Source organism: Poecile atricapillus, chromosome 2, assembly GCF_030490865.1.
Source record: "Poecile atricapillus isolate bPoeAtr1 chromosome 2, bPoeAtr1.hap1, whole genome shotgun sequence".
NCBI lineage: Eukaryota > Metazoa > Chordata > Aves > Passeriformes > Paridae > Poecile > Poecile atricapillus.
Genome location: NC_081250.1, coordinates 62,326,188 through 62,398,276, shown reverse-complemented (window position 1 = coordinate 62,398,276; position 72,089 = coordinate 62,326,188). Strand labels below are relative to the sequence as shown.

The 72,089-nt window shown below is 41.2% G+C and overlaps 1 protein-coding gene across 1 annotated transcript; it reads right to left on the bottom strand.

Moving 5' to 3' along the window:
* Nucleotides 1-15,756: 15,756 nt before the first annotated feature.
* On the bottom strand, nucleotides 15,757-28,395 carry CD83 (CD83 molecule). The gene is made up of 5 exons (XM_058832888.1): nucleotides 28,277-28,395; nucleotides 28,018-28,148; nucleotides 18,096-18,312; nucleotides 17,879-17,982; nucleotides 15,757-16,121 (listed from the first exon to the last, which is right to left on the bottom strand). The coding sequence occupies exons 1-5, from the start codon at nucleotides 28,317-28,319 to the stop codon at nucleotides 15,963-15,965; spliced, it is 654 nt and encodes a 217-aa protein (XP_058688871.1). The 5' UTR covers nucleotides 28,320-28,395; the 3' UTR covers nucleotides 15,757-15,962.
* Nucleotides 28,396-72,089: the final 43,694 nt, after the last annotated feature.

The window sequence follows — 72,089 nt, the reverse complement described above, 5'->3', positions numbered from 1 at the left end:
AAACCCCTTATTTTCACAACAGATTCGGAGGCTGAGGATGGGTTCTGCTCATGGTTACATCTGTCTCAAATCAAGGCAGTTACCAGGTGCTACACGCATGGAGTAGGCTCTGTGGATTTGGAGCAGTGAATTAATCCCACAGGAAGACACATTTACTTCATTGGAAATTTAAGGGCAATGGCATAACAAAACTGACTCTGTGTATTTGGGCTTTTTAAGTGACAGAGATGTCCTGCCCTGCAGTATCTGTAGTTACAAACCCACTAAGCTTGTAACCAGCATCCTAAAGGGAAGTCCATCTCCACAACTAAAACCTTTCCCTTTCACTAAAATCATTGACAGCTCAAACCTGGAAGAGTAACAAAAACCTCACAGTGCAAATATTAACCCAGAAAAAGCCCTCAAGTTTAAAGAAAATAACAAACTAAAGTAAAAAAAAAAAAAATTTAAAAAAGAAAAATCTGTAAGGACAATGATTCACTTTCACACAGCCCTGTAGGAAGGAAGAGACCAGGCCACACTAGCACAAGACCATGCAGTGTGTTTTGAATGAGGCAGATCTCCCAGAATAAGCCTGTGTGCCAGCAGTAATAGAGGTGGTGGTGCATCCTCCCCATCGTCACCAGGTTTTGTTTTTAAAACTGAGCAGTGACTGAAACGATGGACCAGCAGTGCTCTGCAGGGCACAGAATGAGCTCCAAAACATATGATCCACATAACAGCAAATTATCATGACTTGACCATTAGCCACAGGTAATGAGGCTAATGAGCTAACGAGGTGCTGCCAGCCCAGCCTTGCTCTTGAGCAGGATGACAAGTTGCTGATGTGTAAGCAAAGGAGCAGCTTCAAATCCTTTATTTGTCTAGTTGTGGGGGGGGTAAAAATAGTGGTGGAAAGGAATGATTAAACAGTGTAAGTAAGATGATTAAGGTCATCTTTGCAAGATGGATTTCTGCTGTAAGAAAGTGACTCTCCAAGCCCATGGGTGTTTTAGCCACACTGCCATTACTCCATGCTGCTGCCAGTTTAACACTGATACCAGTCCCCACCCCGTTTTTCCTGGCTGTCTCCAGGCCTCTGGTTTCTGACTCCAAGCAAGATGGAAAGGACGAAAAAGGGAAACCAGGAAAGCTGCTACAGCACCCAGGTGAGCTGTACTCAATCATTACATTTTTTCACCTTTCTTTTGTCTTGCAATGTGTCATGTTCACATCTAATTATGATCTGACAGTGGCAATACTTGGTATTATTTTAATATTTATGCCTGTGAATAACCCCTCTAAAATGAAAGGATTAGTGCTTGTATGATCAAAGCCACTGTAAACTCTGTGTTCTCTGTGGTGGCAAGTGTGTTTTATATTTGCTTCCTAAGCTGCTTTGAACACTGTGGCCACTGCAAAAATAGTGCATAACAATGAGTTTTCAATAGCAATACTTAACAATTCTTCAGCTGGTGAGAAGGGAAAATGTCCGATTCAATCATAATTTTGTTACGGTGCTGCTGGGTCTTTTCTTTACGAGGTCGTTAAATAAGCATGAATGAGGTACAGTATCCTGGGTTTTATTGGAGGCATAAGCATCAGAGTCATTCACAAAATGTTCCCCATTATCACGTGTAATTGAAAAACAAAAGAAAATAGTCTCTTTGGGAGTTTTACATATATGATTTCTTTTAAAGACCTAATGCTGTGGGAGATACGCAGCATTAACTCTGTACATGCTCTTTCATACTTGCATTATTTTTTTATTCCTTTCGGTAACTCAAGACCCAACGTTCCTAGTTAAATCTGCTCTTGGTTTTTTTTTTTTTTTCCTTTTTAATTAATGGCTACAGTTCAATGTCAGCTCCCTTTCTCTACCCTTGACTTGGATACTTAACTTTATTGCTCATTGATTTATGTTATGGGGGACCCATCACTGTCAATCATTGAGCTGCTCTACAGACTTCAGACAAAGATGATCAAATCTTCATGATCAGAAACAACATTTGGGCAAAAGCAATAAGCAGCAGCTCCTGGGCAGGGGGAGTGTGGGGGCACGTGGGAGGGAAGACAAGGCAAGGCAGGAGAACAAGTTCAGATGTTATTGTGGAATTATACAGAAACCACAACCCCACTTTCCCAACATGCCTTCTCTTTGTCTGTTGCATACAGCTTCTTAAAAATATGAATCATTAAAAAGAAATAGAGAAGTAAATCTAACACTAGAGAAGGTGGTGAAGTACAAAGCAGGATCTTGATGGGAATTGTATTTTATTATATGGCCTGTGGTAGGAAAACATTTGGAAATTAGTTTTGATACTTCTGTTCTGCTTCAGTATTTTTGTCTCTGGGAAAGGTTATCTCACTGCCCTTCCTGAGCATATTGACTCAAAGGAGAAATATGTGCTGAGGTAGCAACCAGGCACAGAGTGATGGCTGAGGCACAGGGAGGCTGCAGTGCAAGGGGTCGATGCAAATGTACAGAGAAAGCCTTTCCTATGTCCGCAGGGGGTGCTGATGGTGACATTTCTTCCACATCTCAGGACAGAGTAGCTCTCATCCCCAGCCACGATGAAGCCAGGGAAGTTTCTCATTGCCAGCCTCACAGCATCTGGGAATGGAGCAGAGCTGCAAAAAGTGGGAGGAGAGTAAAGATGTTATGAAGATCATAGATCAGGTACTGGGAAACTCTTTAAACTTACCCTAATTTTGTCTACTTAGCATTTCATCAAAATGCATCTGTGTTTTAAACAAATCTCTGAAGCCTATCCTTCCAGTGAAGCCCATTACATTTTGTGCTGCACAACTTTGATCTCACAGAACAGTCTCTTTATATTAAGTAATAAGGCATCATTTGGTTTGCATTTCATCCATTCTTTATCACATCTACATTCAGGTAATTGCTTCCACATGCTCTTTAGTAAAAGAAAAACTCACTGCAGTTCAAGAGTGTTTACGTTTATGGATGGATTGAGTATGTCAAGTGTCGACACTTTATTTTTTTTTCTCCAATGCGACCAATCCTCACAGACTGTTTAAAGGGGGGAGGAGAAAAAAAGTCAGTAATTCATGTTTCAAAAATTTCCAAAATTGCTCCCAACTGAGATGTTTTTCAAAGCTCTAATTTACCATACACAAAGTTTTAACGCTTGCCATGCCATTGTGTTTATGTTAGGGTAGGCCTCCCATGTCTTTGGTTATGTGTTGCTATTTAATATGGCAAAAGCTTTAACTCTTTCTACACTACAAGATGTTAATAAGGTAACCTGTGACTATTTCTTCGAAGTGGATGTCATCCCAGGACAGTGGAACAAAGCTGTATTTTTTCTTTCCTAGAATTTAGAATTTAGTAGTGAGTAGCTCCACTTGTCCCCTGTGCTGCTAGCAAAAAGAGAAGTAGATTGCTAACTGCAACATGAATTGTGAAGCCTGAGAGAATAGCAGTGTGAACATAGCAATGCTAAAATACAGTGATTTTAATTTTAATTCTATTTTGCATGAAGGCTGTTGTTGAGAAGGAGCAGAAACAAAGTACAGGCTGTTCTGGAAGATGTAGAACAGATCCATGTTCTGCCTGCTATATAAAGATTAATCTTCATACACTGATAGTTGTTGTGAACTGAGTTGGCTTTTTTTCCCCCTTTTGCTAATGTTAATAGAAATGCACCAGCACAATTTACCAGAGACACTTAGAGCTCTTAAGATGGAGTGAAATAGAAAGAAGCTGTGTGAAGACAAACCCAGGAGATTTGACACCTACTTAGGTGACAAGAAGCATGAACTGAGGGGAGAATCTCTTATTCTAGGGTCATTGCAAACTTTGCCAAATTAGGTTATTTAGGAGCTGTAGGAGTGTTGCTTGTCTTGTTTTACTGATGTTGGGCGTTTTGGGGGAAGTAGCATGGGAACGAAGTTTATTTTTGTTTCCCAAGGGAAGGAACACTTTAACTAGTCCTTTTAAGTAAAAAGCAGTCAACCAGTGACAATAGCCTGGATCTTAATCCACTTGACTGTATTTATGTAGTAAGTAGGACAGGGCCTGGCAACCCAATTTGCCTGTAGACACTGCACTATGCACTTAAAAGAACTACTGTGTACAAATCTCTCATTTCTTCTTGGGCACCAGGTGTCCTCCCAAAAGTCCCACACAGATCATCTGTTTATCCTGGGCACTTACTGTAATATTAAGGCACTTCATAGTCCTTAATATAGGCTTGCTACTATCCCTAGGAAAGAAGACAGCAATAAGGAGTTTCTGGGTAACAGGTCTTGTAAAATGCATGTTTAAAAGAGTTTAGCTAAAAGATGTGGCCTCAGGACCAGTGTTTTTCATCCTAGCACAAAGGTCCCAGCATCTGATCTGGAATCTCAGATTTTGGCAATTTAAGGGCACAGTTGCAAGCCCAAGGATGGGATCTGAGTGAAACAGTAGGGAGAAGGGGAAGCTGCTTCCTCCAGCCAGGAAAGTGGATTTGCAGCTCCCTCAGCAGTGAACCTCCTGCTGAACTGCTCCACAAGGCAGCAGTTCCCAAGACCTGATGTCTGCAATGATAAAGGCTAATATGAACATGAGGCTGGCTCTTTTTCTACAGTGTGACACAGGTTAGGAATTTATTTTGCTTGTTTTTATCCACATGTAAAACCCAGTATGGTTAAGTGCTGCACAGAACAAAAAAGCATGAGACCATGTGCTTGGTTCCTTGAGCCCCTGTGTGTGCATGTGCTGTCACAGAGTTCTGTGACTCAGGGATGTGATGAAGACAAAAACAGTCTTTATTAAATGTCACATTTTATGAACACTTTGAAAATTCAAATACAAGATGTACTGGAGACTGTGAATTCCTGCACGGGTCACCATCAGATCTATTTCATATTGAGGAAAGCCAGAACACAGAGAAATGCCTCTGATAGCATCCCATGTATCCTTGTGTGTTTGCCCTTGGGTGAAGAAATAAAGTTTAAATAATCAAGTTTGTTGCCTTTTTACTGGCATTCTAATTTTTGAGGCATAATCGTCCATAGTTTATTTTTTCTTTTATCCCACAGTTACTTTTCATACTGTGTTCTAAAAATTTTTGATGGAGAGACTTTTGGTTATTACTGGGAGAGAGCAGATGTCTCGGGGTGGTCCATTCATAGTGTAATGAACATGAAGAGTAGTAATAAATAAATGTTCTCTGACATGAAAAGTATAGATTTATAGGATAACTGAGGTGTGAAGGGACTTCAGGAAGTCTCTACTCCAACCTCCTGCTCAAAGCAAGGTAACTTTTGGGATCAGACCAAGTTGCTTTGCTCAGTTAGGTTTTGAAAACCTTGAAGGATGGAGACTCAACAGCCTCTGTGAAACACCTGTTTCACTGCTTGGCTGTCCTCCAAGGGAAAATAATATTCCTCTCTGAACTACTCTCATTCCATTTATGCTTATTCCCTTTCACCTTCTCACCATGCACCACTGTAAGAGGCCTGGCTCCTTCTTCTTGATACCTGCCTCATATTTACTGGTACACAGCTTTTAAGGCCTCTCCAAACCCATCTCTTCTCCAGGCTGAGCAAGCCCTACTTGCTCAGCCTCTCCTCACATGACTAACACTGTAGCCCTGACTGCCTTGGGTGCAGTTTTGGGGGTCTGGAACTGGGTGATGGAGCTTGGTGTGGTCTGAGAGGCTGAGCTGAGGAGGTGGACCTGCTTGATCTGCTGGCTGTGCTCCTGTTCACAGAGCCCCAGACACTGCTACCCCTCCAGACCTCTCGCAGTCAGTGTGTACCAGCCAGGCTATTTTGGCAGTAATGTGCTCAGCACACTCTCCACCTGGGGAGCTGACAGCCCCATCAGTTCTGCTGCCCATCCAAACACCAGCAAGTACATGTCAAGAGAGGTGTGCTGGCTGGTGCTGATGAAGGGAAGGGGTTAATTTGTCCTGGCTTCTACATAGCCCTACATTTCCATCTCAGTAGATGGAAGGAATGTGATTAAGTCGGTGTTGATACCAAGCCTGAGAACAGATGTGAGAATGAATTGGCAGAGCTGGAATTCAGATGGGACAAAAATAGCAAAAGGGAGTGGGTGGGAACAGTCACACATTTGTGTTACAGGTGCTTGGTCTAGACCCCAACATTTACAGAGACTTCTGAATTTTTCTTCTTACTAATTCTTATTAATCCAGTTTCTCTTGTGAGCAGGGCCTTTTTCCCTTAACAGTAATGTCCAAGTAATGTCCAGCTCAAGCCCATTGTTCTCTACCCTGAAGGACAGCTTGGGCAAAAAGTTCCTTTCAGCTCCAAGCAGAAAAGTTGCAAATATTGTCAATTTCCCTGCCTTCACACAGGGAAACACTTGAACCAAATTGCTCCCATTTACAAATATAGAAACTAAGGCTCACAGTGCAAGTACTTTTTAAAGCAAACGCATAGTAAACCCCAACTACTAAGGCTGTTCTTATTCCCTTCACAAAAGCAACTGAAAGACTGCAGGGAGCAAAGCCCATGTTTGTGCAGGACTTGTGGAAGTTGTGTTCCCCCCTAGAATATCTCTTCTCTCAGTTGTTTTCCCTTTCCTTCAATCTGTCCATGGGATTGGTTTGTGGGTTTGTTTTAGGGTTGTTTTTTTTTGTCTTGTAACAGAGCAAACACTTTAGAGTCAGCCCAGACTGTCCGCTGGCAGTATAACAGATGCACTTGAAACTCGGCTACAAGGGTGCTTTTTCCATCAAAGTCAAGTGAAGGCTCATCAAAGGGTGGGACATAAGATGAAGCCTTCAAAGGACACACCACTCCTTGCAGCAATCTGTTGGTCTTGCCACCGCCCATTCCCTCGGTGGATTTTTCAGGATTTGCGTCACTGCTCCAGAGAGTTAACAGCACTCCTCGCAGCTTGATGCAGAATATCAGCTGTAGCCAGAGAAAAGCAGAGTACTGCAAACACAGGTCTTGGCAGCAAAGGGAAGAGAGAACTATCAACCAAAAACTTTCATATTGCTTTTACTTGTAACTTTTTAATCCCCCCAGCAATTTGTTCCACAAAAGACTACAAACCAGAGTTTCACTAACATTTACTTAAAGAAGAGCTGCAGGGAAAGCACTTACAATTTACCTATCTGTGTAGCTGTAACATAGTGTAGAAGCATTGTCTTCACATGGAGAAATGAAGAAAATCAATTGCAGTTCCCAAAAGGCAGATGTATTGGTTGAGAAGGTCACAAAGTACTTGCAGTTGCTCAGTAGACTTGGAACCAGATCCCCTCTGCACTGCATCACTGCTCAGCTCCACACCGAAAGAGGGAAGAAAGGGGACTCATGCTCTAGGGAAAACTCTTTATGCTCCTCAAATGGCTCTTATCAAGTGCAGAAGAAAGAGGGGAGGGAGGCATTTGTCGTGCCTGAAGAGGCATATTCTGTTTGTATCATCGACAGGCACATACAGAGGATTACTATGGTCCACATTGCTGCACACAAGCGTGCTTGTAGCTCCCACTCAGGAGAAACGGGCTGAAAGCTGTCCAGATTTTACAGAAAATATTACTGTTGCAGTGCTGTCAAGGTCACTGTCAGCCTGGGTTATCTGCTGTGTAAGTACTAGCCTCACAAATCAGGCTTAGCTAAGGGCTGTAATTCATACACTCAGCGTTTTGTGGATTATGTCCTTTAGCTTTCCCTCATTGCCATTTTGGATATTCATTTAGCTCCAGTGTGTGATTCCTGCAATTTCTCTTTGGGGTAATTCCACCAACACACAGTGTTTCCCTGTACGTTTCTTAATCACAAGTTGTCATGGGGTGACTTTACCTTTAAGGTGGTTTTGAGAGCTAAGGAAGTTGAAGTTGCTAGGGACTGATGGGAGTCTTTTCTCCTGACCAATTATCGGTCATTACTGGGAATTGACAGCAGTGTTGACCATTGAAAAGTGGGATCAACTTGTGAACCCTACCTTAAGATGTAAAGCCAGGGCACTCTTAGCTCTCTTTTTTTCCTGGCTGTGAAAGGTAACAGAGCTCCGGCTGGCCTCCCATTCCCTGCCCAGCTCATGCGGCCGGGCGGGGGCTGGGCTGGGCCCAGTGGCTCCCGGCCGGGAGATGGGGCCTGTGGGGCTTGCCCCGGGCTCTGGCCGGGCCAGGCCGGTCCCTGGCTCAGCTGCAGTGACGGAGTTCACCGGGGACTGCTGAGTAAAGAAGGAGAAAAAGCTCTGGACCTGCGGTGGGCTGAAACAGCGACTACACTCTCCAGAGCAGCCATGGGGAATTTTCTATCGCAGACGGCTCCAGCTCCTGCACCAGCAGAAGTCACAGAACCATCTACAAAGCCTGGGCAAGATTTTAACCCTTTCATTGCCCAGATGAGACTTGCAGATTAATCTTTTTATCCAGAGAGGAAAAAAGAGAGTGATCAACATGAAAAGAGACTTTATAAACTACCAGTGACAGGAAAGAAAAGAAGCTTCAGAAAAGGTAGAGAATAAGGAGATGCTTTAATTAAGCTGAAATATCTTTCTGTTAAAGCTATGGAGATGGACAATAAAGTCCTGAAAGAACTCCTTTAATTCATGATAGAGTATGTAGGAAGGAATGGAGTGTTCAAAGTGTAAATTTTGAGTAAAAAGTAGAATAATTGTGATACAGTGAAGTGCTGGAAGATTTGAAGCCTTGAGAGGCAATGAGAAAACTGTTTTCTAGTAGAGCTCACAGAGACAGATGAAGAAGACTTTTGCCTTTGAATAACTCATCCTTAAAATGACACCCCTAAACTCATGGCCCATACACACCTCAGAGTGATGTAAAATGGGAGGAGTGAGCTCTGATATTGGCATTTCTGGGCAGCTGACATCAGGGCGATAGAAAACTATAGCAGAAATAGTTTTCTTGTGAGAAACTCTATAGATTAGCAGGAGGAGACTTCTGTTTCTCTACAAAGACTGATGAAAAGACTCTAGCAAGAATTGGGACTGTTTTAAACACCAAAGTTCCAAAGTTTTTGTCTCTGTTGTCATGTGAACAAGGGAATGGTGGGTAGTAGGGGATAAAAAAAGAGTTTTCTGGAAGTTTACTCTGGTGTTCTTATTCTTGTAGTTTGTTAATAAACTTTCTTTATTCCTTTTAAGTTTTAAGCCTGTTTTGCTCTTGTTCTAATCCATATCTCACAGCAAAAAAAAATAAGTAATTTTTTTTTTTGTTACTGGTTTAAAACCACGACACAAGTGTACAAACCCACTCTGTATGAGTAATTTTATATACAATGCTTGTTGATGTCTTTGAACACAGATGAGTTCACTGTTGGATAAAACAGTGGGAAAATGCAGGCCACAAGGGGGAAAAAAATAAATGGAAAAGGTACAAAACCCACAAAAAATAATAACAAGAAAGTTCCTGTAATTAAGGCACCCATAGGAGAGTCAGGAAAACTCATCTCCCTCATTTTGATCTAGACTTTTGCAGGAGATTTCTGTTTTCCAGATGTCCAACTTTTATTCATAAAACAAAGAGTATGGGTTTTCCACCTCATGGATTTATCAACATAAACTGAATTGCTCAGTCTAAAAAGTATTGTAAGAAAGTACTGTCAAGAGCAGTTCAGGCACACAATTAAGCTATTACATTATTTTACAAAACTAGGGACATAGATAATAAGAAGAGTTGTAGAAAATGAAACAAATCTTTTTGTCCAACAGGGCAATTATCCTTTGTAATCAAAACAGGCTTTAGATTGTGCAATACAGAAGCATGTTTCCTTCAATAATGGACTATTAAAGTCTAAAGAACATGTGCATGTGCTCATCTCCACTATGCTGGGCTAGCTGGGGCAGTATTTTTGAATCAGGTTACTTAGTTGCACAGATCCATATTACAAGGAAAGCACTCTCTTTGGAGATACTATGCTGAAGAACATGTGTATCCCATCCTGCAAGATTGTCAGGCAATACATGATTTTTTTAAAAAATGTTGTTCCAGTTAGTGCTGGAGCCATTGTGGTATACAAACTTAAATTCTTCTTTCTAATTTGTAATAATTCCAGTTAATCTGCTTTTGTCCTAGAGTGCCACGAAACTTTATCTCCTTTACACCCCAAATGTCCAGGAGCCTTCGTTGCTTTAGGAAGTTGCCTGTTTCTCTCCAGTTTTGTGATTCAGTGAAGCATCTTGGCATAAGACTTTCTGTCTGCTCTACTTCTTCTAAACAATTTAACACATTCAAGTGGCCTTGAACATGATCACTTCTACTACACAGCTGGGCCTACAGAAAATCCTTAGAATCAACCAGCCTGAAACTTCTAAGCCTGAAATTTGACTCAGTGTTGATGCCTCAGGCCCAATCTTCTGTATTGCAGACAGTTTGGCTCAGGAAAAAAAATAATGGGCATAGTTGTTTGCACAAAATCCCATTTTTTTCATTCCATTCTATCTGATCTGATCTTATTTATCCTTCTGAAGAAATAATTTTTAAACTGTTTCCACTTCTTCTGCTGCCTAATTATCAACTTATTTCAAGTGAATTTTCCCATTCTTCCTCTTCTCTGTGTGCCTAAAAAAATTATTTAAAGATATTTTAAAAATATAAGAAGATAATGCAGAGGCATCCCAGATACTCCAGCCAGCAAGTTGGCTTTATCCAGGGCCTAGCTCAAATGCCTCTACACAAACACCTGGAGTATAGGGAACAAACAAGAAGAGCTAGAGATCTGCACACACCTGCTTGGGGATGACAGCATCAGCATCATGGTGGGATGGCTCCAGTGACTAGAGCTTTGGAATGGAGGGTTTCAGGCTTTTTGGGAAGGACAGGCTAGGGAGATGAGAACAGAAGGTAGCCCTTATGTGAGTGACCTGCCTGGGAAAGGATGAGGAGCTTGCTGAGAGCTGGTGGGTGAAGATTAAGGGGGAGGGCAGGGACAGGGGATGTTGTAATGGGAGTCTGCTACAGGCCACCCAGTCAGGAGAATGGTGAGGATGAAACCCTCTGTAGGCAGACAGGTGCCTGCACACTCTTAGTCCCTGCTCCTTGTGGGGGATTTCAACCTCCTCAGTGTCTGTTGGAGGGACAGCATGACAGGGCAAAAGAAATCTCAGAGGTTCCTCAAATGTGTCAAAGACAGCTTTCTTACACAAGTGATTGAGGATCCAACAAGGAGAGGTGCCATGCTGGACCTTGTGCTCACCAGCAAAGAAGAGCTGGTGGGGAATGCTGTGCTCCAAGGCACTGTAAGTGCCGACAAGATGGTGGAGATAAAGATTCTCAGTGCAGTGAGAAGGGCATGCAGCAAAATCACTGCCCTGGACATCAGGACAGCAGACCTTTGACCTCTTCAAGGACCTACTCCATAGAGTCCTGGAAAGCAGAGGGGTCCTGAGCCCTCTCAGGTTTGAGGCCCTCTAAGGAATTTGACTATGCACAGGTCTATGGGACTCAACAAGAATCATCTATAGGTCCTGAGGGAGCTTGCAAAGTTTCTAAGCCAACATTTTTGAGAAATTGTGGCAATCAGGTAAAACCCTCAATGACTGGAAAAAGAGAAATATAACCCCCATTTTTAGAAAAGGTGTCAGAGTTTGACACTGGCTTAACACTGGGCACCCATGAGAATCACTTGCTCATGCTCCCCTGCTACACCTAGGCAGCAGAGAGGGAAAAAACAATAACAAAGGCTGCATGAGTGAGATAACGACTGAGAGAAACACTTCAGGGGACAAAACAGGCTCACCTTAAATTGCAAAGTGAATTTCATTACTAACAGAATCAGAAGAGGGTAATGAGAAGTAAAATAAGCCCTTAAAACACCGTTTTCCCCCCAGCCCCTCCCTCCTTCCCACTGACAGTGCAGGGAGACAAGGTATGGGGATTTTGGTCAGTTCATCGCTGAGATTTTCTTCTGCTGCTCCAGGAGAGGAGTCCTTCCCCTGTGAGGCCGTGGGGTCCCTCCCACAGGAGCCAGTTTTCTGTGAACTGTGTGAACTTCTCCAGTGCAGATCCACTCTTACAAGCAGCAGCCAAACTGCATCTGCTGCAAATGTGAGTCCCTCCCACGGGCACACAGTCCTCCCAAAACTGCTGTGATGTGGGTCTCTCTTCCAATGGGGTCCAGTCCTCCAAGGACAGGCTGCTCCAGCCTGGAAGCCGGGGCCTCCTCTCTCCACTGGGTCTCCCACTGGATCACAGCCTCCTCCAGGCATCCATCCACTCCAGTGTGGGCACCTCCCCATGGGCTGCAGGTGGATCTCTACATCCCCTGTGGATCCCCATGGGCTGTGGGTGGATCTCTGGATCCCCGTGGATCCCCATGGGCTGCGGGTGGATCTCTGCATCCCCTGTGGATCCCCATGGGCTGCAGGGGCACAGCTGCTGCACCATGGTCATCACCACAGCCTGCAGAGTAATCTCGGCTGCAGCACCTGGAGCACCTCCTGCCCCTCCTTAGTCAATGATCTTGGTGTCTCACATGTTCTAACCTCCTCCTCTTCTCTGACTAGAAGCAAAACTCATGACTTTGTTTTGATTTCCTTCTTAAATATGTCATCACAGAGGTATTACCAACCTCTCTCATTGTCCCACTTTTGGCTAGCAGCATGTCTGTTTTCAGAGCCATGAAGGATTGGCTCTGCTGGACATGATGGCTTCCATCACCGTCCCACAGGAGCCATCTCTGTGGCCCCCCTGCTACCAAAAACCGGACTGTGCAAAACCAATACAAAAGGAAAAGCAGAACACCAGGGAACTACAGACCAGTCAGTCTTACCTCTGTGCCAGACAAGATCATGAAGCAGATTCTCCTGGAAAAGATGCTAAAGCACATGGAAAACAAAGAGGTGATAGATAACAGCCAGTATGGCTTTACAAAGGGAAAATTGTGCCTGACAAATCTGATGACCTTCTGTGATGGGGCTACAGTGTTGGTGGACAGGGGGAGAGCAACTGACATTGTCCACCTGGACTTATGCAAAGCATTTGACACTGTCCCACACAACATCCTCATCTCCAAACTGGACAGACATGGATTTGATGGATGGACCACTCAATGGATAAAAAACTGTCTGGATGGCCACACACCGAGGGTTGTGGTCAGCTGTTCATTGTCCAGTGACAAGTGGTGTCCCTCGGTCGTCAGTACTAGGGCTGATTCTGTTCAACATCTTTGTTAGTGATATGGACAGTGGAATAGAGCATGAACCCTCAGAAAGTTTGCTGACAACACCCAGAGGTGTGGTGTGTTAGACATGCTGGAGGGAAGGAATGCCATCCAGAAGGACATGGACAGGCTTGAAAGGTGGGCCCATGCAAACCTTATGAAGTTCAGCAAAGCAAAGTGCAAGGCCCTGCACTTGGATCGTGGCAATCTCAGAAGTACCCACAGGGTGGGAAGAGAAGTGATTGAAAGCAGCCCTGCAGAGAAAGACTTGGGGGTGGTACTTAAAAAAAACTCAGATGAACACAGTGTGTGCTCAGAGCCTAGAAACCCAATGGAATCCTGGGCTCCATCAAAAGAAGAGTGGCCAACAGAGGGAGAGAGGGGATTCTGCCCCTCTGTTCTCCTCTGCTCTGGTGAAACCCGACCTGGAGTGCTGCATCCCAGCTAAGGGGTCCCAAGAAGGACGTGGAACCGCTGGAGCAAGTCCAGAGGAGGGCTGCAAAGTTGACAAGAGGACTGGAGCTCCTCCCCTACAAAGGCTAAGAAAATTAGGGATGTTTAGCCTGGAGAAGAGAAGGTTTTGCTGATACTTCATAGCAACCCAGATATTGATCTGAAGGGGTCCTTCAGGGAAGCCAGATACAGTTTCTTTATCAGGAACTGTAGTGATATGACAGGACAAATGGGTACAAATTGAAAGAGGGGAAAATTAGGCTAGAGATTAGGAATAACTATTTTACTGTGAGGATGGTAAGACCCTGGAACAGGTTGCCCAGGGAGGCTGTGGATGCCCCATCCCTGGCAGCGTTCAGTATTCAGGCTGCGTAAGCCTTGGGCAACTTGGTGTAGGGGAGGTGCTCCTGCCCATGGTGGGGGGGCTGGGACTAGATGATTTTTAAGATCCATTCCAAGCTCTTAGCATTCTATGATAATAAACCTCAACAAACTATGACTGTTGAGTATTAAGCCTTCCTGACCAAATGGAAAATACATACGCCTTCGGTTCATATTTTTTGTCTCCTAAACATACAGGTCATCCAGGATGGTTGGCCTTGTTTAAAAGCAATTGTGGGCAGACTGAAACACCCTTGTGTTTTCCCTAATGACTTGCCTTTTGGTAGGGAACAGGTGTTTTATAATGTACTTTGGACAGAAAGTGAAATTTTGATGAAAATTTAAATGGTGTTAGGTCCTTAGAAGTGCATAAAATTATCCATTGCTTAATCAGTTATACACACATACATGCTTTTTCCTGCAGAAGAGGCTGAATCACATCTCTATCTTATTTGATGTAATTATGCTAGTTGTAAAATAAAATGCAATTTATATGGAATTTTTCTGGGTTTATTTGCCATAATGTGGCACAAAAAGACAAACCGTAGGTTATCTCTGAATTTTTATTTCAAGTATCCTACACACATTTAAATTAAAAAACTACAGAAAACAAAAAGTTGATGTGGCATTGCTTTACTATGTTCTAAGTAATTTTCATATCCCTTGTAACTACAAGTCATCCTGGTCAAGAGCCTCTTGGACTCCAGCAATACAGACATCTACCCTGCTCACAAAGCCAGTGCTGAGTGATGTAAAGCTTTCTTCCCATCAAATTTTCAAAATTAGTTAAAGGACTGCAGAAAGATTGTTTTGTCAACAGCCTGGAATTCCAAACTGCATAAAAAATTCTAATGTTGCCGGTCAGTTCTTGAAGTATTTTTTCAAGATGGTGTTCTTCAGGGTATGCAAGTTCTGATGTTTGGGCTCAAATTCTGACATTATGGCATAAGCAACCACAGTCACTTTGGACTCCTCTTCCTTCACCTTCTGCACTAGCAATCCAATAGAGGGAGGTTCCTTGGATTCAGAGCCTAAGATCGCTTTGATCCAAAAGGACAAATCTTCTCTCCCCTTTATTGTGTGCCTCAGTTCAGCTTTTCTCACGTCCTTTTTCCACATACATATGCTGCCAACACCAAAAGCTCATATGTCCCATCTTCCATTCCTATATCTCATAGCTAACTTAGTATATCCCAAAGAAGTGGTTGGTTGATTTCTTCCAAGCCATGGCTTTGGTCCTCACTCATGTAACTTGACTGAGTAAGTGTTGCATACGTTTGGCTCCATGTTTTGTAAACCACACAAAAAGTCATCTTTTCATGTCCTTAATATCACAATCTTCTTCAGTCTTATTTAAGATTAACAGTCTCATTGAAGGTTCCTATAGATTAACTAGGAAAATATGTCCCTATTTCTCCTGCTGAGATAAAAAGTTCACTCAGTCCAGAAAGATTTTGAGAAAACCTTTCTCAGCCTGTTGGTCACTCTAAGATTTAAGAGTGGATATTGCTTTGATCCATCCAGTGCAGAGGATGAAGTTACATCTTCAGCCTTCTTGAACATCACATGATGAGTTACATCTCATTTGTAGTAAAAGAACTCCACCCAGGATCAGGCTTAGAGCAGAGATAGCCCTGCATACTTATCTTTTCATACCACAGCACCTGCTGTGTTTGCTTTGGACAGGTGGGAGATATCAGTCCAAGGAAGAGCTTCATCCGCTGGCTTTGCACAGCCATGGACTCCCTATAATTCAGTCTTCATGTTAGAAGCATATTCTTACTCAGAAAAAGAGAGCTCCTCATAACAGCATTGTAAGATGTTGTGTAGCTGTAAAGATATTTCTTAGCTGACTATCTCTCAAAAGTTACCATAGTGCATAACAGTGCTTGTTCAGCACAAGCAGATCACTGACAAGGTACCTGTACTTTCAGGCTGCTCTGAAGAGACAATATATTATAATTTATTTCCTCTCCATACCACTCAGCCATCCAGCTTGTGTTTCCTGATGAGTCCACAGTGCCATCAATGTCAACTTAGACAAAACTTGAAGTAAGCTCATTCTTGCAAGTGCTGTTGGTGTTTAAATGCTGGAAAGTTGTTATTTCATGTACGTTCATGAGGGTGAGCATGTGCTTCATATCTGGTCTGGTTTTTTGGTAATTTGGAGATACACTCTCTTTTCTTAGACATGTCTAAAAGAAAAAACACAAAGGAAAGCTTGAAACTGAGAATTCCTATGAAAGGCAAATAATAAAAAAAAACTTTTGAATGTTTTCCTTTTTCTCTTTGCTAACCATAGCTCTTTACACCTTTCCCATTTTTTTTGTCACTGGAAGCACCCAGTACCAATAAAAGCTGCTATTTCTTGCTAAATCAATGAACTTCCTAGGACAAAAGCCTCAGTCAAAAAGGGAAATTTATATTTGATTCACATTTTCATCTCAACAGGCCTTGCATCAAACTATTGCAAGTGTGTTTCCACCTGCCTTCAATGCAAGCCAGTGCCTGAAATATTTTCATCAAGTTGTCAATGTAAAGTCCCAGTCCTGCCAACCAGTTCTAAAGTGAATGTCACTGTTGAGTTTAGTGGAGATAAGGCACAATCTTCACTAAAGAACAGGACAAGGCACCTGTAAGAACTTAACAGGCATTTTAAATAACGAACCTCATTTGTGAGATCAGGTAGATATTAAATTTTGATGAAAGCTAGGTTGATACCTGAGACGGCCTCACCCAAAAGTAAGATACGCATAATTCCACCAGAGTGATTATCTTCACTACACAGCTCTGCTTTTTCTAACTGCACCACTGAAACTGTTACTTTTTTTATGTAAGGGGAGGAGAGATTTCTGTAGAGATCTGAAATTCTTTCAGGACACAGAGAAGAACATGGGGCATCTGTCTCTTCTGAGTGATATCCTTGCTTTCATACTTCCATTCTAACAAATTCCTACAAGATTTATCTCGTCAAATTTTAGTCTGAATGGCACAAATTACTGGCAGAATTGTCAATCTAAAAAAGAGACAGGCATAAATTTAATTGCTCCCTGAAGATACATGGAAAGCTACATTTAGCACTGCTAATTAGATACACTCTGATCAACAGTTATGATTCATCTGCTGAGGAGCAAAACAAGAAGGCAAATATGAAACAGGCAGCAAAAGTTAAATCTGACCTCCCAAAATCCTGGGGCTAGTTTTGGTTTGGTTTTTATTACAAAGCAGCCAGTGATGCACTGAACTGGCACCCAGGATTCTCTCTGCTTCTGAGCCAGGAGATGCAGACCTCTGCATGAAGTAGGGACTTCACTGCCACTGCACCCAAAGCATAGTTTTTCTTCTGTGGGAGTGAGCTTCCCAAGTACCTCCTCTCCCCTCCTTTCCCAGAATTACCAGCCATCAGTAAAGGTATGGATAAATTACCCAATGAGGTTTTTCCTCCATGTAATTTAAAGTGTCTGTTTAACAAGAAAGATGTGACTTCACAAAAATGCTTGTCTAAAATGAGGTTGTCACCAATTTACCAGTGTGGAAACTGAGGCAAAAAGCAGGTGGACTTGCACAGGTCCATCATGCCACCACACAAAGCAATTCCATAGGTGGGGAAGGACTCACAGGGGTCTGTGCCTCCATCTTGGACAAATGCTGTTCCCAGGTACTTAACCAGAGGACCTGTTACTGTGTCCTTAAACTGATAAGTACTTTACACAGAGTAACTGGAAGTAGAAACAAGCAGTGAAAGTGCAGGAAAATAACTGATAGTTTGAGTTAGATTAGGGTGCAGTTCTTTCTCTCTGGAACTCCATCCTCATGTACCTGAATTTAATCATAAATTAAGTATGGACACCAACTTCAGACCACCTGTGTTAAAGCAATGCTAGCAGAGAAAATGAGTGGGGGTATTTTTGTTGGTATTGTCACTTTGCTTATGAGAAAGAGAATTACTTACACAAGTAAAGAAGATGAGCAGCAAGTAAAAAATCCCAAGGCAAGTCAGCATCAAGAGCTCGCCTTTGTATTTACTTAGTTTGTCCTCTTTTATTCCAGGGCAACCTAAAATGTAAAACAAAGTGTTACATTGCTCCAGTGTTTGTAAAATATTTTAAAACTGTTACCTTCCTGACATGCCACGCAGAGCATGGGACAGTCAAAGCTCTCCACTGTACCTGTTACTTTTAGTGTGACTGTGCTGCTCAGATTGCGTTCTCCGTTCTGCCCCCTCAAAGTGCACTTGTATGTCCCGCTGTTTCGGCTGGTGGCATTTTTGATCCTCAGTGAAAAGGAGGTGTCATTGGAGAGCTCCAAGGACCCCCCAACTTCTTGTGGATAATGAGATTCCACATCAAGGACTTCCCATGCTATTCCTTTGCTGTCTCCAGCCATCTGAAAAACACAAATATATTTCTCTTCTTGGGCAACAGCGTCATCCTCAATTTTAAGGTAAAGAAAATTTTAAAGCCAGCTTATGGCTGAAAATGCAGAGGCTGAAGAGAGGCGGGGGGGAGCACAACCTCAAATCTTTTTAATGTGTTCATGCTTGCAATCCAAAAGTATATGGGGTTTTGCTTAAATGGACTCTATATATAAATGGGAATTACAGAACTACTCTGTAATGACTTCTTAAGCTGCCTCACCTGGAACAACAACATGACAGAAGGCAGGGGTGGAGTCTGCTCTCAGTGGGCCTATGCAGAAGGGTTCAGACCGAAAGACAGACCATGGGGATGGAGCAGAGGCAGCAAGAGGTAGCCCTGCCCAGATGCTTAGCGGTGGCTCTGGAGACCAAAGGTGCCCAGGAGAGCATGGCAGCAGACAGGAAAGCTCCACTTCTGCTTGTGCTTGCCCTGCCAGCACACCTTCTGCAGTGGTGACAATTAAACCTGCAAACCCAGCAAGTGTGCCACTGCACGAGGGCTCTGCCAAGCACAGGCTGGCATCCTCCCAGCAGTTCCGCAGCCTAGAGTTCCCAGTGGGAATGCAGCCCTGGAAAATGCATTTTCCTGTGCCAGTTTCTGTGTAGTTGACCCCTGAAACCATGCTGCTTCTCTAGAGGAATGGAGGCTTCCCCCCGCTCCACTTCCCTCCTTTCCACTCATGACTGGAACCAAAGAACAAAAAATTGCTTCGACTCCTTCAGATTCAGATTGCGTGAAGGTCACAGGCAGGTTCTGGTGCACTTGGGGAGCATTTGTGTGTTGAATTTCTTAATTGTAACCAGAAGAGCTACATTCCTTGGCATTGCTGAGAGGCTGCTGGAGGAATGAAGTGTATTCCCAGAACAGTTCATACTGCGGGGCGATAGGATGCACTGAAAATGACAACTGGCTGGGAACCACAAAGAAGAGAGAAATCACTAAGTTGATTTGAAAGATGGAAGAAGGGTTTGAATTAGCCTGTGTCCATTCTTATTCATCGAAGTTGCTGCCTGGGATTTGAGGCAGCATGCCCTCCATAAAGGTTTCCCAAGTAATTAATTCAATCTTTCTGTGGACCAGCAGAGCCAGACCAGAGCCAGCTCATAAGTCCAAGTCTCAGCATTTCAGCCAAACTTCTAACAAATGTAAGCCAAGGCTCTTCTAGTATTATTATTTTATTTTAATAGACATATTTTTGGGTCATATGTTGGTGCTTACTTTCTATCAGCATAGCTACTGCATTGGGGTATAACAGTTACACTGTAAGTTATTAAAACACAACTTTCTCATACTGAGGCTAGGAGTATCTGGTTTCCCTTTCATATGTTTGCAGGAGGAAAGTGCACTCAAGGGTCTGGAGAGAAATATGGGTCTGCTGCTCCCTTATACATTGCTATTTTTGCAGCCTAAAATGATGTAAAACAAGCTGCAATTTGGGGAACTTTTCAGAAACTGAGGAGTGAGACTAAAGCACAAGATTTCCTTAACTGAAAAGATTCTTTCTCAGAAAGGTTTTGGGTATTTTAGTGCATCAACTGAAACACAGAGCAGTAATTTCCTGGGGCTTTCCACACTTTACCCAGAAAGAGGAAAGAATCTTCTCCTTAATCCCCCAGTAAATTTACCCCAGCTTCTCTTTCTGACTGCACTCAGCCCCAAGCAGCTACAAGACAAACAATATGTATTTTGGTGTTTTTCAGGCTGTAGGGACTTCACTGTGCTACAGGGATTTAGGTATTTTCAGGCCTTGCACATTGTCAGAGATGTGGCCAGAGGAATTCCAATACCCAGGCTGGGCTCGGCTCTGGTTACAACTAGGTCAATAGCAGTTAAGTGGATATAGTTGACCTCCCTCAGATCTAATTTTTGCCACTCTCCCTTCCCTTACCACCCCCTTCCTCAGTGAAATTTAAAACTGCCCGCAGGGCAATAAAAGGAACCAGCCTGGCTGCCCTTTGCATTGCCCTAAATTGCAGATAGGAGGTCTGAGCTACACACACACACAAAAAAAATTAGATTTGTTTAGGGATTTTTTGCTTTGTTTTTGCCTTTCATTTACTAGCAGCATAAATAATTGCTGTCTTGGGTGGTAAATGGCGGTGTGATTCTTGTGGCTGAGATCTGGGAATGAGAAAACACTTTGATCTTTCTGTATGCAATTGCAATCAGCACTGCTCCTGTAAGGGAGAACTGAATTAAGTCCATTCATCCCATGCCTGACCATGCACATATTCCAAGTGAGATTTTGGGTAAATGATTTAACTTCCCTATTTCATGAGAACAGTCAGGGATAGGATTGATTATTGCCTCCAAGGCTTTTTTAAGGTGCTTGGTTGCTGTTGCAAGCACCATGATGGTGAGCCTGCAGACAATATTGTCAGAATTTTGCCTTAGACATGCTCTGTGTAAGGCAAAGCAGCGTCATGAAATTGCACTAACATCATGCTTTTCCCCAAAGCAAGCAGAAAAAGTTACTTTGTGGCCTAATTTGGCTCCCTCACTTGCAGAGAAACCACTGGTGACCTGGATGAGGGTTGTGAACCTTGCATCTAGGGAGGAGGAAAGGGTCATATGTGTGGGTTTAATTTGGGGTTTGTATGCTTTCCTCCATTAAATCTCCTCTTTACTGAAGGGCAAGGGCAGGCAAGGCAGTCTGCAGGGCTGCTGTGTGCCCAGCAGCATCCCAACATTTTTTAGGCTGCAGAGACATCTGGTGGCATTTTTCCAGCCTCTGCAGGCAGTGCATCCACCCCTACTCAGAGGTCAAAACAACCTTTTCTCTGATGCCTGAACCAAGCCTTTTCCACAGCAATCTTATCTCCTGTTAGCTTATTAAAAAAAAAAAAAAAAAAAGTCAGAAAAAACCCCACCCCCTCCCTTTTTAAATTCTCTACATAGCAAGAAAAAATCTGAGCAAATTTGCAGCGTGCATCCTCATATCCCAGCTGTATAAAAGGAAATCCATGAGATGTTCAGTAAGGCCATTGTTCTGCCTCTTGCTCTATTTAAGACAACCTCTTTCCCACTCTGAACCTAATTAAAATTACAAAAATGCCACTTTGCTTGCTTCCTCCTGTGAATTACTTGGCAGACTCTCACTGGACAGATCATTTTCCAGCTCAAGCTTCTATGATAAACCAGTGCTAATTCATGCCAAGTGTCCTCCAGGTGATACCACAGCCCAAGGTAAATGCTGGGGATTTTACCTAATTAATTCCACACAAGCTTAGAGGGATCAAAGCAAGCGCTGCTAGAGACATCAATCCACTTGTGTAGGGACCATCCTCTTCTTTAATCAGTGAAAAAAATCTTTTCTTCCCACACTTCATTTGTGTCTCATTTTCCTTACACCTCACTGCTGAGCAAACTGCAGCATGCCAGCTTCCCCTGCTCCCCACCTCCAAATGGAGGAGAAAAGGAAGGAGGTCTGTTCCTACTCCCATGTTTGCTGCTAATGGCTTTACCAAAATTCAAAAGGCAAATGATGACTTGTGTGGGGATAGGTAGAAAATTCTACTAAAACTATTTCATAAAAAGGGCCTTGTTACCATGCAGTCTGCTGGGGATTAATTCCCACAGAATTTTGCTGGGGAACAGGGACTTGCTGGCAACATAATTCTGCCTATCTGCATAAAACTACCCATTAGAAAATTAAAAAACAGAAGAAATGTGAGTTTATGTTTCATGTCACATATACATTTTCCTTCAGCAACGTCTGTGGCAGACTTTCAGGAATGCCCTGGCAGAATATCTCCAGCAGGTGCTGAAGTGAGGTGATCCTTCCCCTCTGTTGAGTCCCTGCTGAGACACCCTGGAGTTCTGGGTTCAGTGCTGGGCTCCCAGGGCAAGACAAACACATTCATATCTGAGGGAGTCCAGTAAGGGGCACAAGATGAATAATATCTTGGAGCACCTGACATGAGCAGAAGGTGGAAGAGATAGTTCAGGATCATCTTACCACTATTGACTCAACCTGGTTAACAGGGGAATAGAGAAGTCCAGCTGAAGCCAGACTCTTTTCAGTGGCCTTCAGGGACAAGAAAAGAAGCAATGGGCACGGACTGAAACTCAGGTAATTCAGTTTAAGCAAAATAAAACCCCTTTCTATTGTAGGGGTGGTTGAACACTGGAATGGGCTGCCCAGAGAGGGTGTGGAATCTCCATCCTTTGAGACTAAACTAGACTATTCAGGACTGGACACAGCCTAGGGGAACCAGCTCTAGTTGTCAGTTTTTAGTGAGTTTAATTGAAAGTTATTCTAGTTCCCAAAATCTTGGAATCACATGGTCTAGAGAAGTTGTGATTTTCCCACATATATTCTCTAAGCAATTGACTGATTCCTATTAAGTTTTCCTAGCCCAGAGCTTTTTGAGAAGAATAGTGGTGGTGATACAGTGGCTATTAAAATGGGATATGTTTGATTGAAAATACCACTGAGCTGAATGGATGAATTATGAGAAATAGGTAGAAAAAATTAGGCCCCCAAAATTCAAGTGCTCTTCAGCAAATATTTCTTTTTCAGAGAACTAAAAAAAAGGTGGAAGAAGGAGGAGGAAGACTTTGCTCAGTTCTAGGTGGCTAGGTTTTAGCTATTGTTTTGAAAACTGCTACAGCATTACATGGTAGTACCCTAAAAAAGTCAATTCACCCATGCTGTACACCCAACTAATCAATTCATGTTTAATTTTATCATGAACATGTGAGAGTGAGCAGCTCTCATGTAAACTCATGTTCTCTGCTCTCATTAAATACCTTTTCTCATCAAACTTTTCCCACACTAAGGTGGCACACTGTCTTCCAGGTAAATCAAAGAGCCAATATAAACCACTTTTCCCATAAAAGAAAATTTTTATTTCAATGAAAATGGTTGAGGTCCAAAACTGATGTCAGTTCAAAGGTGGAATATATCCACATCAGATTATTTTCTAGTGAGGGTAAGATAATTGTAAAAATGGTTTTGTTTAAAACTATAACAGGCATAATGGCCAAGTTGAAATTTCTGAATGTTACAGAGAGCTAAAAATCTACATATGGCCAGAAGGAATTTATTTTCTGAAGCAAAATATATAGGATTCTGGCAATGCCCAATAGCCAACATATAATGAAACACAACTGAGCTGAAACTGCTTAATAGGTATATTTTTCAGCAGAAAAACACTTCCACATTTGATTAATGCTAAAGGTGCATCCATATGGTTCCTATACAGTGTCATGTAGAGGTACCAAAGCTAAATTTGAAAATAACAGTCATAAATTGTGGGCACATGTGAGTGAGCTCTGAGTGTGCTGTAAAAAGGGGGACGGGGGGAGATGATGAAAGAAAATCCAAAACCCAACCCCAAAACAACTAGTGAACATAGTGAAGGAACTATGTGTGACACATGAGCCATCTGGAAAAGCCCTTTGACTCACACAGACTCTTTATCATTTAGTTGGTTTGGATTGGTTTGATTTTTTTTTTTTAGCTAAGGACATCCAGCCTTAGCTCATATGAGACGAATTGTTTTGGTCATGAAATCATTTCCATTCCCTTCCTGTCTAAATCATCAATATCATCAATGTGATAAAGCTACTTGGGGATGAATAGATGTCTGAGGAGCATTGGACTGCATTTCTTTGCCTAGGTTAGAAATTTGGCTCAAGTAATTTAGCAAATATTTACCTATGTTAATATATCACAGCTATGAACTTTAAGCAACAGTAGTTTCCTTTGAAGGAAGGTGCTGTCAATATTATATGTCTAAAATATTTATTCTTATTTTGTAATACGACTTCCCCCTCTTGTTTGGCCAAATTTTTTTGTATTTGTCAAGGAAGTGCTATAAAGTTAGCAGATTTTTCTCCACTGAAGCACAGCCTTCTTTCCTCTTCCTCAAGGTTTGTTTTAGATTAAGACTCTTCTGGCTATCACATGAAGAAAATAGTGTAATATACACTGGGACTTCATTTGTGTTTGTTTAAACTTGATTTTCAAACTGGATATAAAGTGATAATTATGAGGGTTTATGAAATGGTTCTCATTTTCAATGTACTGCACAAGGAGAAACTGTTCATTTTTCAATAGCCCTACGAGACAGAAAGGTAAGTAAAGTTTCATAACCCAGAGTCTTGTCTTGTAGGTGAGCTGGAGAGATTCAAACCAGCATTTCCATAGACAATTCCCAGTGCCTGGGTGCTTAGGCAAAAAAGACCTAGTTTTCAGTTCTCAGCTGGAAAACTTCCATGCTGCTCATATATGGGTTCATGGCATGCAGGCTGCCCAGCACTTCTAAAAACTATAAATATAAATAGCTAAAACCTAGCCAGCTAGAACTGAGCAAAGTCTTCCTCCTCCTTCTTCCACCTTGTTTTCAGTTCTCTGAAAAAGAAATATTTGCTGAAGAGCACTTGAATTTTGGGGGCCTAATTTTTTCTACCTATTTCTCATAATTCATCCAGCCAGAGAATAGAAATACATCAGCTCAATAGTGAATAGTGAATAGTGAATGGAATGAGAGCTGTACCAGGCTGGAAGAGGACTTGATGCTCTACCGTCTCCCCAGTGTTCTCAGCCAGCCTACTTCATATATTTTTAAGTAAAAATCATTTTGTCTGAGCTGACTGACTGTGATCCTGATTCTGCACAGAACTACTTACACAGGTGACTTATGTGAGAGTAATTAGCTCCCATGATCCTGGGTGCACAGCTGGTCAAACACATCCATGGTTTTTTTTGCAGTATGAGACATTAACAAAAGCAAAGGAATTGAATGCAAACCATTGTTTTTACACCCAGTTGGATTTTGACACCAGAATATTAACTCTGTTAGACAATCACTTCCCTATACAGTAAATACTTCTAAATTAAAACCTGTTTTTTAACAGATTGTAACAAACCGGTCCTTAATTGGTCTGAGCACACAGAGGTGCCAGTGGGAAGGAGGGGTTTGCTCACAGAACATTCACCCTGCGCACACAACTGCACAAGCAGCACCATAACATTGCCACCACCATTTTTTTTAAGCAACAGAAGCAAAGGTTAATTGCTTGCATTTACTTCACAGTTCAAAGTGACCTCATACAAAAGATTTCGCCCAACAGCTGCTTGAACTTTACAGCCTCAAATTTCATACAATTTGTTGGAATTACCTTTTAATTAGTCCTTTGGGGTTATATGTGGTGTTTATTGATTAATCCTTCAGTAGTTGTTTTAAAATAACAGAGTAATTACCTGTGTTGGCTAGTCACACTCCACCATTCCCTCACCCTCCTTTGCAGTGTTGAGAGGGGACAGCAGCCCAGAGCCAAAGGGCAGAGAGGGGAGAGAAAGATTTTCATGGGGTTGCCTATTAGCTAGCCCCACAAGTAGAAGTATTTCTTGTTCAGCACAAAACACTGAGCCTAGATTGCTTTTCCCCATGGAGAATCAGGGTTTTTAGACCTGATGCTCTGCTTTTCCAAATATGGCTACAACTGCGGCTTGGGCTGGCGTCACCGCCTGCCTGTCCCTGCTTCCCACCTCTCTCATGGGACAAGCAAACAGAAGACTGCAGTACCATGGTTGGTGCCATCAGCCCCTGAGCACTGTGGCGAGAACTGACAATAGCTAGACTTTTGTTACTTTTTGTGTCAGCAGAGAAAATAAGTGTGAGGTTCTGTTATGCTGGACGTTGGAAAACCAGTCTTTTTCTGAGTGAAGGTGAAGCACGATGAGCGAAGAGACCATGGAGGGAGTGGAGATTGTAGGGACAGGGCAGGAGACATGTAGGGGACGTGCAGTGGCAGTCTAGACTGTGACAGCATGACTGCTGCAAGAGGAAGCAGCAGCAGAGAGGGCCCCCACAAAAGGCATCATCAAATATCACCCTCCTGTACACGTGCAGAGATTTTGTGCCCAGGTGGAACTGTAGAGAGTTATGAGGCAACAAAGAATTTGGTTTATAGGGTTTCCTTATACTTCTCCATCAGAGAATGGTTTTTGGCTGCTGTTTGCTACTTGTCCCTCCCAGCTCCCACTGAACTTGGGGAAGCACATGCTTCTGGAGTATCCCCACACTTCAGCCTGTTTTTGGGTTTGTTGACTTCCAACACTGCTATGGGGGAGACTTTTCTGGGATCCAGCCAGCCTCTGTTTATTCCTCCCCCAGCCCCTACCACTTCTGCTCAACTCAAACAACATGGTTTGCCTTCCATGAGCTCTCTGCCCTTCCTGGACACTGTGGGAGAATGGAAGCCTTCAATAATTAGCATGTATCTGGATGGAAAACATAGATCCTTATCCACCTTTTGAGGCAGAAAACAAAAAGGGATAAGTTGACTCATATTCCATATCCCATAGTAAAGTTCAACCAAAAGCATTATTCTCTCCTCTCTGTCTACCACCTGTGCTTTCTTCAACAGTTTGGAAAAAGAAGCTGCTCTTGGTGGGTTGGCAGTCAGATGTTCAAAACAGCTCTTTTGAGGTACAGATGTCATCTAGTCTGTAGACAGATGCTCACTGTTGTATCAGCAATGAAATTCAGATTGCAAGTTTCAACCTCAGAAGCTGTATCTAATAACAAGCATTGTTTGTTGGTTTACTGTTGAAAATGAGTGTCAAACTGTATCTGACCAAACTGCTGAGGAAGCCAAGGCTGTGGCTTTAGGTTCTGGCAGAGATAAAGTAACAGTTTTCAACACCCATAAATAGAGGTTTTTTTCCTCTTCCCTTCCATTGCTCTACCATCACATGGGAAAGTAATTCAACTCTGTAACCCACAAAATCTTTATCCACAGATTGATTTTTCCACCATTATAACAAGCAACAGAGAGTTGACTTAACAGGTAATAAGACCACCAGGACTGGCCCATGATAAGCAGTAGGAGTATGGCTGGGAGTAGGGAATGGAGGAGAACAAAACCAACATTGTTTTCCTGTTAATTTGGCTCACACCATAAGCTGAAGCTCTATGCTGAGATGCAAATACACGGTGCCATACAGCTGATCAACAGGCACCTGTTCTGCTGCTGGGCAATTCTACCTCTCTAAGAAATTTCATCTTGATAATGTTGAGCAGGACTTTTCTGCTCATTAGCTGAATGATTCCTGTAACCCGTTCTACACAGGTAGTCAGCGGGGCTCTCCTGCTCTGGAGAGAAAAACTGAATCAAAGCACTCAAGATGTATTTTTACTTCATGACTGGAAAGAGATAACTCAGAATTTCTAGCTCTCCATCTGCCTTCTGCTCACACCCTGCCCTTATGCCCAATCCATTATGAAGAATAGCATGCACTTTTTAGGTCTTCTATTTCAAAGAACAAAATCATTTCCTGTTTGGAGATGTTGATTGATTTTGCAAGGCTTAAATTCCGTTTTTTGCTCTGAAGAAAATCCTGGAAGACTCCTCTTTGGAGTAGTATTTGGCCGGTTTTACATGGGGCATCACCTGAATTTTGATCCACAGAAGACAGCAATAAATAGATGCAAAAGCAGGCCAAGAGCAATTCAGGGGATCATGCTCAAATAGCCTATCTCCAATGACATGGAAAAGGCCTGTTCTCCATGGTCAGCTCAAAGGTTTGCAGTGCTGCTTTCTCTCTGCTGCACTAATGGGAGGATGCCCCTGCAGAAAACAACCCATTTTGTACGAGACAAGCCATTATCAAATAGGAAAGCAAAGCAGACTATTGAAGTAACTTAGACTTTTTTCTTACTTTATACCAAGACGCTGTCTGGTAGGAGACTGAGAAGTCCTGAAGAGCTTTACAGGGCAGCAGAGCTTCCTCAGCACACCTCACAGCAACATCCGGGATCATCACAGAAGTCCCACTGATCAGGCACCAAACTGCAAAGCACAGGTACACATCACCTTTGAAAAAGATTGCTTACACAGTCCTTCCTGTCTTCCCAAAACATAACCCCACAAGACAAACATGAAAGAGCAGAAGGAAAATTGCAGGGCTGCCCCCTTACCATTGCACAGGAGGATGAGCAGAGCGCAGACTCCCAAGGACATGGCTTTCGCTGCTTCAGATCACAGAGCAGCAACAGCGTGCCTCTCTGCAGGATGGACTGTGAGAGCAGAGTGAAGCTGTGACTGCTTCTAGAGTGATATTTCTGAAGGCAGACTGGGGAATCCCCCAGACTTATCTTGAGGTTTTGGTCATAGGGAAAATCCCTACATGTATAAACCAAGGCTCCTCCCCTTAAATCTGTGAGGTCATTCCCATTTATGCAAGCACTTGCAGTGGTAGCAACTCATGTCCCTTTTTTTCTTTTTTCTCCCCCTCTGTTTTGATCTGAACAGACTTAAGTTTGACCAAGGGGCACTGTGGGTTGCTGTGAAGACCATCAAAATCAGCATTGAGCTAATCTCTCTTGAGTGACAAAATGTCAGGGGAAAGGGCTTGCCAGCTCAAAATCCCCTCTCAACCTTCTCTCTGCAGCTAACAGCACAGTGCCTGTGCAGAGGTTGGCCTTATGATGTGACATTTCTGAAACCACATGTAAGACCTCAGGTCACAGTACCACAGAAACATTTTGTTTTGGGGCCAAGGGCTAATCAGGAATTATCAGCATGGCTGAGGAAAACAAACTGTATTTCAGTAGAGTTACACATTTAACTCTGCAGGTAGGCACACATGATGTAGAACATCATCTCTTCTTAGCATATTTTGTCAATTTCAAGACAAACAAAGGCATCTGGAGTGACATAACTTTGCAAATTATATGCTGGAAAGTTTCATCATGGAAAAAGGTCAAGGAAACTCCCAGAAGAGGAACCATTTGGACATCCCCTCTAGATATCTGGAAGGGGGAGGGGAAATCCTTTCCCTGTGATCTGTGAGAGCTGTTTACCCCTGGAGAATTTTTGAGGAAGTCCAAGGTTGATCACAGAAGCATTTACAAATCCTGAAACTGAAAGTTGCTGATGTTATTTTTGGAAAACACTTGTGGCTGCTGTCTTTGGGCTACTGAGATCATGATGAAGAGAAGGTATTTAGGACAGAGGGATTTGAGATTTGATGGGTGGTGAATGTATGGTCAGCCCCTTTTGAAAACCAGGGTTCTGGAAGCCACTCCAGTCTGGGCACCCTAAATCTAAATCACCTCTAGAACACTTTGTGAGAAGTCAGTTTGACAAGTCCTCACCATGCTAAAGTCCTACTCAGATGGGTAAATGCTGTGGGTGGGTAACACTTTTGGAAACTCCAGTCTGTTCTGTGAAGAAAGTCAGACAGCAATTTCACTGGGGACCTCACTGATGGAGCAGCCCACTTATTTTTAAAGGTTTTCCTTCTATTTTCATTGACCATAATGGTAAATATAACAGGTTCTAAGCTTTATTTTTTTCTTTATGTCTTCTGATTTCAAGGACCAGGACGTCAATCTATTACTTAGAAAGTACAAGTGAAATATAAAACCCAGTGGATCTCTTGAGAGTGAGAGAAAATCACTTCTTTCTCATGTGAAATAATGGAGTCCTTGAGAAGATAGAAGTGGGAGGAAGGGGCTGCTGAAGGAAGTCTTAGAGAGAAGAGGGCTCCACTTAATATATTTCACATCTGTTCTTCACTAAAATTATGACTTTTCTGCCCCCGTGAGTCAATCACACATCAAGCCCATCTCCAAGAAGGGCACTCAGCTTTCACCCAAGGGCCTGCAGAACTATGTGTTTACCCTATAAATCCAAGAGGCACAACCTTTCTCTGTCTCCCTTCTCATCATGAGGAAATCCCCAAGAGCAAACCACAGCAAGCTCCTGCCCCGGCTGTGGGTCAGCCCAGAGCAGTCCTTCCCCTGGTGGCCTGGACAGCAGCAGCTGGGGGGGCTGTGGCAAGCCTGGGGCTGGGGTCACAAGTTTGCCCACACAGAAGTGCACCAAAGGCAAGCGTAAAGGGCCAGGCTTCAGCACTGGGAAATGTACATGCCACACACACTTGCCAAGGTGATGTTAAACAACATTCTTCCTCAGTTAGTGAAAATACTGAACTCTTAAAAACACATGGGTTTTCCCTCCAGGACAGGCATAACTTCAAGCAAAACAGCCCTTTTCCTCCAGAAGTATTTGCAAGCTCAGCTGCTGTTCCACAGCACACTGCGTGAAGCAGGAGAGCAAGATATAAAAAAAACAAAAGCTGAAACTTCCTTTGCTAGGGAAGGAGAAATAATTTAATTTCTACATTTTCCCCAGTAGGGATTTTTTTCTTTAGGGAAACTTTGAACTGGGCTGTACTTTCCATCCTAACTTTTAATATCCTTTCTATGGTTTCAAAGATCAAGTCTATTGTCTCCAGAACCCTGGAACCTGCTTTGAGTTTCACTGAGCAGTGGAAGCAATGGGAGCTCTGTGGCTCGGGTCTGGGTGTGGGAGTGAAGAGGTAGTGATTGCCTGTCAGCCTTCTCCATGAGAAACAGATCCACATCTTTGAGGGCCCTCAGCAACTGCAGGAGCTGCACAGTTATGTGAATAAGTGGAAGTTTATCATGAAATGCGTTGTTCTGTGTACCTAATGAGACCTGCTTTTGTACAGTGAGTCCTATTGCCTTTTGCTCTCCTTCCCTTGCCTGCACCACTCTGCAGCAACCATGAGTCCTTGATCTCACTGAGGAAGGAGCAGCATCTGCTCTGGTGAGTCCAGAACCACACACGTGATGACTGACATTAGCAAGCAGTGTGTAAAACTGCTGCCTTCTGCTTACCTTTCCCTTAGCAAGGGCACTCATTTGGATCTTCATCTTTGACCCAGCTGCTGATTTTCATGAATTTCATAGGCACTTAATTCTCTTTGAGCCTCGATCCCTCTGTCAGTTTGATAGAAAGCAGGTTCAGAACATACTGGCTGATAGACAGCCAGATGGCACATTCACAGAAATTTCATTCTCTGTGGGAAATGAGGCTAGAAGCACAAGGATGTGGGATGGATTCATAGGATAAGGTTAAAAAGTCAAGACTATTTTTTTCAGTGTTGATAGAGCCTTGAAAATGCCGTTCAAGGAATTGTATCCTGTTTCCTTGAACCAGGGTAGTAGGTACTACATCCCTCAGATATTGTGTAGCAGAGTTTTCCTGGTTTCCTGGTTTCTCACTACAATGTGTGGCTGCAAAATACATAGGAATGCTTATTACACCTGTTTTCCCCCAGGTGTGAGCATTCATCAGGAAGCACAGCATTTAAGAAAAAAGAAAACATTAAGTCTCTAAAAGAAATACAGAGGTCTCCACAATGAAGATTTAAAGGTTTAGACAAAGGTGTCAAAACAGCATTTAGCATTTTTGTCAAGGCACAGACTTTTTTGTATTTGGGATATGATAATCAAATATAATTTGTTCCACTGCATTTAAGGGGTGGGACATGCTCCATGTGCTTCAGGTTTGTTGTGAAGCCTCTGGTGAAGGGGGTTGTTTATTTATTATTATTAATCTCCTTGCAGCAATAAAAATTGCCTACTTCAGTTCAGATAGCAAAACTGGAAGCCTTTTGCTATATGTTTTAGCAGACAACTGGTTTTTAAATAATATACTGTGAATAACATTGCAATGTCATTTGAAAGAACAGAAGAATCCACAGCCACAAAAACAGAGCAGTCATGTATTTTTAGGGGCCCAGCAGAGCTGCAGCCACAGCATTTATTTTTCTGTCATGACTTGATCTTGATGCTGCCCACACCAGCAGGTAAAAGCAACTGAGACTTCCCAGGCTGCAGCTAATGAGAGGTATGTAGATTACTCACAAACTGGAGTGAGGAAAGCTTAAGGACAAGTCCTCTTCTCTGCCCCTTTATGGCAGATGCTGGGTCAGGGACTGCCTTTGCTATTTAAACAGTGACGATCCAGCAATACTGAGAAACCAAAACACTGGAACTGTGACCTGGCAGGGAGCACAGAGCTTTGTACTACAGACTGTCTGCTGCTGCCAGCTCAATAAATAACACCCAATTAATTATACACAAACAGCCAGTCCTCTGAAATGCCTGGACTTTGGAGTGAGCCATTTGAGATGTGCTAGCCCTGTTTGTCAAAGTAGGAATTAAGCATACTCATGTAGAAACTGAAGTGTGACCCAAAGAACAGTGCCAAAATGGAGGCACCCAAAATCAGAAACCTCTTTAGATACTGTTGGCCTGGCAGTTTAGGAATTGCCTTTAAGCAAGAAGGAAGCAAGAGATTATCTCAAGTCTACACACAAGACTGTAAGAATTGGGATAAGGCTGTACTGAAGCGGCACCTAGTCCAACATCTTGTCTGCAGCAGCAGGCAGTGAGCTGTCAGGTAGCCAAGCAGCCCAAGGTGCTGTATTCAAACAGCATCACTGGACATACACACTGAAATCTCCTTTTTAACAGGGCCCTGGATCCTCTTTTTCCATCAGTTTGGTAGATGGTGCTTGTCTCACCAGGCTTGGGGACATCTTGGACAGAAATCTTTTTAGATTTCAGTGTACTCTACGTTGCTTGCCCTACATGTGGGGTCATCCATGCTGTCTTCTAGAGAAGGTAAAAAGCAGATTATTGCTCCTGACATTTCTACTCAGTCCTGCAACAGTAGCCCACATATAGTCCCTTCATTACTGATGTCCTTCTTGGATCTTGCATCTCCTTGCTACACCCAGCTGGGTATTGTTTTCCTAGAGGTCTGAAGTTCAGCATGTCTGCCCCCAAATCATGCTGTGGAAATATTTACCCCTCCTGGTTCTCCTCCCTTTTCTCTTGCGTGTACAACTTCCCTAGACACATTCTATGGCACCTCTTACACTGGAAGAAGATAAGGATCCCAGTAAGTCACCTTGTACTCCTAGCTGATTCCATGGCCCATGGGGAATGCAAGTCAAGAGCTCCTCCTGGGAGCAGCCTGTGCTGAGCTTTACAGGGTGTCCTGTGCCATCCAGGGGCCCAGCCACGTACACACACCAACAGTGGCCCCTTCCAGACCTCTTGTTTGTTTTTTCTTGAATACCTTCCCCATCCGTGGTCCAACTGAGTCATGGGATTTCCTGATCAACTTTCCCCACCATCCCCAGCAGAAGAAAGAGGAAGCCTGGTGAAGAGTCCTGGTGACCACAGTGCTCATGTCCGTTCCCTTTTCATCTGAAGTCTCCCAGCACAGCATCAGTGACAACTGTCCGCTGGCTTCTCAGATGCCTTCAGGGTGGGATTCATCCTCCTCTGGTTCCCTATCTGCACATTCCTGACCTTTTGACATTGACCTTCCTTTCTTCTCTCCTTTGCTGCCTCTCATGATCATTTGGCTTTCTCCAGGCCTTTCCAAGGACATGGGACTAGTGCAGGCATGCACTGACGCTTCAACAGAATACTCATCTGACCTGCAAAGGGTTAAGGCAACTCGCCCCTACTATGTGTAGTAACTTTGTGCCTTCACCAAATTGTCTTCTCACCATATGCTCTCTTTTCCAGTTCATTTATAACTAGGTTAAATGCAGGAGCCTAAGGACAAAACCCTCTCAAACATCACTAGAGACCTCCCTCAAATGTGGATGATGGCCATTTACCCTTCTTTTCTAATAGATCATTCACATGAAGGCTTTTTCTGTTGTCCCATGGTGCCTTAATTTCTTGCAGACTCCTTACTGATGGACCTTTATATCTTCAGAAATTGTTTCTGGGTTTCTATATGGATAACCTTGTTGTGGTTTTCATTTAACTTGCCAGAGCTTATGATCCTTCCTATTTTTCTTTTCTTGGACACAACTTCTATTTTGTGAAGAAAGTCTTCTGCTTCTAATAAATTCCTTTATCCTGCTGTTAACTGTGTCAGCTTTTCTTTTCCAAAGTCTTTGTCCATACACAGAGGAGAGAGAAAATGTACTCCTACATGCTATGTTTAAATAGCCACCAGGCAAACTTTTTAGCCTTCAGTTAAGCTTATTTTTAACAAAGTTTCTTGTCCTTACATAATTCTATTGAAGTTTGGGTGGGGTTTTTTTGGTGTTTTGGGGGTTTTGTTTGTTTGTTTGTTTGTTTTGTTTGTTAGGGGTTTTTCGGGGCTTTTTTATTTGGTTTGGTCTGGTTTTTTGGTGGATTGTTTTGTTTTGGTGTTTTGTTTTGGGGTTTTTTTTTTAGTTTTTTGGTTTTGTTTGTTTGTTTTGTTCCCCAAGTATGTTGAGCAGGGGCATTTTGAACCAGGTTCTGCATGTTGCTCTGGGCTAATATAAAAGTACCTTCTTATTTTGTATGCTATTTCATACAGAAACAGTATTTTGATTTTATGCAGCATCAATCCCCTGTGTGACATTTATCCAATATACAAGTAGGAAATTGATACCTGCTGCTATTGTTGCATTTCTTGCTGTCAGCAACTCCGATATCCCTCAGCATGTAATAGATACAGATGTTTGATTTAATACTGATGTGACATGGCATATTTCTGACTTAGGCCAGGAATGTCAGGCTATATAGGTTTTGAGCTGCTTGTAAACAAAATTAGCATGTTACTTTGATTTGGCACAAAGTTTTCTCTAATATATGTTACCACCTCTCTAGTGCTTCTGCCTCCTCTGCCTCTTTTTTAATGCTTTGTACCCCAGTTCTAAAGCATCTGATCAATTGCCTTCTTCCCATAAAGTTTCTGTTGTTTAAAGTCATCTTGTTTGTTAGACCTCTAGCTTTCATAACAAATGCACTTTTTTCTTTTTCTCTTGCTATTAGATACTTCTCGTATCTACAAGATTCTTCTTGTTTTATTATTCTTCATTCTCCCTTTTAAAGCTTCACCAAATTATTGTTATTCAGTGGAGGATAAAGTTTTCCTGACTTCCTGCTCTGGATATGTGCCATCCTGAATCATGTTTTATCACTTGTCAGATTCTCCCATCCTTCAATCTTAAAAAAATCTCCTAAATATCTTTTTTGGTGCCACCACTGGTTTTATTTTAGTTTACCTGAATCTGACTCATGCATAATGAAAGTTTTCCCTTTTTCTGACAAGTTCAAATTGTTTGTCTTCTGCTAATTCCTAGCCAGTCATTGGCAGCTTGTCTCTGCTTCTCCCAGTTTAGCTCTGCTTATGGTATTGGAATCATTTCAGATGAAGCTACTATGGAGCTCCTGGCCTCCAAATTACCATCTGACTGCACCCATTTTGCCCCCAAAACTGTCTTCTCCCTTCTTGAGGTTTTTGCTCCATGCACTGTGTCTAGAGACTCTCTCAAGGCTCTTCCAAAAGCCTACTCAGATTTTACACATCATCCAGCAAGCAGATATTGTACCCAGCAGTCTAATCACCATGCAGTTCTTTTTGGTATCACAAAACCATGTGAAAGTATGCCTGACAGAGCATCAGGGGACCTCTACTACTGTATCTTCCTAAATACTCACTGCAAAAGTGAGTGTAGCCTCAAGATATGTGTCTACAGTCACTGTGCCTTCTGTCCCTTCCCCAGATAAGACTGCCACTCACAGAGCTCTGCCCCACCTCAGCAGCTTGGGATCAGCCTGGAGACAGGTCTGTTGAGTGATGATCCTAAGGAGATTGTCAGTGCATCTGTGTGTTACCCTGAAATCTTTTAGTTCAGGTGTCACGGCCTAAAGGGCCGGGATGCTGGGCTAATTGCACTGGATGCACATTGCCGTTACCTATGCACGGAAATGATCCACAGTGGTCAGTGGAGAAAACTGAGAACTCCTTGCCCTCTCATTCTGTAAACAGCCACTGCTGATTTACTTTGGAAGGGGTTTGATGGGCTCCATACCCAGCTCTAGGCACAGATCCCTGAGTGAGGAGCCATTCAAATGCCTAAGCAAAGGAGACAGGCAAAACTCATCCTCTGGCAGATCTCCTTTTATGGCACCCAGCACCACTGGTTTGGACTTGTTGTGATCCCATGGTGAGTCTTTGGTTTCTCTCTTACTCCTTGTCACTGACATCCATAGAGGCAAAAGTACAAGGGATGCTGGAATATATTGCTACATTGCTTTGCCCTCTGGTAGATTTTTTGGATCTTAATTTTTTTAGCTTAGAAGGTCATTTTTGCAAACATTTTAATTCAACTGCCCTGATCAGAAGCATTCCACAGGAGTCAGAAATGCTGACTTGGAAACAGGGGACCTTATACTATAAACACTGCTCGGGTTCAAGTATGTTCATTCCTTTTGGTTACATTTATTCTATATACTGACAACTGTCCCTTTATTCTGTTTCAGCTTTCAAAGAAAAGCCTCTTCTGCCTCAGAGGTCCACACTCATAGAAGAAAACAAGACCCAGCAAAATGGAGAGCAACAACAGACAACAAAGACTGATACACAATGCGTGTAGTTGCCACTGGAACAGCAGCTTCATGGGAGGTAGCCTAGAATGGAGCCTAGCTTGCCTGGAGGTGAGGGACAAGGACATCTAGTCAAGGGAGCACACTCATACTCATGAGAGTTTCCATAAAGTTTCTGGGAACCTCTTTCTTCAAAATAGTAGGACACTCTGCCAGACACTCAGCTCCTACAGACTCCCTCATTCCTTCAGCCTAGGGCTCTGCTCACAAGCTGTCATCAGCAAAACTATTGCAACCCTGATGATGTACATAAGGAATGGAAAGGGGAACCACTGTTTCTTGAGGGGGAGGCTGAGGAAACAGGTGACGACGTGTCGTGGGAGGATGAGCAGTGAGAAATGGAGAAATGAAAAATGGAAAGTTTTCACTAGAACTGTGACAAATATAACTCCTCTAATAGAACTAGATTGCACAGTGGGCAGAGACAACTTGATGGCCTTTTAGAAGAGGAAGGAGTGACAAATATGTAAAGATACTAAAGTGGCCTATGTCCTGGGAGCCCTGACTCTCAGGCTCTGGGGGTTCATGCTGAGGTGATTTAAGGGGCTCCTAGTGCAAGTTGTTCATGTATTACCACAGGTTGTTCTGTCACTGACTTGTCAGAAGTAGTGATGTGCCCCCACCATAAGCACCAGACTGATATATTCACATAACTGAGGTGTCTGTGGCTAATTCAGTTTACTAGGAGGTGGCCTGTGGTGGCCAAGGCATATTCTTGATCCCTATCAGATTTAGTTGAATGGGTGACCAGCTGAGGTCAGAAACTTCCTGAGACACCACAGCCTAACCAGACAAGCACCAAAAGTGACCAAGAGATCACCAGGAGAGCCTTGATACCAATTTATCCAATTTTCTTGTCTTTGGCCTCCTTCTCTCTGCTTTTCACTGACTCCTTTCTTGCTCTCTAGCTTGCAGAATGCATTGGAGAAGGTTTTCAGAAGCCCTGTAAAGTTGTTCTTCTGGTGTCTCCTTTCCTCTAGGGAGCTGAACGCCAGACAGAGTGGTACAGGTGGGAAGTGATCCCATGACATGGTTCAGAGAAGAGCACTGCTAGTTTTTGTCCTAGTTTAGGGCAAATTAGGGAGGAAAACTCCAAATGGGGATTTCCCCAGGGAAATGCCCCTCCCCACCAACTGGTCCGGGAAAAGAGAAAAAAAATTCCTTGGAGAGAAGTGGAAAAAGCTGTTTATTTAACAGAAATTGAATAATATTAAATAATAAAACCTCTTGCTGTTCGATGGGATGGCAAGTCTAGGAAGAAAAGTCCTTTTCATGTGGTGTAGCTTGGCTCGCTCAGGTTCTTATCAGTCCCTCCGGCGCTGGAAAGTGCCGAGGCCCAGGCCCCGGTGGGCCACAGGCGTGAGCTCCCGGGGTTTGGCTGGGTGTTCAGTCCAGAGCAGGCTTGCACAGATCCAAAAAAAAAAACCAAAGGTCCAGGGAACTCCTCTGCCTCAGCTAGCTAAAACTAACTAAAAGCCAGGGAGAAGCTCTGTCCCGCTGTCTGTCCGTGCTGCAGACACCACAGTCCAGGAGCAGGATGTGTGGGAGTGATGTTTTTCTTTAACACAAACTGCAGCTTCTTCTTCCCCCTCTCTTGCTCTCAAAGCCAGTCTTAAAGGTGCAGAACTTAATATATAACATAAACCAGACGATTGGGGATACCAGTATCATAAAGTCACCCCAGGACAGTTTTATAGAGTGGCTGTCACAGTGCAACAAGGGGAGGGTGGGGAGAAATCCCAGAGTGGCAGCAGCAGGGTAGCCTGAGGAGAGGCAGCCTCAGCCCCAGGCAGCTCCAGCCCTGGCCCCAGGCATCCAGCATCTCCATGGGGATGGAAATGGGCCTGTGGCCAGGCAGGACAAAGCTGTGGGGAGCTAGAGACTGGTCCTGCTGTGACATTTCTGGGGCAGAGAGCCACAGTTCAGGGTCCTGGTCCCCAGTCACGGCGGGGTAGAGCCCTGGAGGAGTTGAAATGGGGTCCTGGCCCCTGGTCAGAGCTGGGGGAGCCCCAGGGCAGTTGGAGCACAAGCAGGGCTGGTGATGCCCTTGGGATCCTGACAATGTCATTGGCCAAGTCTGACACTTTTGATCATCTCTGCTCATTATCAGTAAGGAACTGGAGAAAAACCTACTCCAGCAAATGAGTTGCAAAACTAAGCTTAATTCCCTGTAATCAAATTCCTCGTTGTTACTATGGTCATGTTCTCTGAATATCCACAGAGCAAACGACCACTGCAGAGCATAAAAAGGTGCCAGCCTTACACCTGGTGCCAGTTTTGGACTGCTTCTGAAAATCTGCTTTTCTTCTGACTACAGCAATCCCTGCATCTGCTAGGAGGAGCAGCCAATAAATGGCAAATAGTCCCATGAGAATCACAGCTAATGGCTGCTGCTTAGTGAGATAATCACCCATTTAATAAAGGGTGAGCTTCTCTCTTTCACTTCCATAGGGAGCATTAACGCATTCTTTTCCCCTCCTTAGCCACTTATTTCCACAAAACTGGTAGGAACTCCATGTTTTTGAAACCACTCTTCCTCTGTTAATCTCAGCTGAAATTGCCCAGTGGATTCAGAAGTTATTAGGTATAGCTAGTTGGTTGTACAAATGTTGACAGAGACAGACACAAAGCATTATCCTATTAAGAAAGCACTTGAGTTTATAAAAACACAGATTTTTAAATCACATTAAAATCAGGGAAATGGGTACTATTATGAGGTATGGGTATTATGAAGATTATGTTTCATTTCTGCACAAGTCTGCCTCACTAACAGCCTAAGAATGTAAAGGAGCTCAGAAGGAAGTGGCCATTGCTTAGACTTCATCCCTCGATGCTCTTCTCTGCGAAGGAGTGATGGAAGGGTCAGGATTTGGCAGGAGGACTTATATAAATATTCTTTGGAGTCTAAGGGTTTTGCTTTACACATCCAATTCTAGCTCTTTCAAAGCTGCAATTATCATCTTTCTCTTCTCCAACATTTTATAAATTAAACCCCCTCTCACTCTGTCCCTTTTTCCCTTCTTTTACTTTGAGATTTGAACATGCAGAGGTTGCTGCTCTTATTCATGTTGAGCTTCTCAATAGGAAAAAAGCCTTATTGTTTGATGAAAGTATTTGTTTCTCAGGCAAGTTCAAGGTATAAATATAAACATTTGTGAGTAATTTCTCCTTAGGACTATTTAAAATGTAATGAGAGCTACATTTTATATTTATTTGAGTTTTGGTTTACTTGTTCATGCATTTTTGAGAAAGAACAGATACTTCTTGAATATTTCCTATGAGGCAGATTAAACACACTCTAGAGAGCACACCTGAGCCAAAGGTCAATTTTCTTCAGCAAACCAGCCAAACAAACTACTCCATGAGGTCTCAGTTTTGGTAATGAGGGCTTATAAAATGAACTGTAAAGTAATTATACTTATTTTAATTTAAATTTTACAAACTACTGAAATACAAGTTTTGAAAAATTTTGCTTTGGTGGTCTCTGGAGGATAGCAGCTTGTTTTCTCCATACAGTACTCTATAATTTGGAAAATTCCAAGTCTTCCAATAAATTGGTGTGGCAGCTTTCAATATAGAATTACAAGCTGAGTGGTTTTCAGTACCAGCCATGCTTACAGTTCTGCCCTTCTAAGAAGTACATTTCTCACAAGACTTAAGATTCTTTCCAATTAAAGTCTGAAATGGCTTTGTCATATCTGTGGGTCACTGCTGGTATTGTAAAACACCTCATTTAACTAATCTCATTGCCATTGACTTTAAAATTATGGTGTTCATGACAAGGACAAGAACTCTATTTCTTTCTTGGGAGGCTTGGTTACCTCAGGGAGTTGTGCCAATTATGTCAGTAAAAAATCCTCCCTTCATAATGCTCCATGCTGGCCCTGAGCAGAGTAGTAAAAACAGATCAGTGAAATAAAGGCTGTGATCTGTCACTGTATATGGCTAGGAGGAATACTGAAAAGCTCCTTGTGCTCCCTCCTTACCCTCTGAACTGGTCTGGGTGTTACAATTTACTCTGTATTTCAAAAGCAGAAGAGAAACCCATGTCTCACAAGTGTTCAAAATTACAAAGCCACCCTAACAAGCAGTGGATGTGTTGTTTGTGATGATCTCTCCTTACAGATTATTCCATAAACTGTACCCTAGACTAAAAATTCTAGTTTGTTTACTTCCAGAAAGAGAATGGGTAGTTTGAGGGGGGCTGAAGGGAGAAAGAAAATGAAATACTTTTTTTTTTCTTTTTTCCAGGAAGAGTTTTATTGCTATTCCTTGAAAGATTGAGCAACAGTTAGCTAGTCAGTGTGAGTGGTTTTCTTAAATGAATATGGGGAATTACAAGTCATAGGAAGCCTGGCCCTATTTCCAGGAGAGAACAGAGTGTTTGTCTACAGTGCTTGGTGAAAATGTCAACTTCCCTCAGCAAAAAAGCAGAATTACATGAATTTAAAAATATCGCAAATATTTCAGTACGTAGCTTCATATGCCATGACTGAGATATTTCTTACTGGTGGTGGAAGCAGAATATTTATATTATAATTTTTTCTTGATGTCTCTGAGTGATAAATGTCAATTAAAAGTGATCCCAGCTGGCAGAATTCTAAATCTGCTCTGAAAAGCATATTCAGCCTGATGAAATTGATGGAACTAATATTTTTCATAAGCACTTGGATTTCTACTTTTATCTACAGTTTCTCAATACAGATCTGTAATATTTTTCCCACACATTTGGAAAATGCAAATTTCTCCTGAGATGACTTCCTAACTTTTCCACCACAACTTCACCTTCATTACTTATCTGTCCTGATATTTTACCTTTCTAAAGTTTTGAGTCAAGGAGTTATCTTTGTGAAATATCTGGTCAAGCACAAAGCTCATGTTTGGAGCTCTTTATCTAGTAAAGATTATTCAAAATAAGAAGACTAAAACAAGAGAGAGCAGTGAGAATAATACTGGGATCTTCGTCAAAATTTTATTCAGTTTCTGTTTTCCAGTTAGTCTGGGAATAAAATGGAATAAAATAAAGAAGTGAATAAACTGATTTTGTTTCAGAAGTAAAAGTTTTATTGTCCAGTGTAAAAGTGGATATTCTATGTACATAAGAGTTGTGAATGTGCACCTGTTGTTGAACCTTCACCTGGACTTTATTTTCCACCAGTTTTCATGTCCACATTTCATTTCATTCCTGACCCTGTGTATTTCTGTGTGACCAAAAGCAATGATACGTGAACTGTTTGGTTTGAAGAAGTAGAAGGGGAAAGGGATGGGATGATAGAATGGGGGTCCTAGCTCCTGAATGTACACCAGCAAAGCAGCCCATCAACTCCACATTAAGCCTTGGCACATCATCCCATGCACTTGTCACTCCTGAGTTAGTTGGTTTAGTTTTAGTCCAGGTTAATTGAAGAGGCCAGAGCTGTACTTCCATCTTCAAAGGTCAAGATCACTGACAGGTGCAAGTGTGCTCTCTGCAGACCCTGACGAAAGTAAGGCTCCAGGCTGCCTTGCATTCTCCACCAATCCACGTAGAGGTAGGCAACTTGTAGGAAACACATCTCTATGGTTTTTAGATTTTGAATTTGGGGGTTTTCTGGGTGGTTTTTTTTTGTTCTGGAGAAAAAACAGGGCCAAGTGGCAGGGTGATAGGAAATATCTGGATATGTTGGAGGATTGCTTCTGCTTTAAGCGGAGAGGAAAAGCAGACATGCAGAACTTCTGTTTTGATGAACTGACTCTAGGTGGCAACAACACCCTGTGTAGCCTTACTAGAGGCTAGTCAGGCAAAGACTAATGCTGCTTACAGAGAAAAAAAATATAACATTTTCAGTACTGCTTCTAGAAAATTTTACAGCTGATCACACCAGCTGCTCATTGCTAGAAACACTTCCAGATTCTGCCAGTTCTTATTGTAATAGAGGACTTGGTTTTCAACACGTATTTTGAATAAGATGCTGCATGTTTCATTTTGTAGCCATAATACTGCAGGTGTGCAGAGGAAAATTAGCAAATTATTATCTTTCAGTTATCTTGCTTGGATGGGCAATTTCAGGAAGTGTATGTATCATCCTGATTTGTAATGATGTCTGTAAAAAGTGCACAGATGGATATGTACAACTGCAGTTCTGTAGCATTCTCTAAGGATGTTCCTGAAATGCCACTTCACCACCTCGTCAAGAAAACAGCCACACAGATACCTATGAAATGCTTGACACATATTCTGCGTAAAACAGTGTATTTATCTGCCAAGAGATTTGTAATGCCCTATGGCATTCCATCTTCACTACATATCCTGAGCCTCCTGGGCTCAGGAGTAGCTAAGCAAACACTTGAACAATATAAAAATTCTTACAAGTATGACAGCCTGCAGCATTATCACATTTTTCTCCAAAGTCAGCTGAACTCTATTGACCTTGAAATATTTAAATCTGTTATTGATGTGTTCATGGGCAAAGGGAGAAAGCAGAGAAAAAGATATTAGCTTTGATTATCCCTTGCAGAAAAAACCTGTCATTGTAACCCCTCTATATACTAATAGTGCCCATAGAAAACCTTTCAAGTGTGATTACAACATACTTGTAGCAGGCCAAAGTGTCTGATGGCACCTACAGGATATGATAAACTTCTTTATTACTCTGTCAAAGTGACAACGCTGTAAACCCCTGTGATTAAATCAGTTTGTTTGTATAATTGACCTATTCACCTGCATGCTGTCAATCTCCACTGGAGCTACCTCCAGTATTTCAATCCTCTAAGCTGCTTGCAATGATAAGAACAGTCCTTTAAAATGTTAAAATGCAGCTCCTGAAAGCAATTTCTTCCTTTCTTACTGAACTGTGCAATTTCCCTTTAAATAATGCTGAATCATATTTCCAGATTCACAGTATTCTAAATCCTTATAATACTCTGTAACCCTGTAGGCTGATTTTTTTAAATATATATTTATAAATTAATCAGGATTTATTCTTACTAGGAATATATATATATACACTATCCTATCTCGGATAAGAGTGCCCTAAAAAGGAAAAATAGAATTCTCTAAGCCTTTTAGGTACTTTATGTCAAGGTACTTTGTGTAATGCCTGTTTTTATTAGTTTTTCTTCCTTACAATTAAGCAGTAATTTTATTATATATTTTTCAAAAAGTGAGGACATGATGGCAAAAGTGGTGGAAATGCAGTCTGAAAAATTGGTTATGTCCATGACATATTGTCCCTCCTGTTTCTTACTTCTTTCTCTTTTGAGATGCACCTGGCATATAAGGCCAAAATAAAAAGAGTGGTGTATTGGGACCAACATGCTTTTCTGCCACCAGCTAGGCTCTTTGGAAGCTTAGGAAGTGTATTGTCAATGCCAACTATCCCTAGAGCAAAAATGGGGAAATGTGTTGCTTGCTGAGAGCCCAGTGTGTTTCCAGCTGGAGCTGGGTAGGACATATGCCACAGTTTTGCCCAGTATTGATACAAGAAAAATCAATGTTACTACAGGCGGGGACAATTCAAGTGTAGGAACTGATATGTATTAAATAATGTGTTCTCTTACTCTTCAGTATAAAACTGTACAGGGGTCTTTTTCACCATTCCTTTACCCTGTGGGCATCCCTTCACCTTGGTTGTCATCCACATTAGTGAAACCTTCCCACTGATGATTGAAATGTTCCCTGAAACTTGCAAAGCAGTGCACTAATCAAAGCTTATCATCCACCTAAGCTGAAAGTGCCATGCATGAAGTCATAAAAAATAGCCTTGTCTCTCCAACCCACCAGTGAAACATCAAACCCATAAGTAAAATGTCAGATGCCAAATTATGTTTTAAGATGAGGCATCCTACAATAAATAGTTTTCTGAACTTGCTGTTGTTGTCGTTTGTTGGATTTTTTTCTCAAATAGGCTCAGACATTACTTTGTATAGATTAAAGCATTCTATTTTCTACATTAAACTGTTTCATGTTTACAATGCAACAGTTTGGGTGCAATATGGAATGTCATTCCCTACCAGCAGTCCTGGAGATTCCGCAGGGGAAAAAATACAAGATTCAAAACAAAACCAAATGTCCACGTGTTCCATAAGTGTAGATTCCTTATTTTTGACCTACCTAAAGGAAGCACTCCATTCCCTGTTTATTCTCAACAGCTGTATCAATTTCAAAATAAGTTTTGTTTGGCAAAAGAGTTATCACCCTTTCAGGACTTTGCCTTCTACCAGGTTTACCCAAACTTTATTTGGCAGAACACCACCAGCATGGAGTAGAATAGCTGTCAGTGGCAATAGCACAAGTTCTAGGAGATATTTGGCTGTTTGCATGTGATTCTATTTCAAACAGCTACTCTCTTCTTCCTTCCACATTACATGCCTCCACTGTGATTTACAATATTCTAAATACAACCCTAGTTACTGAAGATGAGTAGGAAAGTAAAACTTCCCTATGACTGATCTGTACTAAACTCTCACCATAACCTGTAGAAGAGTGAAGACCTAAAGCAGTCTTAGACTTTTGATTATACAAATAAAAACAGATTTTCTCTTTTGTGCATATCAGGTAATTTGGAGTGAAGCAAAACTCCAAATTAAATGTAGATTGCACCAGTTGACTTCTTTCAATGATAAATAATATTTGAAATCTTTTTGTCCTCAATGAAAGCCTGTCTTTCTGAATTGTTTCCCTTTTACTCAAGTTCCCTTGAAATCCTGCAGTTACTTTCTCTTCAAAAATTTTATTCTGTTTTAATTTTTCACTTTGGCTTTCCAATTGACTTTGACTATAAGATAATTTAAGGTTTGGGTTTTGCGTTTTTTCTACAAGGCAAGCAGCATTTGACATAGGATTTATATTTATTATATGCAAAATTGGTTTTAGGACAGTAATCATTAATTAGTGGTAAATCATTAATTCAGATATTGAAGGTACTATTGAGGCTTACAGATCTTAGTGATGCAGGAACATTAATTCAACCTATTCTGCCTGCAGTGGCCTTCTTACTATATGCATCATTAATTCCTTTGTGTGCAGTTAACCAACAAACAAGAAAATAATATATTCAAAGTAAAGAGGAAATTGAAAGGAAAAGCTGTAGTGTCTTCCTTTGACTTTTCATTTTGTGGGGCTTTAAACCAAGAAGCTGCAGGGTTTTATTTTCTTAGTATGGTTTTCTTGGTTTGATTTTTTCAAACTTTACAAAATCACAGAATCAACAAGGATAGAAAAGAGCTTTGAGATCATTGAGTCCAACCTGTGACCTAACATAATGTGAATGCTAGCACTCACACTAATAATGCCACTGATAGACACAGAACCACATCCCAGAGAAAGCTGAGCTACCATTAGGCTGCTGTTTTCTTCCTTACTGTTGCTTGGGGCAGGAGTGGGGTATGTAATGGTTCATCAATATTTTAATGAAAATTCATCCTGACTCTAAAAAACTACAAAGAACAAAACATTGTATAGATAGTGTTGATGGCAAAAGACTATTGAAATGCAATTGTTACAGTTCTCTGCCTTTGCTTTAGCTGTGCCATCACGTTTTGTGACGTGGATGAGAAATGTGAAGGGGAACAGCCATTGCTGGTACCAAATTGCTGTACAGACTCCATCTGTGAACAGCAATCGGGTTTTTTATGTGAGGCAAGAAAAGATGGGCACATTTTGAATCTGTTGAAATGTAGTATAATTTGGTGAATCTACTTGAACAATACAGACCAGTCTAACACAAATAAGCATTGAAAAAACTGATTCCCACATACTAAACAGAGAGATTGAGCCTGAGGATTTGTTTGGATGACGTAGCTTATAAAAGAGTGAGAAATTGTCGTGGTTTAGGAATGTATTCTCCAATTTAGTATTCCCTAAAGCCACGCTGCCTCTCACTCCCCCTTCCCCTGCCTCCAAATGAAAGCACAGAAGTCAAAGATCATGGATTGAGGTAAGAACAATTTACCGGAAACAGCAATGAGAAAAGAAAACAGTAACAGCAACAATATTAATAACGAAAGTTATAAGACAATGAAACTATTTACATGGAAAACCACATTCATAACTGACCAGCTCTTCCTGATCAGGTTTCTCACCCAGCTGGAAAAGGACACCCTTCTTGGAAGCAAAAGAGATTCCCTTCCCCCAGGCCCTGGCAATGATGTGAGGTGGAACCGAATAATATTAGGGTCTGGCCATGCCACCCTCCAGGCTACTGAAAAAAATTAACCCTGTCCTGGCTGAAACTAAGACAGAATGTCACAGGTGTAGTAGAGCTCTGTGCTGCATCATAATTCACTATCAAATTTAAGTATAATTCAGGTTTATATGTAAGTAAATCTCTGTGAGGTGGAAGTAGTTTTCAGTTGGCTGAACATCTTGGGATATGAGTGTTCTTGTCACATTGTCATCTTTCCCAAGATATATGAAGTCCCTACTCTTTTTGCCAGGCACATTTAGCATGTTGTTGTACTGAATATGAAAAACATATATCTAAAATGGGTGAATCTATATTATTATAGGGGAAAAAAACCTCAATGTCTCCAGCTGGGAGTTTCATGTTACTAATGACTGCAAGGCTTGAAGTGAATATTTCGTTGACTGGGGATTGTAACATGTTTTTAAAAATGGAAACATTCTGCCTCTGAAGAACCTAGCTTCTGTTGGTTTTCACCTAGTAAGTTTGCATCTATTTGAAGAAACACTAATGGGCCACATATTCAATCCATCCCATAGCTGGGCTGAGTATGAACCACAGAGGACATTACTAGCACCAATAATCGAGAGATTTTCAAATGGAAGGGTGGTTTGCAGGATGAGTTAGATCATGGATCATACAAATACAGATCTACATTTGTCACATGCATGTCTTTCGATATCTGAGTACCTGGAGGGAATGAGTTTAATGCAAATGAGTTAAAGAAGAGCATTTTGCAGCTTCCCAGCAATGTTGTCCTCAGCAAACTGTGGAAAAAGAAACACCCAAGTGTGCAGTTGGAGAGGATGTTCACTCGTGCACAAATGGGTGGCTGTGGCTGTGGGACATTAGTCCTTCCTGGATAAAAAAATTAATCTGCATCTCAATGAGAACTAGTATCATTTGTTGTCATAGCTTCTCCCTTTAACCATCAGCAGTAAATGCTTCACAAGAAGCTTCAAGAAATTCAATAATTTGCCTAAAGATGAGTTTCTGTTAATGATTTTTTCCCTATCCCTCTGGCTTTATGACAGGCTTATGCATTGAAATATTAACATTTTTATCCTTTTACACGTTTTACACAATCTAGTCCTTTCTCCAAATTTAATCTCATGTAACAGTGAATGCTTTCACTTTATTAGCTGGTATTTCCTTTCATCACTTTCAAATTTATATCTTTTTAATTTCACTGGATGAACTCTTGTTCTTAAATTATGGGAAAAAGGTGCCTAGAAATGCAGGATTTATCTTCTTTGTGCCATTCATTATTTTCTATAAAGCTCTATCATGTTCTTTCTTCATGCCACCCAGATACAAAATTTTCTCTCTCACCCTCTAATCATCTACATTGCCTGTCTCCAGATGATCTCTGTGTCTTCTGTATCTATTTTGCAGCTGAGTTCCCAGAACTGAACAAAGCACTCGTGCTGTCTCAAATAACCAACCTTTGGGAATTACAGTATTTTCAGACTGATTTTTAATTTCCCACTAGCATTTTGTTTAACAGTGACGTCCACTGAGCTTTCCACAGTAATGTCGGGATTTCTTTTTTTTCAGAGTAGTTGTACTCAATCAAGGCCCCAGTAGGCTGTGTGAGTAACTCAAAATATGCCATCCAGTGTTATGCTAACCCACCATTAATCCCTTTGTCTGCTGTGGTGTTTATTCTGCTCCTTAGGTTAGGCTTCCCTTTGCTGTCTCTGAGGCTTTTCAACAGTAAGGAACATTAAATAACGGTGTGCATTCTGTTGCAGAATCATGTTACCCCTTTCAGGATATTCTTAACAAGCCCTTTTAACTCGGGTGTTTCCTCTAGATGTCATGTAGTCACAGGAGGCCAATAGTTTAGATTTGGGATGCATCTAAACTGCCCCACTCAGTGAATACAAACACAGTCGGGAATGTCTGTAATGGCCCAACCCACGGATTGTCTCTTTTCTCAGCAGTCTCCTCCACTGCTTTGTTTTCAGTGGCTGTGCTATCTCAGCACAGCAGTACATGGTGAAGGGTGGGCATGAGCCTGGCCATGCTGGAAGTCAATCCCACCATAGCCATAGTTTCTTTCTGACACCTTACACCAGCATCTTTGCAAGGTGGTTTAAAAAAAAAAAAAAAATAAATATATATATATATATATATAGGAAGGTTGTGAATGTGAGCATGCCCCAGATACCACATACCTGGTAACCACAGTGCTCCCTCTCAAGCCCTCATCACCTCAAAAAACTTTTTGTGTCCCTCATCCGTGAAAGCCGCTTTGAGCCGCTGCCACAGCTGCTCTGCCCATCCGGAGCTGCCTCTGAGAAGCAGCCAGCAGAGCTGGGAAAGGTCTGTGTCCTTTTGGCACTCCAGTCCTTTTGTACTGCTGTCTCCTCAGGACATCTCAAGCAATAGTTTAAAATATGCATTTCTTCCCAAGGTAAAAAAAAAAAAAAAGCTCTGGAGAAAGCATAGTTTCCTTTTAGAAAAGACAGAGCCTACGGGTTCATCCCCTATTTTAGCATATTCATGTTTTATTGCTTCCTTCAATTATCACTTCATCTCATTTTCCATGTTCCAAAGTCTCTAATTTCCAAAAGGACTGCTAGCCTATAGACAAAGAAAAATGGTTTTGCACTGTCTCCTGTCAGAATTATTATTACAATTATTACATTATTTAAAATTTATATTACACATATCTAAAAGGCTGCAATTAAATTAGGTCCCACTGCACTTGCCATTAACCAAATGTGTAACTAATGGCATTTCAGGCCCTCAGGAAAAATATTTAATTCTAAGGTAAACTCCTCAGGGCAGAAATTACCCACATTTTTGTTCTGTGGGAAAGCAGTGCCTGGTGTTGGTACAGTCCAGAGGCTGCACCACAATCCTAATAATAATAGCAGTAATGATAATCAATATTAATGATAATTAATATTAGTATTTAATGTTATTACTTCAATTTTGTCACAGCTTACTCCTATCTTTTGTTTTCATATGATGTGATAAGAATGTGTTTCATTCCTTCAGAGGAAGAATTATTTATTCAAGGATTTGGTGCTGGTTAAAGACACTTTGCTCTGCTTCCAGGGAACAAATAGGCCAAGAGAATAAGTGTTTTGTGGGATGAATGGTGTTAGGAGTGAGGACAAATGGTGAAGAGAGGGGACACCATCAAAAGCTGGTCCCCTCCACATAAATGTTAACACTTGCTCAATGTCCCACAATGAATTCCTTCAGTACACCGAGTTACTGGAAAAAAATCCGCTGCAATGAGAAAGCTGCACACGTCACTGCTGGGTCGCAAGATGGCCATGGTCATATCAGCACACTTTTTTTTAAGTGTTTGTTTTTAGGGGGTTTGTCACCCTACCCCAAAGAAGTAGATGCTCATTAAAAATTGCTGCCAGGTGTAGATTTTAAATATATTGTTCTTAAGCCAAAGTGGGAGATATAGGCACAAAATGTCAAAATGCAAAGGCAGGACAGCTTAGTGTTAAAATGTTACAAACTGCAATTGCTGATTTAGTGCTGATTTATTACTGCCATGCAAGGGTTTAATATTTGTATGTTTCATTCTCCTCTCTGTAAGTATAGAATTATTGTGACTGCCAAGCAACAACTTGGCATGGTTACAGTTAGTGCCCTACTCTATAAATGCTATTGCAAAAGTTAGGTTCCAAATGACATTAAGCCAGTTAAAATTTCAAGCAGAGTTTGAAAAAAAAACCCCAACAAAACACCAAAAAAACCACCCCACACAAAGAACAAAAAACCACAGTAAAACACTTTACGAGCACTAGAACAGTGAACTGGCTAAAGTTCTGTCCTAAAGATACAGGTGATATCTATCTACAAAAATGGCTCATTTCTGTGAGTAAAATATCATTGTAACCTTGATAGAAAAAGTAATCTAGAAGGCATGGATATCTGCACAATGCTAACACATGTCTGATTGAGTTTTCCTGCAAGTCCTTTAAAATATCACCCAATTGTCTCAACTGCCCCTTCTGGAAATGCTTTCCTTTACCTTCAGCCTGGGGAGGGAAGTGTTTAGAAGCCTGTTTGTAAAACTGCACTGAAGATTAAAAGCCCCAGGAACACATGAAATTATATCAGTACTCATGTGCTTCGTATTAGTGAAGACCAGATGGTAAGCATGCCTTTCCTATCATTTTTCTGTCCCTTCCTGCTTTCCCACCTGGGAGAAAGTGTTATGAATTTTGTAAGAAAAGTGAATGGGCATTATAGCAACAGAATTGGTTTCTTGCTGTCCAAATAATGACCATTAATTTGAGCAACATTTTCATTGCTCAGCTTTCTTTTCTAAATGCACCTTAAGTTGAAAATCATGCTTAGTCTTCCAAAAGACTTTTGAATATTAAATGCTTTCCAGCTTTTAGACGTTTTTTGGGTTTTGAGGGTTTTTTAAAATTATATCTATTATGAATATTGATACTCCATTTGATTAAAAGGATGTGAGCATTCTTTTAGATCAGATAAAATAGGCAGAATTTCTCCTATGCTGAGATCCAGGATGTTGCAGATCTTTCAGTTCTCTAATGTTACTCCTTTCCTCCTCAAAGCAAGCAAATAAGGTAGAACAAACAAACAAAAAAATAAGCTCTGCTATGCTCTGACTGGATTTATATTACTTTTTTTCTTCTTTTTTTAACTCTTGAATTTGTATTTAGCATGCAAATTAGGCAGATAAATACGTGGTGAGCCCCTGTCTTTCATACCCAACCTTCTCTCCCCTTCATTTGTGCCACCATTGTCATTTGGCTGTGTGATGGCCTGCCAGCAGCTCTGCTGTAAGCTGGGCTGCTTTGTGAAGAGCTCCTGTGGGGGTCTTTCTTGTCTTTGGCAAACTCTTCCTAAAGAGTATTTTCTGCAGTGTGCCAGCAGCTCTTGGCACAGATTCATCAGCTCACAGTGACTTGCAGTGCGGATACTTAATAGTCATCCCCTGTAGCTTGGCAGTAGCTGAGATGGATAATGCAGCCTCCAAGTTGCTCCTTGCATGTTAGGTTTCTTCTGCGTGGCAAACTTGGAAACTCCAATGTAATCAATATAAACCAGGGAAAGAGAAAAGGGGAGATCCGTCTTGCACTTCAAAGGATGTTTTATCAACTTCACTACTATTGAGAGAATAAGAATATTTCAGGCAGAGAAGAGGATAGATCCCACAAGCCGATACCACTGAGCCTTCAGCGCAGGAGGAGGAAAGGAAGAGCGGAGGAACTGCCTCAGCTTTTGTCAGTCATGTCCAGCAGGGAGAAGGATGTGAAGACGGGCATCCATAGGCTGTTGCTGTAGGGAAACATACCACTCCCCAGACTCGGGATAACCCTAAATCTCAAACATGCCAGGACACAATGATATCTCCCACACACCTGGCTGCTTTACTCTAATGCATTCTCAGCCTTTCCGTCCTCTTCCTTCCAATCACACATGCTTCCCTTCCTGTTTACAGCACACAGGACGAGCCCTCCAGCTCCTCAACCCTTAGGGCCTGCTGCATCATACTAAATGCTCTGCAGAAAAACCCCGCGGCACCCTTGGACCATGAGGGGTCCCAGCAGCAAGTTCCCACACAAAAGCAGTTCATCACCTGAGGATGCGGAGCTAAACCACTTTCAGGAAATGAAAAACTCTTGCTAAAAAATTTGGTCCCGGATTTGTGAAGCTTTCGTGGTAATGTTCTGGGACCAAACAAGCTGCAAAGGCAGGAGGGCAGGAGCGAGAATGTAGGTCAGCTCCCATGGTTGTTTCATGTCATGGGTGCTCCCTGGGTCCCTGCTGTCCAGGGCTCCCTTCCCGGAGTGTGAATTACACACTTATCTCTGTGTGTGTGTTTTGGGGACAAGTCTCCCTGAGGAGGGCTGGGACGGGGATGCTCTGAGCCGAGAGACCACATCCTAGTCCGAAGATGCGGTCGATGTGAGGGCGGCTAGGCGCCCTCCCAACCTCCGGCCGGGCTGGGCGGTGCCGGGGGCTGGCTGCGGGCGGAGGAGGAGGAAAAGGCCGGGATATTCCTGAATGAACGGCTCGCTCCTCACCCCACACCTCCGCCCGGCTCCCGCCTCCCTCCCGCCACTCGCCGGTGTCTCTTCGAGGCGCAGCCAGTTTCTATAGCGACGGCGCTGAGCCGCGGCTCTTCCGAGTAGTAACAAAGCCGGCCGCCCGCTGCCGCGCCGGGGCTGCGGGGGGAAGCGGCTGCCGAGGACACCCCGACAGGTACGGAGCGAGGCCGTGCCCGGCCGCCGCCGCCCGGCCCCGGCCGGGGGGTGCTGCCGCCGGGGGACGGCTGCATGAGGGACAGGGGCTCCCCGCGGGCCGCGGGGAAAGGGGGAGGCGTCCGTCCGTCCGCCCGCCCGTCCGTCCGTCCGTCCGTCCTTCCGTGCGCTCGCGCCTGGGGCAGCCGATGCACAGCGGGGAGGGCTGCGGGCTGCAGGTGCGGCCAGGGTGCCCCTTCCCGACCTGTCCCCGGCACGGCCGCGAGCACCGGGACGGGGCGGCTGCCCCCGCCTTCCCCCCGCCTTCCCCCCGTCTGCCGGGGCGGCGGCGGGAGGCGACGGCACGAGCGGGCTCCGCGCCCCGGGTGGCAACCGGTGGGCTCGGCTGGCCCCTCTCCGCCGGGGACAGCGCTGCCCCTCGTCCCTTACGGTTACCCCTTCGTAGTGATACTAATAATTTCGCTGTTGTTGTTGTTATAAAAAATATGACCCCCTGGAAATTTTGGGGTTACAGAGTTTCGTTTCTTCAGCTTTATAAAGTAATGATGAATAGGGTAATAGCCTTAAAATGCGCTACTTTGTTAAAAAAAACCCAAAACTAAAGGATTGGTGTTGTAGAGTAAACAAGACAATTACTGCTTGTTTTCAGGAGTAAGTGTACCGAAAGATTTTAGGTGAAATGAGTCTAGCTTTCCAAGTCGGAAGGCTAAGATGGTAGAGGTGATAAACGTTTGCTTATCTCGGGCTGCCAAGGTTAGGCAAGAATAAGTCGTCCTCACCTCCCGAGATACTAATGTCAGAGAGTGGATGGGAAGGTCATTAGCAGGTCATTAGCCTGAGCAATGCTTGTGGTGGCTGTAATCAATAACATCCGAATGGTAGCGGCTGTGTGAATAGACATGGATTTCTGCAGAAGTTTAAAATTCAAAGGAACTTCCTGATGATAAGAGAAGGCTGACCCCGCATGATGAGGTCCTAGGGAGCAGTCATTGTGCTTCATTGCTGAGTGATTTAGGAAATAAACGAGATCCTGGGCCAAAGCAAAATTGTGCTGTGACATGTATGCAGCTCGCAGCATGTTCAAGATGGGAATCTTCCTGGCTGTGAACAAGGGGAAAAAGGGAAATAGTACTTGAGAGGAAGACACTGTGACTGAGGACATCGTTACTGAGTAGGTGGACAAGAACTGACATTTTAAGAAAGATGTAATCTAAATATCAGATAATTTGAGATTGAAAACAGTATACATAATGTAATATCAGGGTTTCAAAACTCAAAGGCTAAGCATTGACTGGAAGAACTTTGAGAAGTGTATATAAATGAATTGCTGAGTGAAAAGTGGAGCTACCATTAAGCAAATGATGTGAAAACAGTGTAAAGAGAAGATACAGTTCTTCAGCAATCATGAATACAAGTAGAAAAGAAAATGGAGACAGACTTCTCTTGCAAGAGATAAATAAGTAAAAGGAAGTTTTAAATGAGTGTTGATCAAGTTTCAACTTTCCTCAATATAACATTTAAATCAGTAATTTCATAACAATATGTGATGTGGAATTCTATTTTTTTAGAAACAGAGGGAAAAAAAAAAGTTTGGAATTCCTTAGATATGTTGATTGTAGTGATTCGCCCAGTGTTTCTAAGTGCTTGCTCTTCTCTTTCAAAAGTGTCACAACGGTTGTTTTGTTGAAAGAGTTATAACCTTCTGAATGACCTCTGTTTTTCATGCAACACAGGAAAGCAAACTCTTGAGTTCATAAAAAGTGTAAAAATGTAAACCTCATGTAGTGTGATGGAAAGTAGCATTTCAAGACCACACTGTGGGCTATCTGAAATTGAATGTGCTTGCAGGAAATAAAAGATGGGCTGTGCATAATAAGGGCCTGGACACTTCTACCCTCTTAACTGCATGGCAAAGAATGAGAAGCATCAGAACTCGGTATCTTGCCTTAAAAGTGAAAGGGATAAGCAAAATATTTATGGTTATGCTGCCTTGTGACATTTCAGCCCCGAAATTGTTCCTTGTGGAACAATTACGAACTCCACTAGACAAAGTTTATCGACGGAAAAAATGTAGTAGTTGAGGCAGTACCAGGAAAGAATGCAGTAGTTCAGTATAGATAATACACCCCATAATATAGCCTGATGCATAAGGGCTACTAGTGATCAACAGTTCTAGCAATTAGATCACAGTCTCTCAGACTGTCATTTTACCTCTTTCTGCTGCTCCTCAGTCCAGACTAGGTTTATAGGAAACCTGATGGCAAATTTTTTTTGAAAGCATAATCTAAAGCTGTGCACTCTGTGTGTTGATATAAAGCCACTGCAGCAGCCTGCTTGCCATTATTCCTCTTGCTGTGTTCAGTCTTAACATTTTTATCTATATCCTAGTTTGATGATTTGCCATTAAATATTTTTTCCTGGAGATGTACATGTGCTTGCTGTAGCCAGCAACTTTTTCAAGTGTACAGGGACACTTATCACCTGCTGCCTGGAGGCTGTGATTTCAGTCCTTCCAGCAAGGTTGCTAAGGAGTACTAGGGATCCTTGGAGAGCAAAGCTCAGGAAATTCCCCTGTGGCCTTTGCACAAATTGTGTGCTGAAGCATTGCCTGTCCAATATAAACTACTGTTCTGACAGTAATATAGTATGGCCAGATGTGTACCTTATGCATCACACTGTAACATAAGATAATTGTGACTTTCTACTGAAAACAAAACATCTGCAAGCGTGAAAGTGCTGTGATAAGCTGCAAAGAGCTCAGGCCTCTTCAAAATGCATCTTAGGTTTAAAATTAATTTGCAAAGACAAATCAAGAAGTACAAGATGCGCAGCTTTTAACCTACTACAGCTCTACACTTTTTAAAACCAAATCCTGTGTGTTTTGTTCAGATTGTTTTTTCCTGCAGAGATGATGCAGCACAGCATTTTAGGCACAAGAGGTGACATAACTCACGTACCTTTCCTTTTCCCATTTTATTGTTTCCACCATCAAGGAGTGGACATAAACATTCAGTACAAGCTGAAATAACTTAGCAGAGTTTTAAGTTTAGTCCAGATAGCATGAAAACCTGAGATGTTTAGCTGATCTCTAAAGCATTGAGCAGAGACTTCAAATCCATTTAGGTTCTGTCTGTTCTCTCTTGCCATTTGCAAGAAATTTAGCTAAAGTCTTACAAAGCTGTAGTTCTCTAAAAGACTCAGGTTCACAAGGGCTTTGTAGACACATATTTCATTTTGAAGGTAACATCTATAAAGATTACCACCATTGGTGGTAGTTCAGAAATTGGAGAAAGGTATTGGGACAGACTGTCTTATCTCTCAGCTTTCCTACTTCAACTTGGAATTGCCCAAGTTATTTTCAGAAAGGTGGCCTAGAAAGAAAGGGGTGTGACAATCTGGTTTTGAGAATAACTGTAAGGAAACCTGGTTGTGTATGGGGTAGTGAGAAAGAAGGTGGGGGCTGATGTGCAGCTCATGGTGCAGACATAGCCCTGGAGTCAATGGGCATGGTGGGAAGTTATCTGGGACTGGTACGAGGAGTCAGGTTGAGACGGGACTCAGACTGGGACAGGGTGGTGGACACCCAGCCAGGAAAATCTGATCTTAGGCTGTGTTCTCAGGCCTGAAGTCTTCTTTTAGACCCCCTTTTGTAAGCCTTCAAGGCTGCATTGGCAATATCCATGGCAGAAGGTGCTGGTCAGGAAACCCAAACCTTTCCATAATAGTTTCAGGGCAGGTGTTGTTCCAGGCAGGGGAACTGATCTTGGCAGGCAGTGCATGGCAAAGAAAGAAAACTCCCATTTCAGATGGATAGCCAGTCTGTACTCAGGCAGGAGATGTTCTCCTGTGAACAGAGAGAAAATATTCCCCCCTTGGTGACTCACAAGCAGTGACCTGATCAGAGTCTGCTTGAAAAAGCATCTGACCTTGAAGCTTCTGCTGTGGAACAGCTTTATGTGAAAGTATGGCTTGACCACTGAGGAGCTACACTGCAAGTGTTTACCAAGAACCTGCAGATGCCATTTGCCTCCCAATACATGATGGGGGACCCGGAGTATTTCCACAGAAGTATTCTCTGTGAAAAACCAGTAAGCTCAAAACTCAAGCTGGTACTGGCTTTCTACTCTTTAAACAATTCCTATGAGTAACTAAAAAAAAACTTTAAAAGCCTTACCTAAAATGCTTATACCAATATTGAAAATATTTAGTTTATTTAGCTAGAATTTTATAAACATCTTAAGCAGAAATTTTGAGTACTGTTTGAATCACCAGGTGGAATGTTGTATAACGTGTGTGTAATGAGGGCTTTTATCTTCCTGTATCTTTCAGTTCACTGAATTACATTTCTATGCTGTTAAAGTGACAGCTAAATGAAAGTCAAAAAAATAAGCAGTGCTGTGTTTGGTGCTAGGCTCAAATGGCACAATGAGTGAATTGCAGGGCCACAAATTATACAATGAGAATAGACCAAAAATTTCACTAAATAACTGCCAACCATACTGTGAACTCAGTGAAGCTTCCTGTGGAAGACAATCATGAGTTACTGTATGACTAAAACTGTATTGTAATGTATATATTCAGTGGAATGCTGAAGTGTTGTAATGCTCTAATACTTGGATTTGCTTTCACTATATTACAGACATTTTCCTGTATCCACTGAATCAAAGAGCACTTTTGTAGCTGGTGCTTATTCTTTATAATCAAGTTCCCTCTCATTCTTTGACAAACTAAACAGATTGACCTCTTTTAAGTTTTCCCTTGAAGGAGATTTATTCAGCTCCTGAATATTTTTTTTGTGACTATCTCATTGTTCCTGTGAGAAACTGTGCAAACCATTCAAAATCCTATATAGATTGTGAACATAGTGACTGTGCAAACCATATCTTAGTTTGAGTCTCACCACAGTCCACACCACATTACCCAGGTAATGGTATCTCAGCTGTGTTTTCCTCCTTAGCTATCCCATGTTGCTAAATTCATGTTGCAAAGATCTCACTCAGATTATTATTTGTCTCTGTGACTTCTCTGTGTCTCTGCTCATTACAGGGGGGTTGGACTAGAGGTAGTCCAACCTTTAAAAGTTCATTCCAACCAAAACTGTTGCAATCTATGATTCTGTATTCACAGTGTGAATTAGGTATCCAGTTTACCTGAGTAGTCACAGCTTTTTCTACAGTAATCTGATACACTAATAATGCAACTAACAACTACTTCAGTGTTTAAGAGAAGAGCGCTTTTTTTTGTGTTAATTTCACATTTTATTTGTATCACTTGAGCAAAGTTAGGTGGAAGTGCTCTCTGTGCTTTTCAAGATTCTAATGTATTTCTCCTTTCTTCTCTGCCATCACCATGCCAGACCTAAAGTTGTCTTTTCCTTCTATTAGGCCTCTGAGTTGAGTCCCTGATGTTTGTGTTATTAAATTCAAGGTTGACACCTTGAGTAACACTTCTTAAGTAAATGGAAATGAAATATGATCTTACTAGTCAGATCTATCTATAAAGACAAAAAGGGAGAGCATTTTCTGACAGTATTTACACTCAAGATGATAGGAATGGGTCGCTGCTAATTTAAAGATCAGCTAACAATGAAAAATTTCCTTTCTGGCTCTCCCTGTTTCTAAAAATTAGGAACAAGTATCTATCCAGTAATATAAAAACTGCCCTCTTTATATTGAAAGTTTTTCTTAGCCTGAAATATCAACCTTAATCTTAAAATGCCATGTCTTCCATAGGACAAAGAGAGAGCAGAAAGCATACCAACGATGAATCATCTGTTTTTGTTATCAGTCATTCAGACCCTTTGGTGATGGAAGGGTGAATAGATTGAGCCTAGAGCTGTAAGCCAGCTTGGCAGCTGGCAGGTAAGTCCCTGGAAACTCACCAAAATGCCTTCTCAAGCACCACACTTCTGTTTGACTTGTTGTAATTAGCCAAATCATATCCTAGAATATAAATATCCTCTTAACACAATAGGATCACACTTAACCATACATCTACTTGCAGTAAAACTTAAGCATAAAGAGATTGTACCTGTAGGTACAATCTGGTAGGGCTCTGAAGAAGGATGCTTTTTTGGATGGGGAAACAGAGAAACAGTCTTACAAGACTTGGAAAGAGCAAGTCAGAACTGAAAACTAATGGGGTGCGCGTGATGTAAAGGTGAAGTAATAATTTTGCATATTGATAAAGGCACAAAAATCCCAAGTGAACTAAGTTTCCAGTAAATTTTGTTATCTGCTTCTTAAGGAGTAATGAAACTTTGTTACATGATGACTGCTTTGCCCAACTATGCCACCTGGCAGGCAAGTTAAAAGCATTTTATAAGCCTGGAGTGGAGAAGCACTGAGTGCAGTGGGGTCTCCCTTCCTTCCCCGGTATACCTCCCAAGACAGCTTGTTCCAAAGCAGTGTGCTGTGCTAATGGCAGCATTTGCATTAAGATTCTTTTTATGAATTTATTGTAACATGGCCAAAACATCTGCTTCATGCTGACGTGTGGTTTTTAGACTCTAAGGATAGTTCTCTGTGTGTTCATCAGTGTAAATGTAAGGCTTCAGTAATGCATATAGACAGAGATTTATTAAAATATGAATTCTCATTGACTTTGTGACTGAGAGGAGGGAGGAATGGCAAAAAAATACATAGAAAGAAACTTTCTGAGGTGGCTCTTTTAAGTGCAGTTTTGATAGTCAGATATGGCTATGAATAGATTGAACAGCCTTCTGAACTTTATGCCCTTTTAAAAATTGAGCGGCCTGCCTATTTTCTGTTTCAGTAAAGTAAAATTATTCATGAAGAGAAATGTCAGTTGTGTCAGTCTTATAATTAATTTTCAGTTTTAATGACATTGACAGGATGCTTCACTCACTGTTTGTCATTTATACAGATAATTCATATAGTGCATGTGTGTGTATTTGAAATTCTGTAGGTATCTTGAGAGGGTAACAGGTTTTCTCTAGTTCTAGAACACACGTGCATGCACACACATTTATACATGGTACTTTCTCAAGGTAGGTACAGTATTTTAAATTATGCATATCTATGGACATGTATATTTATATTTGCCAGACAGAACAAGCGTATAAATTGACATAATAGATGCAGGTGTGTAAATTTTCTGCATTCAGTAATCCAGATTACTTTACAAACACATTCATCCCTGTAACCTTTTGTTTATCTTTTACTCAAGGAAGAGAAACAATTTCACCCAGTGTGATCAGGGAAGTGCAGGTGTGGACATAATTCTATGCAGGTGTCCAAACCAGAATTATCTGTCCACTGACTGTAAAATAGTAACTTATAATAAACAATCCCCCTGCATATTTGATGCCTCCTCCTCCTTTTTACTGTATTACTCTGCACTTCTTTCATTAGCAGTGTTACGTCTTTATGCTTAGCTTTTTCCCGCTTTTATTTCGCTTACAATCTTACCTGTCTACAAGCAAGAAAGCCAACCTCATTGGAACAGAGATTTTTCTTTTTAAAGTTGTTTCAGAGAGTTACCCTATATGTTTTATTTTGCTGCTCACACGTTAGCAATGTCAGTCAAAGCACAGATAAAGAGCAAAAAGAGGCATGAAATAATGCTAGGAGAAATAGTAAATACTGGGAAATGAGAAAATCTACAATGATCAGCACATGGCTGTCTGTATTGAAAAGTAAGGCTCATATCACTCCATCTCTGCTAGCCCAGAGCTCCTTTGATCATGTTTAATAAGTTGCATTGGTCTGGGAATGTTTGGAGGGTTGATAGGGTGGGCTTCAATCAACACTTGCTTTTATGTTTGTATATTCATAAAATTTAAAATTCAAACGTGTATGTGTGTTTTATAGTAATGCACGTAGCTGATGGATTGGATTCATTATTTGCTGTTAAAACATTAACATCAACTTTCATGGATGAGACACAGTAACACAGATTTTTCTGTGCAAAACATAGTGTCTAAGCAGACAGAAATGCAACAAGTAGGGTATGTCAGAAAATTCCAAAGAAGGAGATAATAGTATTTGGCATCAGTTTTGGAGTGGTTTGCTGTGTTTTGCGGGGGTTTTTGTTTGTTTTGGCTTGTGCTTTTTTTATGGTGGGGAAGATGGATGCTAAGGGTCTTTCAGGAAGAAATATTAATTATGAGTGGTATTTCTGCACTGGCATGTGGATGAGAGGAAATTTCTGCCCTGGCAGTATGCCTGTTAAAATACCTAATTTTGCATTACCAGACACACTGCAATGCTTATATCAAATTTTCTAGAGAATACACTGGAGGAGTGTGGAGTGCTCAGACAATGGGAAAAGCCTGAAAGACTTGTAGAAAAAAAAAATCAAACTGAGCCCATATATTGCAAGATCATATTGTTCTGAGAGAAGAAACAAATCTTGGTTAAAGCAATTTCATCAGCATTCATAGCACTAAGCAGTGGCCCAGTTCCTGTGCTGCCAGCTCCAGAACTGACGTCATCTGTCCACCATGACATACTGGACCACTCAGACTGGCACACAAATACTGAGCAGCTGCCTCACACAAATCCAGTTCCATATCTCTAGCAAAAGAAAGACTCTAGTCAGAGATATGAATGGTTATTCACCCATCTGCAAAAAGAAATGCAGTGTGCTAGGCAGCAAACAGCAAGCATCATACGTTCACTGATGAGCAGAGTGATAATGGGGAAGCCAGAGAGAATTGTGTTGATAGGAAATGGGTAAATATTGGGGGTCTGTTCCGCTCAACTCTCTTGTTCCAGGGAGGACACTTGACAAAGCTCACATCTTGCATGCAGCTCCAGATGTCTGTGAAATTTGTTGGTTTTTTTTTTTTTTTCTCTGATTTTTCTGTCTGCTGCAAGTCTGAGAGAAAGGGAACTGAAGTCCTTGGTCTCTGCTCTGCCTCTCGAGAATGCCAGCTGCCCTGGACAGACTGAAGTTAAGTTGTTGTGTTCCTGCAGCTGGCTTTTAGGCTCTGGGATATGACAAGGCAAGATATGCACAGGTCACACCAAATTTTGGGTTTCTTTCAGTTACACTGGAACCAGAAAAGGCTGTTGTTAAGGAATAGACAGTATAGAAACATCTTTAATCCCCTGCCTAGACTGAGTGAATTAGCTAAATGGTGAATATCTCACACTGTTAATCATTGTGGCAGGCCAGAAAGAGCAAACATAATAATTAATACTCAGCATTGTGATAATGCCATTGTGTCCCAGCTATAAATTGTTTAAACAAAGCTTCTCTTTTATTTAAGTAACTCCCTGATAATTCTGTTAAATCTTTCTTTTCTTCAGTCTTGAATCAACTTTTCAATAGAGACATCTTGTATCCTCTGGTGAAGTGGGCTTAAAGGCAGGTGTTTGTATGTGTGTGTCACTCCATTTCAAGTACTCATTGTAGAGCACAGCTATGACTGAATTATTTTCTTCAAATATCAGATCAAATTATCCAGCTAAACATTATTGTACACATACATATTGTATATGTACAATGTCTTTTATATTGTACATATGTAAATTATGTATACATATATATGTAGATTAAAGCATTAATCTATTAATGTGATAGAGGAAATATAAGAAGATACAAGAAATATATTGAGCTGCTTTTCATGGAGTCATAGAATGGTTTGGATTGGAGGGGACTTCAGAGATGATCTGGCTCCAACCCTCCTGCCAAGGTCAAGGACATTGTCCGCTAGACCAGTTTGTTCAAAGCCCCATCCAACCTGGCACTGAATTTCCACTTCTTTTTTTCTGCATTTTCAGAAATGCAGAAAAAAATTCCAGTTTTATTCCAGTTGAACAACAGTTACTAGCAGCAATATTATATCTGATGTGGTTTCTTTTAAGAAGAGATAGTAGTGCTCATTTTCAATGTCAAAATTGCAATTTCAGCTTTTATCTATGCATTTTCCTGAATCCATATAGAATGGATTTATAAGTATGGAAGCCTAGTGTGTAAAACAACTCACCCTTTCCTTTGTAACACTTGCTGGAAAATGCACTGTGTGTTAGACCTGCTTTTGAAAATCAGAATAATCAAAGACGTAATATGTTATAAAGAAAAATACCTGAAAATGTGAATGTTCCTGTTAAAAAATATGCATATAAATGTTATCTTTATTTGGTAGTGCAGTTCATGGGTGGTTGAAATAAGAGTACATTCCTCACTGTGAGTCACTGCCCGGGAGTTTGTGAACCCTCCAGCATCAGGAGGGTTCATAATGCTCAGATGGGCAAAGCCCTCCAGACATGTCTCTGCTTTTGCTGAGAATTATAGTGGGCACCTTGGTGAGAATGGGATTGAATGGGTGTAGAAGCACCAAAATAACCATGCAAGAAGGACCGTGAGAATGGCACCCAGAGGAGGTCATCAAGATAACAGTGCCCATCTAGTGACCTTCCAAGGACACCCACTTCAGGAGACAGGTCAGTGAGTAAAGCCTGATGACTCACAGAAGTGGGTGGCAAGAATAGAGTGTTTGCTGTTGCCTAAAGACAACAGAAAAGCACATCCAGCAGCAGCAGGTGTTTGCCAGTCTAAAAATAAATGAGAATGAGGCATGTCCTGGTCACCATGTCATTGCAAGGATTGTATTTCCATTATCAATGCTAAACAGACTTTTGGTTCCCTGTGTCTCAGTGCTTGTGAGTGCATGGATTGGACTGCAATCAGCAGCCTCCCATTAAGTAAGATCTCACACTGAGCTCTTCTAAGTTCTTGGTACACACAGTGCTGCAATATTGTCTTCCAGGATGTGAGGTTTAAACCAGGTGATTTCCAGAGCTTCCTTCCAATGTAAATTGTTCTGTAAATCTGTCACTTGAAAGCAGGAATATGTTCTATGAACTTCACTGCACAGGTGATAAGATTAGTATGGTATAGGTTTGTGGTAATTTCTTAAATCTTACACTTTTATCTTCATTTGTTTGAACTACCCATGTTTTGTTTTTTAAAAATGGCTTTAAGTCCCCTATGTAAAAAAAAAAAAACAACAAAGGCATTTCTGAGCATAAAAAATAGTTTTAAATAATCCTGCACTTGAAAAAAAATTCATTCAGTGTATCTTTCTGATCAGAAGGCTGTAAACCTCTGAACTTCAGGGACCTGGGATTGAAATGTCATCTCAGTTGTTGGCTGAGACAGGATCAATCACAAACAATGAGGATTATGTATCCACTTAAAAAAAAATACAGTGCCCAGACTGAACTGTCCAATTTGCAGACCTCATCTTGTTGCATTCTTTATGGTGCTAAGCTGATTGTATGAGGCTGGAGCCACAAGTAATCTCTCTCATTCAGCTCTGCTGCAATGTTGCTGGACATACAGAATGAAGGCATGTTGCTCAAAATCATGCATATCTGTCAGCTCTAGCTCAGGCCAAGAGTTGTGCTTTTGGTTGGCTACTTGTCTGACAAAACACAGTTTCTTTATAAATACTGAAGGATCTGTTGTGAACCCCACCAGCCTTTGCCCTTAGTAGGATTCTCTGTTAAATGAACGGAGCCATTTGTCACAGTGGTGACAATAAAACAGCTTTCTCCTGAACTTTGCTATTTCACTGTAGCTATTTTACTGTTTTCAGTGTCGAAATGAGTGCTACATTTTGATCCCAAATACTTTTGTGTTCTATCATTCTATTACTATTTATCCCATTCATTCTCATCAGTGTGGTGGGCAACACAAGGTATATTCCATTACTCCATTTCTTTTCATATTCAGATTACTACCAAATTTTTGTATCATCTATTCTTGTATAACACATATTTTCCTCACCTCCCACCTCTGTCTGTGCCTTAATACTTTTTTAATTTGATTTCTGTCACTTGTAACATATGCCTTGTAACCTACACTTTCCTAGCTGACTTGACACTTCCATTGCTTCACTTCCTCTTACCTAACCCCCTTGTACCTTTTTCTGGCCATCTTCCTGAAGTATATAATTTTGCTCCTTTGAAATCCCCCACAAATTCACCAAACTTGGTTTTATTCCACTCAGTCCTTCTCCCCCTGTACATGCTTCCTGCTGTGTTTCCTTAGTGTGCTAATTTAGAAAGCTTTTTCCTAAATTTTCTTTGCTTGCACTTAGCCCTCTCTGTCCACTCCCTACAGCAAAGTCTTTCCAATTCATCATACTGCTGCTCTCTTTTCTCTGATTCACAACTCTCCTCTGTAAGGATCCCAAGGCTCTCAGGTAACAATCTTATAAATTGTGTTCTGTGATCAGCTGCACTCAGGCAACATCAATAACACAATGGAGTTGAGCCCAGTGGCTTTGTACAAGTATAAGCAAGAGAGAAAAGATAGTGAGCATTTACTTTGAAGGTCCTTTTTTGCTCCATTCAGATCTTGTGCTTAATGATGTGCTTATTAAGGTGTTGCTGTAAGATGCCTTATAGGCTTTAAAGACAAATATAATGTGTAGTGCTTTAGGTTGTTTCTCCTGAGAAGCTGAGTTAAAATCTTACTGTGTGAAATCCTTAAGGATTGCTATGGATGGTGAGTGGGATTTCAAGTTCTTTCATAACCCCTGGTGTAATAAGCCAGTGGTTCCACCTGGTATGCTCATAGAATATGAGACACATCTGAGTCTGCAGTGTCTCCTTTGGACGTGATACTGAATCTGTGTGAGTGTATCAAATACTTCATTCACATAATGTTCGATCAGTAAGTCCTTCAGACTTGATATCCTGCCAATGGGGCTGCCACAATTCGTGTATTCATAAACAGTGCCCTTGAGATCTTGTCTGCTCCTTTCTGCACAACCCAGTGTATTAAAAGAACTTTATCTTTTTGGGGAAGGGAACAGTATCCTGTGGTTTTTATGAATGACTAGATGCCATCATAGTTGTCTACTGATGATGTTCCCTGGTTGGAGTTATATATTATGAAGCACAGTTGTTTCCAAGATTTAATAATGTGACAATTAAATTTATTTTCTTCTTCGGTAGCAGAGCCAAGGAGAAATTAATGGTTGTTTGTGTCAGTTTTCTAGTCAATTCAGTATGACTTTTGCCTTAGCAGGGATTACAGATTTAGGAACAGAATAAATGAGGCAGTAACAAATATTAGAAATGTCAAAAAGGTATCCTATGAAATAGCAATCAATTAAAGTATACAGTAGTATAATTCTGCCAGCTTTCTCCCTGTTACCCAAATAAATAAGCATTTTGCCTGAGAAAGGCCTGCATGTGCATCCTAAGAAAATATTTCCATCCAAGATTTAATTCCTGTTGTCACTTTACAAGCTAAACTTGGTGACAAGTTTTGACAAACAAATCCCTCAAGTAAAGTTTTTCTTAACACATCTTTAGAGCTACAGGCTACCATAAGGAAAGCAAGTGGAAAACTACTTTTTTCTCAAACAAAGGGATTTTTAAGACAAGCCAATGTGATTTGTTGACATATTTGTAAGCGTTGCATCTTGTTTGGTTGAATCACTCTTGATTTACGCAAGAGGATCTTTGTCTAATGAGTTATCCATATGCCGTGTTGTCGTTTTTCTTGTCAAAAAGCTTGTGACCACTCTGAGCAAAAAGGAGATAATGCTTTTATTACCATAAATGCATCTCTGAAAATTCTGTGCAGAGCTTTTGATTTTATGCAATTCGGTGGGATCATTGAAAGCTAGAGATTTGGGCATAGACAACATGATATACTATCACCTTTTGCTGTGGACAAGGAATGCTTCATTAGTAAGACAAAATGGACACTAGGGCTGTCTAGTGAATCTACTTAACATAAAATTCACTATTGAAGCAGCTACTTCCCCCTCAATCCACTTCTGACATATGACATATTCCTGTCCATGTGTGTTCTGTGAAACCCACTCAGAAACAGGAGTGTCTCAGGAGAAAAATCATGAAAATTCATGTTTCTCAAGCCTTTTACTGCAAGTCTTGTCACTTCAAACACACAAGGTGTTTATGGGCAGGAAAAAACTTTGGAAGGCATCTGTATGGAGGAGCACTGACAGACATTGTGTGAATAGCAACATTTGCATAAACTTTTTAGTAACTGGAGAAGAAAGTCTCCATTTTCCATGGTTACTGATCCTCAGATATCCAGTTCAAACAGACATATCTGAAAATGACAGGTACAACTTTTGCTGTCTTTTAGGGTATCTCCTATCACATGTCAAAGTGCAGTCTTTTGTAGCTTAACGCTCTACAGCAATGGATTACAGATAGGTAAGATATATTGGCACTGGTTGTAGACAACGCTCAGCAGATTAACACGGGATGATAGAATGGGAAATGGTACATAAGGTTGGCTGATTCTCCTGCAAGCCAGATTCATTTAGCTCCTCCAGAACTACATGTTATTATAGCTAGGTTGGTTCCAGTATGAATCCGGCTCAGTTATATCAACGCTGTGCTGCAGCTTGAAGTGTAGATGCACTCACTCTTGCAAAACATATCCACCACAATTACTGAGAAATTCCCCTCAGAGTGCACTTTCTTTGGGTGCACTTTCTGAAAGAGCCCTCCAGAAGCAGAGAAGGACAAATATGAGCTCAGAAGCTCTCAAGTAATATTGCAGTCATTTGACTCTGGAGCAGAACTGGATTTTAATCAATTTCACAGAGCATTCTTTCTGTCAAGAGACCAAGCCCAAGGAAAAAGGTATATTTTAACTTGCTGCAGCTTATGTGGTTGATGTTTGCAGAGATGTGAAAAAGTCAGGTTTGCAGTGGATGCTGCCTTTTGCACTGATTATTAGTGCAACAGTTGTTAACTTTCATAAACTTTGGTTTAGTAGGCTAACAAACAGCAGTGTGCTATCCTGGTGCTTCAAACATGGAGCTTTCCATGAAAAAGTAATAGTATAAAAGACAGCTGATGCTTCTTAGCTTTTGAATAGAGAAAACATCTATATAGGATTTTTTTTCCTAGATCTTCAGTCTTTGCAGATTATATGCATTCAGCACACTGGAAATGAAAAACAGTGAAATATATGTTATGCCCTAATGTCTAGGTAATGAGTTCACTTCCTAGCACATCTTTCTGGTATCACCTTTTGGAAAAGAGACTTACACAGTGGAACATTCAGAAGCCTTATAGTCCCTTGCTTAAGTGAAAGCAGAGCAGAGGATATTAGTTGTTTAAAATAGTTTAAAGAAAGCTGTCACTTAAAACATCTGGTATTTTAAAATGTTCATGGTTATGTTTCTGTTCGATCAAAAAAATCTTTTCTTACTTAGTAGAAGGCAAGAAATGTTTTTAATTTCCTGCTTTAGTCCATAAGCCTTAGCCAAGCTCATTTGTGATATTGTATAGAAAACCTGATAACCTTGGGAATACTTGCTGAAGAGCTGCTGTGGTGATGTTGGGATTTTTATTACACTAAGTGACATTCATAACCTGTTAGTGTTCTTTTTTCTAGTCATGTAGTAGATGTTGAAAAATACTTAAAACTGAAATCCCCATTGATTTTAATCAGTTAAGAAAATACCAATACCTGGTCTCAGTTATTAATTTACACTAAACTAAATTTATAGGCTAAAAGGGAAGTGTAATGGCTCTCTATGGACTGTGTTGCTTTTTAAACCTTTAGAATTCCATTTTATATACTTTCTCTCTGTTTTGTGTGTTGGTTGGGGTGGTTTGTTCTCTAATTAGTTTAATATACAAGCTGTGTTTCTGAATCTGCCTTAATTACTTCCAATATTTCCGAAGCTATGCTTTCCTCTTTGCATTTTGTACTTTGAATATGTTTGACTGGCAGGCTTCAAACATGTTCATTTCATTTAACCTTTGAACCATTGTAGCTGCAAGTGACATCAAAATGCTGTAGCTCTGCTCAAAGAAAAGGCAGTTTCATACCCTTCATTGAGTTTATGAGACTTAAGCAGTATAACTCTTTTGAATGATGGAAAATCTGTCAAGTCCAGGCTGCCCTTGTCCCAGAATAGAATTATGCAGCTCTTGCTGAAACATATTTCCTAAGTGCAGATTTTCCGATGTTTTGCAGGTTCATATTGATCCGACTTAGACCTGATTGGATTATCTCCTGGTGTGGCAGTATATTTCTATCAGAAACACATGGGAGGGAGATACACTGCATTTTTAACTGGATTCTGATACATCCTATGAATAAATTGCAGCCTCTTTCTGCTCTTCTTATCCAGTCCAAAGGGGACTGTATATAGAGTCTCAGCCCAAAAGTGTTCTGCCCTTTGCTTGAAATATTCCATCTAGTAGCACTTCAACTCTTTCACTGACAGTTCAGAATGGGTAAAAATATTACCACATTTCACTGCTAAATAACATGTTAAAGCTGAGCAATTCATATCAGTCCCCCTGAAGTTTAATTGCTTTACAAGCATTAATCTGAGTTAAGCAAGTCTCACCAGCAGAACACTCCAGCGATTCTGACATTGGTGGTCTAGCAATTTATGGAGCTCTGACAGTCCCAGATCATCACCAGTAGCTTCAAAGATACTTCCAGACTAATATTTAAAGCTGCTTTTGTTTCACGTGATTCCTGTATTCCTTAAAGGAATAGAATAAAAGCTCTGCATATCATATGTCACAAATTAATTTCACTCCTTCCATCTGCTTTTTCAATGCCTGCAATTTTATTTCACGTACCTGTGTCTAGAATGATGTGCGTGCAGTTACTGTTGTTTGCATATTGTGTATCAATCAGGCCAAATGGAATTTTTCTGCAAACCTTCTGTGAGAGGGCAGAACATGTTTCTGTCAAAGTTAACATCTCCTCGCTGACACTTGTCTATTAGGACTGTTCATTTCCCATGAATGCAGTTGAAGACACACAACTTTATTGCATGTCAACCACGTCTACTAATATAGTATTTTTTATAGCATCTGAGTGTTTTGTGTTTGCTCTTTTTTTAAATACATCAGTAAGATTTTTTAAAAAAAATTCTTGGTTACATTGAAATTCTAGTGCTGATAATGATGTAATAATAATAGATATAATGATGTCAATTGAGGAGGGGTTATATGCCAATTTAGCTGTATTGCTAAAATAAGAATAATCTTTATCCCAGAAATAACTATTTTTAGGTGTGTGCTTTAGGAGAACTAAATGAAATATTTAAATTACACTTTACTGAATCCAGGTTAGAGTATTGTTTCCTCAGACCCCTCTCACTTTTCAGGCTATTGGGACTATTTGCAGCATCAGCTGCTGGTGTTGCAAAAAGGATATGATAGAAGACCAGGTCTGAAAATGTGTTTTGTAAGTGGAAATCTGTATTGGAGTTGGATTATTTTGGTGTAGAGTTTTCAAATATACTTGTGACTGAAGTAACTGCTGTTGTTTTTTTACCATTTCCTTTTTGTGCAGGATAAGATGTAAATTCTGAGTAGTAGTTAAAGCTACTGAGCAAAAGTAGTTAAAGCAGAGTTACCAAATTTATGTAAAGAATACATAAAATGCAGTAGCAGTACTGCCTTGTGTAATGCCCACCCTTTTTATTTCCTGTGTGCACTATCACCATAAAATAGGTAATATAGTAAAATATTTATATATAGTCATATCCTCAGAAATGTCTGAAACAAAATGTACTAAGTTAAACATACTTGTATTAGGTGGATTTTTCTTAATGACAATAGAAAAAGGAAGAAGTACAGCTTATTTTCTAGCCTATTCTGGGATTGTTTTCAGCTCCATTAGGACAAAGCTAATACCAAACTTACTTTCTATTAAATCCTATTTTGAAGGTTAATTGGAACTTACAATGCAATAAAATGATTCCCCTGTGTGGAGTGGAATTTCTCACTGAATGATGCAATCAAGATAAATTTTCTGTCATTTTGTCTGATCTGGTCTCTCCCAAATGATATAACCTAAAAAATATGTCCAAAGAGAGAGAATTCTGTTATATTCTGGGGATATTGCATTTTGAGTATAGCAATATCTTATATTAGAAGCAATTTGTATTTAAAAAGCAGAAGTTATTTTCTTGTATTTCTGGAGTTATTTTAATTACTTACATTCAAGCATACAGTAGCAAGCAAAGCAAGGATCTAAAATTCTGTGGTGCTCTCATCATGTGTTCCGAAACCTAATACAAAATCATATTGGCTTTTAATAGTGTCTAATATAAAGATAAATGCTAGACATATCTGTAGGCCATATGATTAAATATTTATGCCTATATTAAGAAATACTGGGAAGCTTTTTATTTATTTATAATTTTGTGTCTTTTCAAGTCATATTCTAGAACCAATGTCCTACAGTCTGTTCAGCTCTCAGAAGAGCTCCTAAAGGGCACAAGCACTAAAGCAAAAAGCACAACTCTATCTTATTTGATAAACCCACCCTGACTACCAAAGAGTAGAATGTCTAACCTTTCCCTGAAATAGTAGTAAGGTCTTTTGTGAAATATATATTAACTGGAGTAGATCACTTACTGGTTTCAGGGTCATAAAGGAAAAGCCATTGGCAGTGAGAAAACTCTGCAGGAGAAAATGCCTAAATGGCCCAAGTAAGTAGGTTGTGAAAGAATTAAAAATAATTTTAAAGGAATTAATTCTGTTTAACTAGCCTATTTCCAAAATTAAATGTTACCTCTAGATAGAAATTTCAAGCCATCTCTTTTTACTTATTGATTTAATCTAATTAAGCCAGTTTAAATCAAGACAGCTAATGCAAGCTCAGATCCTTTGTCCTTTATTAGTTTTATTCTTAAACAGCTACAAAGCAACCCACAACCGTATGTCACATTGAGTAGTCACTTGGCATATTACTATATAAATAGCTCATGAATTCTATATGAGGGAAAATTTCTTCTTAAGAAATATTGGAAGAGGTTTTGTTTTTGCCTACAAGCCTAAATAATAAAACATTTTTTTCTACACCACAGTTGCAGGATTCATATCAAAACTGTAGCAGCCTGTAGCTAGAAAGTAAGTAATTGAGAATAGTAGGGTTTCAATAAGGGTTTTATTGTGTATTAAGACCATTTTCCACTACTACCTGACACATAAAATGAGTTATTGGAATAACAAAGAAGTATTACAAATTATATTGTTAATAGGAAATAAGCGTCTTATGATTTTGAATATGTACAGGCAAAGGATGTAAAAAGTACCCTAAGAGCCTGTGTCGAACACTGAATTAAGTGAACCCTGTTACACTAAAATCTCCCTGCTTACTTAACAGGAT

Excerpts from the sequence above, each read along its gene's own strand:
- CD83 (XM_058832888.1), bottom strand. The coding sequence starts at position 28,319 with ATGTCCTTGGGAGTCTGCGCTCTGCTCATCCTCCTGTGCAATG. Across the intron at positions 28,149-28,276 it reads GCTCATCCTCCTGTGCAATG|TTTGGTGCCTGATCAGTGGG; the intron begins GTAAGGGGGCAG and ends TGTGCTTTGCAG. Across the intron at positions 18,313-28,017 it reads AGACAGCGTCTTGGTATAAA|ATGGCTGGAGACAGCAAAGG; the intron begins GTAAGAAAAAAG and ends TGTGTTTTTCAG.